General features: G+C 32.4%; 3 protein-coding genes across 3 annotated transcripts; 1 reads left to right on the plus strand and 2 right to left on the minus strand.

The window, feature by feature from the left end:
- Positions 1–1,414: 1,414 nt before the first annotated feature.
- Positions 1,415–2,965, minus strand: LOC134701511 (uncharacterized). The gene is made up of 2 exons (XM_063562662.1): positions 2,116–2,965; positions 1,415–1,884 (listed from the first exon to the last, which is right to left on the minus strand). The coding sequence occupies exons 1-2, from the start codon at positions 2,963–2,965 to the stop codon at positions 1,415–1,417; spliced, it is 1,320 nt and encodes a 439-aa protein (XP_063418732.1).
- A 3,963-nt stretch (positions 2,966–6,928) lies between these two features.
- Positions 6,929–7,714, minus strand: LOC134701513 (uncharacterized). Its single transcript, XM_063562663.1, has one exon. The coding sequence runs from the start codon at positions 7,712–7,714 to the stop codon at positions 6,929–6,931; it is 786 nt and encodes a 261-aa protein (XP_063418733.1).
- A 15,157-nt stretch (positions 7,715–22,871) lies between these two features.
- Positions 22,872–35,511, plus strand: LOC134701402 (E2F-associated phosphoprotein-like). Its single transcript, XM_063562550.1, has 5 exons — positions 22,872–23,011; positions 25,341–25,534; positions 26,114–26,212; positions 26,716–26,929; positions 34,547–35,511. The coding sequence occupies exons 1-5, from the start codon at positions 22,938–22,940 to the stop codon at positions 34,800–34,802; spliced, it is 837 nt and encodes a 278-aa protein (XP_063418620.1). The 5' UTR covers positions 22,872–22,937; the 3' UTR covers positions 34,803–35,511.
- The last annotated feature ends 18,695 nt before the right edge of the window (positions 35,512–54,206 follow it).

Consider the following 54,206-nt stretch of genomic DNA (forward strand, 5'->3'; position numbering starts at 1 on the left):
TCCATAACCGATGTTTCGAGATCCTAATGGGTAGTCAAGGTTGTTAAACATCACATATTATTTCAGCTGTATTTTGCAAAACTTTAAAGAATTTTTGGTCCTCAATGCTCTTCAACTTCGTATATATATACTTTATTTGGCCTATTCAACATTTTTGTATTCGAGCGTCACTGATGAGTCTTGTGTAGACGAAACGCGTATCTAGCGTATATATGAAGTTTCGATTCTGGTATCTATGATGAGTTTATATACTACCTATCCTTTGTTTTTTTGGAAATACATGGTGGTGTTGGTATTGTAATTATATAGGAGCAAACTTCCTAACCGAAGCAAGGCGGCTCCATCTTGGGCTGTGGGTAACTTAAGTTACCCACGACCGATTAAACACAGTGACAGTGTGTGCCTATACCATGTATTAGAGGAGGAAACCAGATAATACGCCATAGAGACAATAACCCGATGAAAGATCAGAACACAACACAATGCAATCAAGCTTCAGTTGGCCCCTTAACATAATGTTAACTGTTAAAGTTCAGCAAAAAAGACGTTACATTATAACCTCTGAAACCTACAGTTGAATCAAAATTTAATAAAAAAAACAACCAGAAGACTTACAAAGGTTAGAGGTTCCCAACTTAGAATATGCTTAATACTGCGGCGGCGAAGTTATAAATGTCTTTTTAATATCGCAACCATTAACCTCTAGCCAATGTGGAATAAACAAACACACAGCATTGTGCACAGGGAAACGCTGGTAAAATATGTAACAGAAGAAACTAAGCAAAATAACAAGGATTACTTAATTGGATTTCATGTTATTTTGTTTGTGTGAAGATGGTTTTTTTTCTTCTATTTGACACATTTCTACACTTACACCTTTCTACAGTTTTAGATGCTTGCCCTTTTACTGAATATACAGTGTCAGAAACAAAAATATGTAAGTATATTAATACATCCTTTGATTCCAATTAACGATTCGGGACGTTCTTAATGAAGATTGATAACTTGGAACACACTAGTTTGCAAGCAGTTTTATTTTTATTTTCATTTTTAATTACTTTTAACACCCCTTTTGAATAATGATATATACGTGAAGATGAATAACACAATTTGGTTTTTTTAACACTTTTTGATTCGAGCGTCACTGATGAGTCTTTTGTAGACGAAACATGCGTCTTGTGTATATATAAAACTGTAATCCTGGTATCTATGATGGGTCATTTTAAACATACACTAATCCATTTACTTTAGTATTTCCGTAAGGAAGTGCACTAATGGCTATTTTGATCAAAAGAAGGACACGCCTTAATAAGGACGGTATATTAGTAATATAATTGATTTTCAGTGAAGTTGATTAAATATTTGCACATTTATGCATCAACTTTTATTGATTAAGATTACTATGAATTTTATTTTAAATTTTATATACAAAAGCTGTTTGATAGGATGCACCACTATCACCACTATCGTCACTTATATCACTTGACACAACCATCAATCCGGTTTTTCTGTTAATGTCTATTTCCCAAGGATCTGTGATTTCATCAGCCTTTGATAGTATTGTTTTGCAGGTTTTACCATCGGGCGATACTACCACAATGCTTTCGTTTTCATTAGAAACTATATAAATAAAGCCATTTATGTCTAATGTAATTCCTGTTGGCTTGGCAATATCTTGGTGCTGAAATGTCCACAGCGGTTCACCAGTAATTTTGTAGCAGTAGACTTTGTTTTCATGGTAAACAGCACAATATATTTTTCCTTGGAACAATGAAATACAATCAGTCCCAATCACTTCTAAGATTGTTTGAGACTTGTCATTCAGATTTACAGTAGTAATCTTTCTACCATCTTCGTTGATAACCAAAGTTTTACCATCACTTGCTACACCATCACATTTATGAGGAAATTCAATTTTTTCAATGATTGCATTTTTTTCTATATCCACTAAATTTGTCTTTTTTCTATTGCCTAATGTGACAGCCACCGTATTACTATCGACAGTACAAGCACCATATTGTTTATATGTGAAAGTAACTACTTTTCTGATAAAGATGTCATCATTACTGAACATAAGTAGTTGTTTTTTGTTGGAATCAAGTATTACAAACTTACCATCTGGTAGAATTAAAGTGGCATAAATATCCAAAGACCTCATTCCCTCTGGAATTATGAGTTTTTTTTGAGAAGGATGATCTATTCCTGGACCTTTTGGAACCAAATGTTGGGCTTGATCTTTTCTTACGGTCTTTATATGGAGAGTAGATGAAGTGGTATTTATTTTTATATCCCCAAATGATTTTACATCTTTTAATATTGACCGAAGAGCAGATGAAATTTTAACCTCTAGATTCTGTTCATTAAAGTTGTCTCCACTTTCTAAATCTTCAATGTATTTAGTTACTTGAAAAGTAGTTTTCTCAATTTCTCTCAGACCAAAATACATTTGTAACTCTGTAGCATATTGTGTCATTTCGGTAAACTCCCTCTGCATTTGGTCTATTTTACTGACTCGCTGGTCCATTTGGTCAACTAGAGTTGCCATGTTTGATTTCAGCTTCGAATGTTCAGATTCCAAATCATCTAGCATGATTTGTTCTAGCTTGTTTAAGTAATCCACTATCGACTTCCTCGTCGACCGGATTTCCTCGATGGCTTTTGTTTTCTGAGCATAGATGATACTGATCCTGGTAATCAAGTATTTACTAGCTTCATCATAATTTTTCTTCACATTCTTCAAATCTTTTTCGAAAAGTTGAACTGAGGCAGATGATTTGACTTGCTGTAGGATATCTGACAGTGGTTTCATGTCTTGACATTTTTTATGTTTATCTGTGGTGCACTGGACACAGCAGGGACAGGCATGGGATGAACAGTAAAGTTCGAACTTCTTATTGTGGTCTTTGCATTGACTACTTATTTTTTGTATGAATGCAGGTAACTTATTATAATCTTCAGCTGACATGGTTTTATGGTTCTTAGACAGTCTCGACTTGCTGTGTGGTTTTTGACAGTCTTCACAAAAGAAAATCTCACAATCTGTGCACCATGTGACTGATGAGTTGGAGATTCCATCATCATGGCAAATTGTTCAAAGGTCCTTAATTGATGAGGCCATTACTTTTCTCTTTAGGTCTGGAATAAAAATAAGTACAAACACATATACTACAGTGATACATATTATATAGCAGATTATCAACCATGTTTAGCTGCGGTTTAATTACTTCAAACTGAATTTTAACATATTTTTCCAACACAATTTCAGTTACTAATTTAGATTGGTAAGACGGAAAAACTGCTCACGTTGTTTCGACAACCGTTTAACAATTGCAAGTGTTTTTGATATTTAATATACTAGTAGTGTAACTGAAGACACAATCAGAGCCAAGTTATATATTGATAGTGTCAACTTGGCATGCCAGTCTTTTGTTTATAATGATTTGAGCTTGAAATGATTCCATAAAATATTCACTTTGTTGTTAAATGTACCTTTTGTTGTTCTTTATTGATTATTTGTGAATTTCCTGTTTTGTTGTTTTGTCAAAAACAATTATGAACCGTTTTGCAAATTCTTTTTAAAATTTAATATATGGCACAAACGAATTACAAATTTGTCGTTCAGGAGTTATGGCTCTTAATAGATTTAACAATGACTCTAATAAATGTTATAAAAACCAGGGTTTATGTCAACTTGACATGACAGTCTTTTGTTTATAACGATTTTTAGCTTGCAATGATTGAATAGAATATGCATTCTGTAGTTAAATATGTCTACGACATGTTCTTTAGCTTTTACATTTGTTGTGTTGTTTTTCCACTGGCATACGGTACCTCGACACCTATCTTTTCTTTTTATTCATAATAGACAAAAGAGAAAATACACAGAAGGAGACAATACATGAATATAATCTGACACAGATATAATATGGGTACAAAAACAATAAAATCTAATGGTTTTTTTGTAACATTAATGGGAGCTGTTTTATTGATATATATTCTCCTTTATACAATAAAAGTTTGGAAAAAATTATCCATGTGAATCTTTTATATGAAATTTTTACAACCACACTAGAATTTTTTTTTTACATCTATTTTTTGTTTGTTATCTAAACTATATTTATCGTTCAGTTTTCATGCGAATTTGTGACCAGAGATTTATAGATAATGATTTTTGCTGTCCTCTTTACACCATTTCAAAAAGTCAGAATGTCAGAATGAACAATAATTTACAAACGAGTACAATTTCTCTGATTCCAGTGTTTTCCACCACTGTGAATTGTCTGCTTCAACAAGGAATTTTAACGACTTTTGTTGTTGTTTCAGTTGTTAATGAGTATTGCCAGAGTCTTATACATACTAAATTTTAGTAATAAAATGAATGAGAGAATCATCAATTATTTAAACATTCCTACCATGAGCATTGGAACAGCATATACGCATATAGCATATTAGCATAGATACTAAGTATACCAAATGAGAGATATATATTTTGATTAGATAGATAAAGGACTTTGCACAGGGAGGTAAAATGTCTACTATCTGGGACACTTATGTAGAAATTATTGATCTAAATTTAAAAACTTGATTCATTGAATTATATTTTTAGACTGAAACACGTTTACATAAAATGATTATGAGATGACAAAATACTAACAATACAGACCATTTCATAATTATAAGAGAGTAACATTGACTATTTTATATATTTTTTTTAAATTGCAAATCTCTCTCTCTCTCTCTCTCTCTCTCTCTCTCTCTCTCTCTTTGCCGTAAATTTTGTGTAGAGATTCCCGTGAAAAATCTAAATCCAGGAAAGGACAGTTATTACTGTTCATGTCTGATTTATTTGAAGTAATTCAGCATATTTAGAAATTTGCTGATGATTATTTAGATAAAAAGAAAATCATCATACTAAAGAATCGTCATCTTAACCAAGCAAACAAATGAAATTATTTTATTCTTTTTAACACTTTTAAATTTCTTGATAAGATGAGCAAAATCCTAAACTGTTTAAAGTAGAAACCAGAAAACGGGATGCAAAGTTGTGATGAAGTTAAATGCCAAGACCAATTTGCACAGGAGAAATAAGCACACGAGGTCTTGGTGCCTGAATTATTGCCTGTCCAATAGAAGCAATTTTCATTTTGGAGTCCTTTTCAGCAAACTTTGTTTCTATTAGATAGCTTAAGCTCTCAGGTACATATTGAAAATTTGATTTCAGTGATGATACATCTGATGCCAATAGATAATTTCCTTGTTTCCTTTCAAAGATCTGATGTCACTTTTGATTAGTTTTGTAGCAGAATCTATTATGGCTTTTTTTCATCGTCAGGATTTTGATATGTTGGTCTGCAGTAAAACTCTTGCAAAACACAGGATGCTGTATCTCTTAACGTAACAACGCTAATTTTTCCACAAATATCTGTTATGATAATATTTTCTCCAAAATGGTTTCTCAGTTTTTTCTTCATATAAACTGAACTGTATGCCTGTTCTCCACACAACTCGTTCAATTTATTAACCAGCTTTGCAATAGTTATCTGTTCATCCTCGTGCTGTCTGGGATAATCTACAATTTTTAGGAATTGTTCACCATAAGCTGCTGGTCTTCCCTGGTAGTTATTTTCCTTTCCTTTGCTGTCTGGTGAAAATGCTTTTGGGATCTTCTTACTGGTTCTGAAGTTTACACTACAGGTTTGATGGTATAATGCATCTGCAGCATGAAGATCGCCAACACATTCTAATCTTCCCCGTACTTCCACTGCCCACGCATCGTCTCTGTCATTGCATACTTGTTCAATCCTCTTCTGGAAATCATCCGTTCGGACAAGAAAAACATCGTTTCCTTTTAATTGGCTTTTTAGCTGTGCCTCTTTCCCACAGAATAAGCAATGATCTTTATGACTGAAATATGATTTTGATCGTAGAGTCGGTATATTAGATTCCTGTAGTATAATTTGCTGCCTTTTGGTTTTTGTGATTTCTGATGGGTTGGTATATGATTTTTTACATTCCGGGTGAACAAACTGTCCTGCAGAAGCTAGTATCTGACCCTCTCTTTCTCTTCTCGCTTTATTTATTCCTTGGCTTCCTTTTTCACGTAATTTGACTAATGATGGTGTATCGTCATCTTTAAGGCATATGATGCATTTTTCCATAACAGCCACTGATACTAGCAAGTATAAAAATATATACCCTTAAACAGTAGAAAAAACAAATCATATTTCTTAATAATAATGTTTAGTATGTATACGTCCATCACTAGATCATTGCGTATTAGAATTAATCTTTACGATTTGTGATTTATGAAATCAGAAAAACAAATTCTATACTCAATAAGTCTTTGGTTTTAGCTAGCAGTTATTCCAAACGAACGGCACTTGTGGCTATCAGATTATCTTTTCAATACTGAGACTGGTAAATGATTTTTCAATACTAATATACGAATGTTTACTGTAAATAGTTGTGCAGTGTACATGTAACTCTACGATTCGTTATAAATTTCCTTAAAAATATTATGTAGAATTCCTCTATGTTTTCCTCTGTGTTTTCTTCGTTTTCATCTTATTGTAAAAGCTGTTTGCAACATTTTTCAATGAGAACTTTACGGCGAGCGACAAGTATTGGATCTGCAGCAGTGACGAATGAACGTTGGAAATTTGTAAGGTAAGCGATGTTTTGTATGTGTATTGAAGCCAATTGAAAAGATGAAATAGGAATTCTCCTAGTTAAGAATCTATACGATTTTATTCTACCTATCGCCTGTTCTACATATATGCGGGTAGCTGCTATGATCTGCTATGTGTTTTGTTTTATCGACCTGCTGTGGATTGAATTGCTTCTTATTTTTATTTGCAAAAGGAGGCACAAGAAGTTGCGCACCCTTTTCTTGAAACTGCCTCTGAAAAGTGAAACATTTGTAAGCCAATTATACCTCGTCTTTTTTAATGTTATCCAATAAACCCGACTTTGTGCACACCTCAAAGTCTGTTGTACTGCCGGGGAACAAGTCGGAGATGAAAGATAATGACCCCCATAAAGTGCAACCAACTAATACCTTTGCTGTATGACGACTCCAATACTCGGACCAAAATACTGACTGTTTATCGAGCTCACTGGGCTCATCGACCTCAAACTCTGTACAGTCCAAAATCATAACGCATTTTGGGAATATTTTTAGTATATCAGGGGGACATAATGTCTGTAATTTGTCCATTGAAGGGTTCATATTAATTTTTGAAAATATTAATTTCTTGTGACAGGCCCATGTTGACAAAATACACGAAACAGTAGATATTGAAACATTGAACATAGAGGCAAGAACGGTTTCGCTAAAATCTTGTCGTAGCCTCAATAAATACATGAAAAACTCGCCTTGTGGTGATAAAGCTGTGTGTCTACCAAAATTTCCATCTAAAATCTTCTTGTCATAAGACCAGTATTGTTTAGGTTTGTCAAATGACGTAGACAGAATCTCAAATGTGTGATTATCAGGTAATCCGGTTAATTTTATCTTTGTATCACTGTTCTTGAAATTGTTATATCTAAAGAGTCTATTACTGAGCATATTTTTTTCATTTAATAAGTTAGTATTTATGTTCTTTTCTTGTTCTAGCGCTTTTTCTAGATTTCGGATTTTCTCTTTCAGTTTATTATGTTCTATTTCATTTTCCGTGGCCGTGGATTGTGGTTGACATGCGTCACCTGAAGGCATTGAAGGTACTTGGGACCGAGATTCATTGTCAAAGTATGTTGAAAATTCTTCTGTTACTAGGCCATTTAGCTTTACTTTAGATTTCTTTTCTATCTTTTGAGATTAGCGTTCATATTTTTTACCTATTTGCTTGCCAATTGAGAGGTCGGGGATACCGTCACTCAGAACCTTTTCACCAGCGAAAAAATGTTCAGAACAAATTCATGTTCCCGTATTTACATCTTCCTCCTCTAAGTTTAAGGCATTTAACCATTTTTTCCGTAAATTGTTTTTTGGAATTCTAAATAAGATCAAGTTTTGTGTGTTTCTAGATGTATTTGTGCACACGGCACATGTCCAACCCGTTAGTATTGACGTTTTTTTTGCACCAGCTACGGTAAACATTACGGCGTCCTTAGAAACAAGATGGCGTCGCGGCGTACACCAAAGAATATTACCCATGATGCAGTAGATTCTGAAATGGCGAATTGTAATGAAGTGCGATTCCTTCGACCAACATACGTAATAAATCTCAAGACTTTACACCGTTTTATTTAAATTTGATTTATATGAAAGTGTGTTGCCTATAATTAAAATAATAACTAACATTGTTTCGGGAATATTTGCTTATACTATTAAAGCATGGGTCCCTTATCAAGTCTCCCAACTATTTCCTAGATTTAGCAAGGAATTCTTTGATCATTTGGGTACGTTTATACTATGATAGGCACCTGGGTGAAGATTTCACTAGTGTTGGTCTTTTTGCAGATTGCTCATTTTTTTCTTATAACCTTACTTAGGTTTTTGTACCATTGGATTATATTTAGTAACAAGAGTGAGTGGAACATTCTTCTTTCGGCCTTTAATAAGGTTTTTTTCTGCTTGTAGTTTTGTTTTAACGCTTCTTATAACATTCTCTGTTTTATTTTTACAGTATCATCTTTCAATATATATGTCTATCATTATCTCATACTATTACTAGTATATTGAATTAAATATCATATAATCTAATTTGAATAATACTTCTTATTAAGGTATTTAATAAGGTCAATAAAATTTGACTATCAGTTCATCATTATTTAACTGTTCACACTAAATTACACTGTAACCAAATGTTCTAATTGAACAATATAGATTTAAAAAAAAATCCTTGTTGATAATTGTTTGTTTAATTTCCAATGGCAAATATTTCTTGAATTCACAAATGAAATACTAATAAAGTAAAGACCAAGTAGAAAGACAAGACAAATTTAGCAATAGAGATCAACTATTGATCAAATGAGAAGAACTCCCTTCTGTAAACAAATTACTTTCGTTGATACTTTGTTTCGCATTTAGCCCGTTCTAGCCAAATTCAGGGTGATTTAATTTCACAATTTTTCAAATTTACTTGATGTAACTAGACAAGGGAACCCCCCAAGTTTTAAATTTTCGTGTGAATCTTTGTCTCGCCAACGTTGCTAAAATAAGTAAATCCAGAAAATTAGTAAAGGTATTTTTAAGAAGATATATGTAAACTATAGTACATTTCATGATAATGTGTGAGAAAAATCTACAAAAGAACATTTTTAGAAGTTTTATTTCTTATGGTAGGTAAACAGTTAAAAGGTTTTCAGAATAAATAGTGTACACAAAAAATACATGAGAATTACTATTGTGACCGAAATCAATGGACAAATTCCAAAGAACGATAATATATCCAGTATATAGAGTATATTGATATAAAGCAGTAACTGATTTGGAAACCATTCAATTATCATATATATCTGTATTAGGAAGGAAATAACTTGAAATTATGATTACACCTTAAACTTTAATCTTAAATAAGGTAACAGTTAATTTTCTTATTTTTTGTTTTTGAATGACACTACTTGCTGTTATCTTTCTATATGTCATTATACTAAGCAGATCAATATTATATGTCAGGATATCTATTTATACATAAAATGCATATACTCAAATAATTAAAACCATTTGAATACCGGTACTTTAAAAACATGGTAGGAATTTCTTCGTGAGCTTTTCAGTTATGACCAAGGAGATATGAATAAAGCATATGTAACTAACAAACTATTCATCTTTTTTCAGTTAAACAAATTCTTGTAAAATGAACTACATCACTGATGAATATGAAACGTAAAAAAATAACATATGATTGGAATGCACTACAAGTGACATTGTCAAAAAATGGGATCATCAAAATCTTTACCCCAAGCACAATGTCGAGTAGAATCTGTTCAGGAAGCTCAATGTCAGGTTCAACAATTACAAGCTGCACAAATTCCTATTGGATGTAAAATATGTGGCAATTCAAAAGTTAAATGGAAGTGTGAAGAATGTGTCTTACTAATGTGTGACAGGTGTTCTGATAAAGAACATTCTAAGAAAGGACATCACATTATTGATATTTCACCACTCCAAGTAAAGATTGCAGATGTGAAGGAATATCAGACTGAAGTGCATAGCATACAGTTTTTGGCAGTAGCCCATGATAATTCATTATGGATTGGTGTTGAATTAAATGAGGTCCGTTTCCGTTTCGGTAAATTTACAGAATTACAGAATGTTAAACTTGTAGGAGATACGATGAAGATCAAATCAATTTTTAAAATCAAAGTTTTTAGTATAGCTGTTACTCCTACCGATGATATTCTACTGGCTACTGAGAAACCCATACTGAAGCAGATCAAGTGTGGATCTAATAAAGTGACTGATTCTATATACTGTGAGGATACATACAGTCTTGGGAGAGTTCATGTGACCAAAGATGGCCGAGTGATAGTATGTAGTGGAGATAAAGTTGTTACAGTTATTGATACAGATGGTAAACATCTAACAAGGTATGAAAAAGATAAAAACAATAAACCTATATTCTCTTATATTACGTCTATAACAAGCACCATGAATGGGAATATATTTGTGGCAGATGGAAATTACAGAAAAGTAGTAGTGGTCCGAAACACAGACATGATCAATATCTACAAAGGCCATTCAACAGTAAACAGTGAGGATAAAAGATTCTATCCATCCTCAGTAATTACCACACCAATGGACAATGTTATTGTGGCTGGCAGTCTCACCAGTACACTACACATACTGAATAACACTGGCCATATACTGACTACCTACAATACCGCGGACATAGGATTATCATTTCCAGAACTACTAGTCATCACTACAGAAGGATCATTCACTGTACTTTATTTGACAAGAATGAATTTTAATAGCCTTTACAAGATGATTATAACAGGATGTTGATTTGTAAATCCTACTACAGTGCCTGGCAAGATTTTGAGTCTTCTTAAAGTAATCAAATTTACTTTTCATGTTACAACAAAGACTTTTCATTACATGCTTAGCATTGCATAAAATCATTTATAATGGCTTATTCGTCAAAAATTTGTAATGATTTCACTGAACCCAGCGTCCCTCCTCCTTTTGCTGTTAGACGCAGGCTTAACTGTTCACACTAAATTACACTGTAACCAAATGTTCTAATTGAACAATATAGATTTAAAAAAAAATCCTGGTTGATTATGGTTTGTTTAATTTCCAATGGCAAATATTTCTTGAATTCAAAAATGAAATACCAATAAAGTAAAGACTAAGAAGAAAGACAAGAGCAATAGAGATCAACTATTGATCAAATGAGAAGAACTCCCTTCTGTAAACAAATTACTTTCGTGGATACTTTGTTTCGAATTTAGCCCTTTCTAGCCAAATTCAGTTTTAAATTTTTGTGTGAATCTTATATGATTGCTTATTCGTCAAAATCATTGCATAAAATCATATATGATGGCTTATTCGTTCAAAATTTGTAATGATTTCACTGAACCCAGTGTCCCTCCTCCTTTTGCTGTTAGACGCAGGCTCAACAAAAATGAATCTAATAAAGGTTTTAAAAAGTTTAACTGGAAGAAAAACTTATTTCCATTAGATATAAAAGCTTTAAATTATAAACAAGCTTCTGTCCAAGTTCAGTTCAAATCCAGCATAGTTTGAATAAGTTTTGAAAATTTAAAAAAAAATTATCCACAGAGTGAATGTAATTTAAACAGGCAGAAAAAAGTCAAACCATACGTAATATACAGATAAATATGATTTTTCTTACAAAATTAACTTATAGATACTTTCTTATGATCATAATCAAATTCACGGTGGGTAAGGTTGTCCTGCGAGAGAACGTTCTGTGCTGGTGATTCGGTCCTGACGGGTGCTTGTATTGAAAAAATGTAAACAAAGACGAAAATGATGCCGATTTTTGACAATTTCTCAAATAAAAAATGGAAGGAAACCGTTGAGATTTTTCACTTTTGTTTCTTATGGGTTCATAGGCAAACCATTAACAATTTTACCCTCTAAACTGTTTCAGTAAGCGTAACACAAAAGTGCATATTTTCAGAAAATTTAGAACTGAAAAAATATAACAACCAGATGCTCCGCAGGGCGCAGCTTTATACGACTGCAGAGGCCAAACCCAGAAAAGTTGGGACATTAGTATGGACACAACATTTAATCTTGATACAGCTCTGAATTTGGATTGCGATTAAATAGTTTACACAACATAGGTTTTTGACACAGAATGAATGTGGTCTGAGATCTTAAACTAAAAAACTTTAAAATTTTAAATTGGACATTTATCTATTATGGTCCAATACCCAAAATCTAAATACATGGTTAGATTTAGCATTTCATAGACCCCCATGTACACAAATATGAACATTGCTAACTTAGAAGAAACAGTTATCAATGCATTAGAATCAATTGACACACTAGAATATACTTTAGATATTCCCAACAAAAAAGATTTAACGGCATCTGTTAAATTTATACTAAGATACAATGAATACAAACAAATTATAGTGGTACAATTCAATTTTGTCAATTTTTTTAATTTTGTTGAGACAAAAGTCAATTTTGTTAATTTTGTTGAGACAAAAGTCAATTTTGTCAATTTTGTTGAGACAAAAATCAATTTTATCAATTTGTTGAGACAAAAGTCAATTTTGTTAATTTTGTTGAGACAAAAGTCAATTTTGTCAATTTTGTTGAGACAAAAATCAATTTTATCAATTTGTTGAGACAAAAGTCAATTTTGTCAATTTTGTTGTTACAAAATTGAATTGTGTTGTTACAAAATTGAATTTTGTCGTCACAAAAATGAATTTTGTCGTCACAAAATTGACTTTTGTCTCAACAAAATTGACAAAATTGACTTTTGTCTCAACAAATTGATAAAATTGATTTTTGTCTCAACAAAATTGACAAAATTGACTTTTGTCTCAACAAAATTAACAAAATTGACTTTTGTCTCAACAAAATTAAAAAAATTGACAAAATTGAATTTTGTCTCACAAAAGTTAATTTTGTCTCACAAAAGTCAATTTTGTCTCACAAAATTGAATCTTACCTCACACAATTGACTTTTGTGATTTAATTTCCATATCAGGTAACAAAAGTCAATTTTGTATGTAAATATGTTTATATTTGCATACCTTTTAGACAAAATTGACTTTTGTCATGACAAATATGAATTTTGTCTACAAAAATGAATTTTTCATGACAAAAATTAATTTTGTCATCACAAAATTGAAGTTCTCACAAAACAAGTCTGTAGCACATAGTTTTGTAAGACAAAAATGATTTTGTCATGACAGAATTGAATTTTGTACAAAACCACAAGAGTCCCATTCGGCGCCCCGTATTATTCAGTGTGCCCCAAATTTGTTATGCTATTTTTTCATAGACAGAAAAATATTACAGTCTTTCCTTAAAGGGGCACTAGCTGTCAAATTCATGGTCACCAATTTGACTCAAATTCTCATATTTGATTAATAACAATGTAAAACATTTACCCAATCTATCAAACGTTTAAAATAAACAGTTTACAGAGCATGAGGTAGATGATATGTAGGTTCGTTTCGTGTGTATCTAAATCCAGACGGCATCTAATTAACTATCGATTTGACCTCAGATGACCATATAAGCGATGTAAACACAAATAAAGATATGAATAGGTTAAACCAGCACGTGCAATTGGATTTTTATAGGTCTGTTTGATTTGAATTTATAGATTAAAAATATAAGTTTCTCATTGTTTTTAACCGTATAAGAATGATTCATGTGGATCGAATTAGTAATCAAATGATTTACCGTAGTTTCACTTTCATTGTTGACATTCTTTTTCTTTAAATAACCAGTTCACGTACAATGCATGCGTTGTCAGTCTCTAGCTAGGGGGTTAAATTAAGTTCACATGAATACCGGTTAGAATGATGATGACGTTTTCACTTGCAAGTAAATCAGTCAAAAATTATGTATAATCGCTTATTTCAACAAAATTAAAGCAAGTTGATTGCTAAAAGCAAATTATTATTTCATTATTCCAATTTAATTAATGATTAATCTAAAAAAATATATACTTTATTTTTTTATATATATCGTAGCTAGTGCTCCTTTAAATAAAAGGTAAAATACAGTCAGTATATTTAAGCATTTAATATAACTCTTTGAAAATTCAGAAACAAAAATGAAGTATTTGTAAAATTGTGTTGTAGTAAAAATGGAATTATTAAAAAAACATCTAAAAAGAGAAAATTGTAAAATAGAAGCCTTGATACTAGCAAAAATTATAGCGTTTCATATGAATATTAAATTATTATAAAAAAAGTAGACTAAATTTCTAAAACAAACTCTTAAACATAACGATACTTGAGAGAACAGAAAAGCTATTTCATTTGTGCAAATTTTTATGATAATATTTTTCTCTCATTATTTTGTGGTATTATATATAAAGCATACGTAAACAAGCAACAACATATACAAATATAACATACTTCTACAGAAACTTTTTTTAAATCAAATTCACTTTGCAATATGAAATTTAAAATAAATAAATATAAAAAAAAATGTCTTTTAGGGTTATGGCTAAAACTATTGAGGAATAAGGGACAAAAAAGGGGGAAAACTAAATTTAGGTTTATGTTTTAAGCTGCCTTATGCGCACAGGCACTTGTCTCAAAAAAAAAATTTCCTATATACCTTAATATAACACAAGGTACTTAACTAAAATTTTTGAAAATGACACCCAGTCCCGAATTCACGTCATTTTTTTTATTTCTCGGTTTTCAAACCTACTTAAACATAATATGCCGTAAATCTAAATTGATTTATCTACACAATGGTATATGACACGACTATCACTGTTGTCGGGATCATTCGTAGCAGGCCTCAGAAGTCGGTCAACGGGATGATTTTTTGCATTCGTCTCAATTTTTGGCAACACCCGGTCCGCATGTAATTTTATACTGGTTTCTCATTGGTCAATCGTCTGGCTAAAAATAAATGTGGGAAATTTTGGTCAATTTATAACTCTACATTAGTGTCGTTGTGTACACGTGTGTTTCATAACAAAATTATTTGGGTTTGTTTCACATAATCTGTTAAAAATTTACAATAAAGGTAATAATTCATAGTCAGAGGGAAGGTAACAGTTTTTATTTTAATATTTTTTTATAATAATTCAATCACTGCGGGCTGGGTGTTGCCAAAAATTGAGACGAATGCAAAAAACATCCCGTTGACCGACTTCTGAGGCCTGCTACCAATGATCCCGACAACAATGATAGTCGTGTCATATACCATTGTGTAGATAAATCAATTTAGATTTACGGCATATTAACTTTAAGTAGGTTTGACAACCGAGAAATAAAAAAATAACGTGAATTCGGGACTGGGTGTCATTTTTCTAATAATTTAGTTAAGTACCTTGTGTTATATTAAGGTATATAGGAAATTTTTTTTTTGAGACAAGTGCCTGTGCTTATGCGAGCACCCTGGATTTGTGTGCTACCCAATAAATGCTGAAATATGTGCTATTGTTATCATCTAGCTGACTACTTTATTATTTATAACTTTTTGGATAGTTTTTTCATACTTTTCATTCTGGATTACAAAAAATGTGACCAGAAAAACCTTAAATGATCGTCGATTTTCCCTAAAGTTTTGAAGTTGCACATAGGAAGTAGAGCACATTAGAAATCCTTATGTAGTTTATTATCCCCTGAGCTTTTGGCTACGATGTCAAAGAACAAATGTATGAAATATTTAATCGCCTAAAGACAAGTAGTTAAGATTTCCCAAATTGCAAAAGTCGTAGGAATATTGTTTGTCGTCAATACGTAGTCAACTACGTATATATACGTCAGTAGTCTATTAATATATGTTCAACTGATCACACTGTTGGCGGCAATTTTGAATTAGAAGACGAAATTTTCGTATCTTTTCGATTTGTACGCAGGGGTTCAAATTAGCGGTGGTCCGAGGTCAGCGACCTTCCACTTTTGCAGTCGGACTTTCTACTTGGTTACAAGCTACGCCCGACATGCCCGACGGACCTTGAAAGAAAATAAAAAAATTACTTTGCAAACATTTTTACCAAAGTTTCCTAATAAACCATCTCAAACTTATTTTCATCATTACTATTCATGACAGCGACGTTCAATTTGTTCAACCGCTAGCTTTATACAGAAAACCGCCGATAAATAAATTGTGTAAATCCGAGCAAAATCGTATATCACTATCTGTCAAAAACAACAGTGGAATGGCTGCCGCGAGAAGACAATACAATATCGGATCCGATTCCGGAGGCGGACAAGGGTAATCCCGGGTTTTGGCTATTAACTAAAAATATTCAAACAGGTGACAAAATACATCTCTATGCATGGTAAAAAATATAAACACTAGAATTGAAAACCAAAAGATATCTGTAAGAAAGAAAAAGCAGAAAATATTTTGTACACCAATTTTAATGTCAAATTCCAATACAATGTGACAGCTGGGAACAGTTATCTTACAATATATATGTTCCTGGTAACAGTATACATTTTCTTTATCAGTGATGAATGCTGGTAATAGAATTGAGAATGGAAATGGGGAATGTGTCAAAGAGACAACAACCCCACCAATAAAAAACAACAGCAGAAGGTCACCAACAGGTCTTCCGTCAATGTAGCGAAAAATTACAGCACCCGGAGGCATCCTTCAGTTGTACCCTAAACAAATATATACTAGTTCATCAGTGATAATGAACGCCATACTAATTTCCAATTGTACACAAGAAACTAAAATTTAAAAAATACAAGAATAACAAAGGCCAGAGGCTCCTGACTTGGGACAGGCGCAAAAATGCGGCGGGGTTAAACATGTTTGTGAGATCTCCCCACTCCCCCCTAATCCTCTAGCCAATGTAGAAAAGTAAATGCATAACAATACGCACATTTAAAATTCAATTCAAGAGAAGCCCGAGTCTGATGTCAGAAGATGTAACCAAAGAAAATAAACAAAATGACAATAATACATAAATAACAACAGACTACTAGCAGTTAACTGACATGCCAGCTCCAGACTTCAGTTAAACTGATTGAAAGATTATGATTTCATCATATGAATATCAGGCACAATCCTTCCCGTTAGGGGTTTAGTATCATACCATAATAACATATATGAGAAGAACATAACCCGTGTCATGACAACAACTGGTTTTCGAATACATGTGTTTAGTTCCGATGCAAAGACTCTATAGGTGAATCAGTATTAACGCCAAAATAAGCAATCTTTCATGTTAAATGCTTTTAAAGTTAAACATATTACTGCAATTTCAAGGGGTATGTTTTTCTTCTCAATTTTGATAGGTCAGTTAAAATAGCTGGAAGTTTCTTATATAAAAAAAAAGATGTGGTATGATTGCCAATGAGACAACTATCCACAAGAGACCAAAATGGCCAAAACTTGGTAACGGTTAAGGTCCCCACCCATAAACCATATATATTCATGTATGGAACAATATAACAAATTATATGAAATATAGGTGAAGTTCGTGGGGCTACTCTACACCTTTCTGTTTGAGAACTTATAACGGTCGAGATCCACAATCTTAAACAATATATATTTATGTATGGGACAATATTACAAATCAAATGAATTATAAGGGGGTCCCTATGGTCACTGTACACCCTTCTGTTTGAGAACTTGGAAAAAATCGAGATCATCACCCCTTAACCATATATACTCATGTATAAGACTATATAACGCATCAAATGAAATATAGGGGAAGTCCCTGTGATCACCCCTCATGACCCTACCCCTCATGTTTAAGAACTTTAAAACAGATGGGATCCCCAACTCTAAATTAAATGAAATATAGGGGGAGTCCCTGCAGTTCTCCCACCCCTCCTGATTGAGAAATTGGAAACAGTCGAGATCCCCACATTTAAATTAAACCATATATATTCATGTATGAGAACTAATCAAATGAAATGTAGGGAGAGTCCTTAGGGTCACCATACCCACTCCTGTTTGATAACTTAGAAACAGATGAGATCCCCATCCCTCAATCATATATATTCATGTATTGGACAATATAACAAATCAAATAAAATATAGGGGAAGTCACTGGGTTCCCCCACCCCCTCCTGTTTGAAAACTTGATAACGGTCGAGATCCCCACCCATAAACCATATATATTCATGCGCTTCATACAAAATGTACTTCGGTCAACGCTTTTACCACCCAATAAATTTACAAAAAGAAGCATTCAATTCTTAAATATACGCGTTAATTGCATAAATATACGCGTTAATTGCATAAATATACGCGTTAATATACGCGTATGCAATTATTATATACGCGTTAATATACGCATATGAAATCATTATATACGCGTTAATAAACACTCGTTTGTCTTTTTGTTTTAACCAATGAAAAATGCGTTCTTAAACTAGTTTGTATATCACAATTGATCAGAATTGTAATGAAATGCGGTTCCTTCGACCAACATACATTTTCTTTTTTATAAACTTAATAAATCTCAAGACTTTACACCTGTTTTTTTAACCGTGATTTCATTTATATGAAAGTTTGTTGCCTATAATTAAAATAATAACTAGCAATGTTTCGGGATTTTTTGCTTATAGTATTAAAGCATGGGTCCCTTTTCAACTATGTCCTTGATTTTGCAAGGTATTTTTTTTTATCGTTTTGGTACGTTTATACGCTATGATAGGCACCTGGGTGAAGATTTCGCTACATTGTTTGTCTTTTTGCAGATTGCTCCAATGTTTTCATATAACCTTACTATTATTTTTTACCATTGGATTATATTTAGTAATGAGAGTGAGTGGAACATTCTTTGTCCTATCGGCCTTCAATAAGGTTGTTTTTCTGCTTGTGTTTTTTTATTTTAACGTTTCTAATAACATTCTCTGTTTTATTTCTTCAGTATCCTCTTTCAACTAATTTATCTTGTTTAATCGTTAATTAAATTTTTATCTAGCTTATTGATGTCACTATACTTTCTAATATGAAGTATAGATTCACACACTGAAATACTTGTGAATGTGTGTTTCGGCTGTGCACTAGTGTTTGGTAAATATTGATACGTTTCAGTTTTTTTCATATGTGATTTAATATCAAGTGTTATTGTTTATGGAATCTTTCACCTTTATACACTTCGATATCTTGATAGGTCATACTAGAACTAGACCATGGGGCCCTTTATAGCTTGTTGTTCGGTGTGAGCCAAGGCTCTGTGTTGAAGGCCATACTTTAACCTATAATGGTTTACTTTTTAAATTGTTACTTGGATGGAGAGTTGTCTCATTGGCACTCACACCACATCTTTCTATATCTATAGACAACTCAAATGTATATTTAAGTAGAGGGTCAATTCTTTCGCTATGCAAAATAATTTTTTAACCTGTTTAACTGTTCCCGCGTGAAGACCATAAAACCGTCATCTCTGTATTGACAGTGTAATTTAATGTTTTTTTCTCTATCCCCCCCCCCCCAATTTAAATCAAAGCGCTGTAAGCTCTGTAGGCAGTTAACCAAAAACCAAGGCAAACATAATTATGAAAACTGTGGCAATGTTGCGTCAACTTTTTTTTAAAGATTTAAAAGAACAAACATTAAACATTCATATACAATTGAACATTTATGTTCATTTGAAGAATTAATCATTAAGGCAAATAATTCATATTTTATTAAGGTTTTCAATAGCAACGCACATGACCACGAATGGTCATGAGTCTTCATGAGTCAGCAGTGGTACAAATTTGCAATGATTGCAGTTCATCTAGTTGATCGTAATTGTTCGTATTAGATGACTGTTAGTAGTTCAAGTTGACTTTAGTACGAGCTTGTAAAAGTATGAATGGACTGGCTTCCCTGGAAAGAAAACTGAGTTTGTGTTGTACAGTACAAAAGTTTTGAGACACAAATCAGACAAATGTTTACTACTACAGGGATCAATGGTGATGTCTGACTGACCTGTCCATAGTAAATGTAAATGACTCCCACCTTCACCCCAAGTCCATAATGTCTAAGTTTGGAATAAAATGACAGGTGTTAGAGTCTAGCAAAGTGATATACATATATAAATGTAATTATTAACGCGTATACTATAGTATGATAAATAAATTGGATTGAAGTATAAATGTGTTTATTTTAGCAATATACGCGTATAAAACCACAATATACGCGTTGAAAACCACAATATATATACACGTATAAAATCATATACGAGTATATAATCCCGCAATTGACATGAACGGCCACTTATGAGATTTAAGTGGAAGTAACGCAAATACAAGACGAATGTAGTTACCATTTTTACATCCATGTATTGAATAAACTGAGTTGGAAGAAGAATTTCGGAAAGGATTTAAATGTGCCATCTATGAAAATATCAGTCATTTCATTACATAGACATACCAAGTTGGTGAAACATGAAAGGATAACGATTCCCGAATCAAAATCATTGACTAATTAAAAGTGAAAATAAGTTTCAGTTTTGTTAGTGTTCAAATCTATTTGTCTTTATAATGTCTCGTGATTTTCTAATCTACATTTATAGGTAATTTTGGAAACTTCTTTCGCCTGTCTCTGTTAAAAGGACAAAGCAACATTTTTCAAGTCAATAAATATTTAAATATTTTTAATTTACCAGGTCAATTTCCCGAAAAGTAATGAATACAAATTGCGGAAATGTATACTTTAAATTTGCGGAAACGTAGCATTGGGACTTTGAAAAATTAGCGGAAATGCAATACGCCCCTTCAACCAACATACATCTTCTTTGTTATATACATTATAAATCTCAAGACTTTACACCTAGTTTTTTTAAATTTCATTTATATGAAAGTGTGTTGCCTATAATTAAAATAATAACTAACAGTATTTCGGGATTTTTTGCTTATAGTATTAAAGCATGGGTCCTTTTTCAAAATTCTCCCAACTATTTCCTTGATTTTGAAAGTTGTTTTTTTTATATCGTTTTGGTACGTTTATACGCTATAAAAGGCACCTGGGTGAAGATTTCACTACATTGTTTGTCTTTTTGCAGATTGCTCTCTTATCTCTTATCCGAAACACACATTCACCAGTATTACAGTGTGCAAGTGAATCTATACGTCATATATATTAGAAATAATAGTGACACCAAGGAGTTAGATAGACATTTAACTAACTTACAAGATAAGTTTATATTTAAATATGATACTGTAAAAATAAAACAGAGGATGGTATTTAGAAACGTTAAAAATACTACCAGCAAAAAAAAACAACCTTATTGAAGGCCGATAGGACAAAGACTGTTCCACTCACTCTCATTGCTAAATACATGTATAATCTAATGGTATGATATAAAAGTTGAGCAATCTGCAAAAAGACAAACAATGAAGTGAAATCTTCACCCAGGTGCCTATCATAGCGTATAAACGTACCAAAACGATCAAAGAATACCTTGCTGAATCAAGGAAATAGTTGAGAGACTTTTGAAATATGTACCCATGCTTTAATAGTATAAGCAAATGTTCCCGAAACACTGTTAGTTTTTTTTAATTTTAATTATAGGCAACAAACTTTCATATAAATGAAATTTAAATAAAACGGTGTAAAGTCTTGAGCTTTATTACGTATGTTGGTTGAAGGAACCGCACTTCATTACAATTGTGATATACAAACTAGTCTAAGAACGCAGTTTTCATTGGTTAAAACAAAAAGACAAACGAATGTTTATTAACGCAAATATAATGATTTTATACGCGTATATTAACGCGTATATGTATGCAATTAGCGCGTATATTAACGCGTGTATGATAAATAAATTGGATTTAAGTATAAACGAGTTTATTTTAACAATATACGCGTATAAAACCACAATATACGCGTTAAAAAACACAATATACCCGTCGCAAACCACAATATACGCGTATACAAACGCGTTTAAAATCATATACGCGTATATAAACACGCAAATGACATGAACGGCCACTCATAGCCACTCATACAAGCATTAGAAGAGAGATGTCAGTAAAGCACATACTGGTGCGCGCTTTAACCAACGTGCTGTTATTCGTTGCCTGAAAATAAAACAGCTCTATAGAAATATTATGTAGTCTTGCAATAGCCTCTCTGACAAAAAAAAGAAGAGTAAAAGCTTCTGATTTACTGTTGGGATCTTGGGATGTTCTTTTGAATAAAATGTTCGTCAAAATGATTTACAAAAATATGTTAAAGCTTGCTATATAAACTAGCCAAAAAAAGAGTATTTTATAAAGCAAAATGGTCAAAATATATAAACAACTATTTTGTTTAAGAAATGAAAAAAAGTACTCTATGTTAAAACCCACATCGGAGAAGTTCACTGAAATAGACACATATATGCATGAAATCATAATAGAATCATCATAATGACATTGACAGACTTGAAGAAAACAATAACAGGTATTATTGTTTGTCCTAACTAGGACTATTATACTATATATATATATCCATTTATAATAGTTTTTTTTATCATTATTATTGGTCTAAAGATCTCTAAACTGAATTTCTCAGGGTTTTTTTCAATGATAGTTGGACTGAAATGACTGTCTAGTTTTAACAATCTTTATGATATCGTCTAGCTATCTTTTTTTTCTAATTTGTCATTAGATATATAAGAGCATACTCATCGTCGTCTCAATATCATATAATATTATGCTATTGAAATTATTTATTCCGGATAGCAAAACGCAGTCCGCATTTTTGCACATACTACTTTATTTTTGTGGGAATCACTTAGGCGTTTATAATGGAGTGAAAATTCATTTACACAACAATTAACACATTTACATTGAAGATACGATTTGGAAAGCAAATTTCATTAAAAAAAACAGAAATTGATGAAAATTGTCATTGACTTGAAATGAATAAAATTACTGATAGGGACTACGACTACTATGACTTTGAAGATGACAGTGATCACGAGCCTTGCGATAGGTACTATCATACAGATACAGTAAAAAACTGTTATTTACATAAATGTTCAGATTTCTACTTCACTGCCACTGGTGGAAAAAAGGAGATGAGTTGATATATCAAAACATGACACTATATCCCACTTTGAAAGTTCAGTTCCACAAATAATTTATGTTAATGTATATAAAAAGTTTTGGAGGGCCCATACAAACATGTACATCATTACATGTACATTGTATGTCATATATCATGTATATGGGGACGAAGTCCCCAATAACGGTAGAAAAATCAATAAAAGAAAAAAAAAAAAAAAAATCTGGAAAATTTCCCGAATTTTTGATTGTACTAATGAATTCAAAATCGTTAACTTTGTTTTTCAGATCTACTTCCTGTTCCGGTTTTCCCCGCATTTGCGCAGATAACTGTCTTGTTTGCATGAGACTTTGAATTTTTTTTTATTTATCAGTCTAGTAAAATATAACATTGGATCTCAATACAAATTCAATTTTAATAATTGTTTGATATGAAAAAAACGTAACCTGATGAAAGCGTTTCTTTTGTTTACATCGAATATGACGTCATAACTTAAAGAACGTCACAGCTAATTCCCTAACAACAGAACCAAAATCGGGTACGTTACGGTATTTCCGTATCCTTTATTAAAACATGTTTGAAGTAAAAAAAAATATACATACAGACTTTGTCCCCATTCACAGGTTATGCCTGCCTCACATTATGGGGACGAAGTCCCCAATTACAGTAGAAAAATCAATAAAAAAAAAAAAAAAAAAATTGGGAAAATTTCCCGAATTTTTCATTGTACTAATGACTTCAAAATCGTTAACTTTTTTTTTCAGATCTAGTTCCTGTTCTGGTTTCCCGCATTTGCGCAGAAATCTGTCTTGTTTGCATGAGACTGAATTTTTTTTTTATATTGATCAGTCTAGTAAAATATAAGATTGGAACTCAATAAAATTTTAATATAATAATTGTTTGATTTGGAAAAAAACGTTACCTGATGAAAGGGTTTCTTTTGTTTACGTTGAATATGACGTCATAACTTAAAGAACGTCACAGCTAAATCCCTAACAACAGAACCAAAATCGGGAACGTTACGGTATTTCCGTATCCTTTATTAAAACATGTTTGAAGTAAAAAAAAATATACATACAGACTTCGTCCCCATTCACAGGTTATGCCTGCCTCATATTAGTTATACTGTGGATTCATTATTATTTGTTGGATACCAATTTTTGTGGGTACAGTGGAACCACGAAATCAAATGTTCAACAAATATCATCTTTTCAATAGGCTTTGTATACAGAGATTGACAAAACCATGAAATCCAATATCCACGAATATGCAAGTTTTCAGCAATCCACGAAAATAAATGAATCCACAGTACATACATTTGTATGTCTTAGGCTTCTTGTTCTTGGAAGTACATGTATGGAACCAGAATCATTAACTGAATGTATTAGGTCCTGTGAAAACTTTACGCAGTAGTTTTCTGTCTGGTCATACCAGACAGATTATAGTGACAAGTTAATTTAGATTAGTCCTATCATCATTGTTGCTGTTCTTTAGCTGATAAAAGGAGTATTTTTCATTTGAAATCTGACTGATTAAACATGTTAAAGTTGTTTCATTGGCAATCTCCTTATTTTTTTCCCCATCAAGTGTGGATCATCCTCATCTCACCTGGGATAATGGTGTGATAACACAAGAACAGTAAAAATCAGTTGAAAATGTCTGGACTCATCATCATCATCAGATCAGTCTGCCCCAAAATCTTCTAGTCTGAAAACTGAATTTCAAAATTTATCCCTAACAGACTATATAAAATTTTGAAATCTTCACTAGTCCAAATCAATATTTACTAGTCTGGGACATCGGACTAGTGGCTAACAGTGCAGACTGTCAGATTGACACAAAACACACACAAAAAAAAACTTACAATATACAAAAGTGCTATTCTAAGAGTTCTTGCAATTTCTGAAAGCTTTCATCTTGAAAGCCAATAATAATTAATTTAAAAAAAAAAAATTATGTGTCAAAGACTAAACTATCAATCACACATATCATATATATTTAAGACTGAAAGGTTTATGGTTCTCACCGCCACTAAAGGCAATAGTGCTGAAAGTGGATTAAACATCAACTAATCAATCATCAATTAGTCAAAGTACATGTAAGACAAAACATGATCTTGTTCAATGCCATATACACAAAATGTATAGAAGTACATATATATGATATATTAATATATAGATCTATGTAACTATTTGTTTATTTATGTTAGACCTACATGTACAATGTATCCTTTAAAAACTATTTATATTCTCCCTAGTTCTGATGATGATATAGAGGTTATTTTACATGGAACACCTGAACAGAAGCGTAAATTACAGACAAAAGTCCAACAGAGACATGATTCTTCAAGTGAAGATGACTTTGAAAAGGAAATGAATAATGAACTAAACAAACATATTAAAGGACTGGAAAATGAGAGATCAAGAAGTAATGTTGCAGAATCTGTTCAAGGTAAAGTTTAATCAAGTAGAATTTTTAAACACCCATTAAAATTTTGACGGGACATATTATCATGATTATGGTATACAAATGTCTATTTATGATTATTACATAAAATTCACACACAATACGGGCATATCATGCACTCATGGCGCAGCTGTTTATTAATTAAAGAAATAATTGAAATGAACAATGTACAAGAAAGGGCTGATGAAGGTTGCTATGCCCTCAGGCTAAGTCAAATTTTAGAGAGTTTTATTGTTCACCTATGCTTTAAAATAATAATCGTGCATCACTCACTATATGGCATCCCAAACTTTAGACTCATCATTTTATGAAGTTTATTTCAAAAACATCTTGTCCACAGCAGATATCAGTGGCAATCTGAGTTAGTTTCCAGTGGTTGATAACCCCCTCCCCCTTTTTTATTTTGGGTTTAAAAATGATTAGATCAGCCGCTGGTATCAAAGATTTATATTATACTTGGCATATGATTATCATAGAACATCAGACCAAACACAATTTGGATTGTTCCTTCATCAGGGTTTTCACTAAAAATAAATCAATGGGAATATCTTGTTGTCATTTTAGATAGTAACAAAGCACAAGACCAAGAGAAACCTACAGAACAACAACAATTTTATGATGATATTTATTATGATTCAGAAGAAGAAGAAATGGTTTTACAAGGTACTGAAAAAATGGCAATATGAATGTTAACCACAATTTTCACTAAAAACATTTTAAATGATTGAAATTTGGGACAACTTACGAAAAATACAACTACACTGCCTAAGCTGTTATCCAGAAATGGAATTTCTATGTTATTTTTTATTCTTTACTACTAGTTCAGAAATTTTTGCAATTTTTTTTAATATTGCAAAATTGGGACATTAAATTTAATATGAAATAGAAGATGTGGTATGATTGCCAATGAGACAACTATCCTCAAAAGACCAAAATGACACAAAACTTAACAGCTATAGGTCACCGTGATGCCTTTAACAATGAGTTTTTACAAAAAATGAAAATTCATGATTTTGAAATTTTGAAATTTTGATATTTTGTTAAATTATTCAACATGAACAATTAAAGAGCTCAAGGATATCTAAAGTTAAACATAATTTGTTTCAGTAAAAAATTCACACTACATGTACATCCAAAGATTTCATAAATATTAAATCTGTTTGCAGGTGATGAACGTGTGAAAAGAAGACAACCGGTTCAAAGCAATGATGACTTATTGTACGACCCTGACCTTGACGACGAAGACCAGCAATGGGTGGATGCTGAAAGACAAGCTTATCAGCTGCCTGTACCCTCAGGATCTAAATCAAAACGTTTAAACAGTGATGCAGTTTTAAACTGTCCAGCCTGTATGACATTACTGTGTCTTGATTGTCAGGGGTAAGCTGCTTAAAATTTATTTATTTCTTGGTCACGTCCACAGATACTTGTTTCTATCCATACAAGGGTTGAAACCTTCCCATTGATAAAAAATCTCCTTATGGTCATGATGGTATGTGGCCTTACAGAGGGGAGATCTGGATCCTGGATAAAGATAGATGACTATTTTATTGGTAATTCATATATTTTGCCTTTGATCTTACTGCCTAATATTTTCGAGTATCAACGTACTGGCTGTATCACTGAAAATATTAGGCAATACATTGTGTGAAGTCATAATAACCGATAAACAGAATAATAGATATTTTTTTGTTTTTGATACTGACTATATCATGTGGAATATCTTAACTCGCTTTATGGGGTCGTCTAAGATATTCCACATGATATAGTCAGCATCAAAAATGAAGCTACCTATTATTCTATATTTATCAATCATATGTACTGTTTGTAAGATGTAATTCATCAATGCCTTTTAGTCATCAATTATTACATTGCGTTAGAATCCCTAATTTTGATTGGTTGACAATCAATATAAAATTTTATCATTTTGAAATAAAGCATCTATGACCATTGTAACAATGTAAGATAATGCATAAAAAATTAAAGTAAAGATTGATAAAACTTGATGGTTGTAGCATAAAAATGTTGCTAAAAGAGTTGAATGTTTCTTTTTATAAATTTATATGGTTGTAAAAGCTTTGATCGTGCATACTGTTTTGTATGTGGCGGGATTGCTTCCCTTAGAAAACTTAGTAGATACTTAGCCAGCCGTAAGCGGTTGAGCTAAGGAAGTACTTCTTTAGCTCAGTCGGTTAGCGCGCTGCCTTGTAACACAGAGGTCCCGGGTTCGATTCCCGGTGGAGACAAGTAATTTTGTGATGAAATTAGTGCTCTCCGGTTACATTGGCGCCCAACAATAATAACCCACGGTTAGAAGAATTACCTAGCCAGGTTAAAATATAAATATAAAAAAGATGAAAATATCATCATTATAGAGTATAATGACTCTTGAGGTGGGAGAAGTGTGGCGGGATTGCTTCCCTTAGAAAACTTAGTAGATACTTAGTCAGCCGTAAGCGGTTGAGCTAAGACAGTACTTCTTTAGCTCAGTCGGATAGCGCGCTGCCTTGTAACACAGAGGTCCTGGGTTCGATTCCCGGTGGAGACAAGTAATTTTGTAATGAAATTAGTGCTCTCCGGTTACATGTACTTCAGTCATATATTTTGGAAATTATAAAAAGAAGAATTTATTTTATAAATGGGAAATAGAATAAAAACAATCTGTAATACTATGATGCTAAGAAGAATACAATTTTGAAATTTTAAATGAATGACACAAATGTGTAGTGTAGTGATTTATCATATTTATGAAAGTACCAGTAATGTCCCTTTATTTGACAACAACTTTTTAAAATCAGCCTCCATTCCAAAGTCTATAAGTTAGGTGAAAAATGACTATATACTGTATGAATTTATGTACATGTAGAATTTGTAGATTTTGTACATGTATGATTTGTATCCGTAAGACTGTGTTTTTTTTTATAGAGTTTCTCATACTAAAACATATATAGTTTCTTCAATATCTACATATCTAAAGTTAGTGAACACAAACTTTTGAAAATTGATATTGTGATGCAATGAACCTTGAATTAACAGAATTGTCTGATTTCAAACCATGTTAAATTGTGCAGGCAATGGTTTATTTTTACAGTTTTCAGTAACAATACGTTGACTTCTTATTTTTTGAAATGTCAAAATTTCTATATCAAGAATCTCAATTTATTTTTGAGTGATGCCAAAGATTTTATATGATTTTTAGCTCACCTGACCTGAAAGGTCAAGTGAGCTTTTCTCATCACTTGGCGTCCGTCGTCCGTCAACTTTTACAAAAATCTTCTCCTCTGAAACTACTGGGCAAAATTTAACCAAACTTGGCCACAATCATCCTTGGGGTATCTAGTTTAAAAAATGTGTCCGGTGACCTGGCCATCCAACCAAGATGGCCGCCATGGCTAAAAATAGAACATAGGGGTAAATTGCAGTTTTTGGCTTATAACTTTGAAACCAAAGCATTTAGAGCACATCTGACATGGGTAAAGTTGTTGATCAGGTCAAGATGTATCTGCGCTAAAATTTTCAGATGAATCGGACAACCCGTTGTTAGGTTGCTGCCCCTGAATTGGTTATTTTAAGGAAATTTTGCAGTCTTTGGTTATTATCTTGAATACTATTATAGATAGAGATAAACTGTAAACAGCAATAATGTTCAGCAAAGTAAAACCTACAAATAAGTCAACATGACCAAAATTGTCAGTCAACCCCTTAAGGAGTTATTGCCCTTTAAAGTCAATTTTTAACAAATTTTTCGTCAGTTTTTGTAACTTGTACAAAAATCTTCTTCTCTGAAACTACATGACCAAATTAAACCAAACTTGGCCATAATTATCATTGTGGTATATAGTTTAAAAAATGTGTCCGATGACACCGCCTACCAAACAAAATGGCCGACATGGCTAAAATTAGAACATAGTGGTGAAATGCAGTTTTTATACGACCGCAAATTTTGAAAAAATTTTCGTCGTATATTGCTATCACGTTGGCGTCGTCGTTGTCGTCGTCGTCGTCGTCGTCGTCGTCGTCCGAATACTTTTAGTTTTCGCACTCTAACTTTAGTAAAAGTGAATAGAAATCTTTGAAATTTAAACACAAGGTTTATGACCACAAAATGAAGGTTGGTATTGATTTTGGGAGTTTTGGTCCCAACATTTGAGGAATTAGGGGCCAAAAAGGGCCCAAATAAGCATTTTCTTGGTTTTCGCACTATAACTTTAGTTTAAGTAAATAGAAATCTATGAAATTTTGACACAAGGTTTATGACCACAAAAGAAAGGTTGGGATTGATTTTGGGAGTTTTGGTTTCAACAGTTTAGGAATTAGGGGCCAAAAAAGGGCCGAAATAAGCATTTTTCTTGGTTTTTGCACAATAACTTTAGTTTAAGTAAATAGAAATCAATGAAATTTAAACACAATGTTTATGACCACAAAAGGAAGATTGGTATTGATTTTGGGAGTGTCGGTCCCAACAGTTTAGGAATAAGGGACCAAAAAAAGCATTTTTCTTGGTTTTCACACCATAACGTTAGTATAAGTAAATAGAAATCTATGAAATTTAAACACAAGGTTTATGACCATAAAAGGAAGGTTGGTATTGATTTTGGGAGTTTTGGTCCCAACAGTTTAGGAAAAAGGGGCCCAAAGGGTCCAAAATTAAACTTTGTTTGATTTCATCAAAATTGAATAATTGGGGTTCTTTGATATGCCGAATCTAACTGTGTATGTAGATTCTTAACTTTTGGTCATGTTTTCAAATTGGTCTACATAAAGGTCCAAAGGGTCCAAAATTAAACTTAGTTTGATTTTGACAAAAAATGAATCGGTTGGGTTCTTTGATATGTTGAATTATGTTTAAAAATGTACTTAGATTCTTGATTATTGGCCCAGTTTTCAAGTTGGTCCAAATCTGGGTCCAAAATTAAACTTTATTTGATTTCATCAAAAATTGAATAAATGGGGTTCTTTGATATGCCAAATGTAACTGTGTATGTAGATTCTTCATTTTTGGTCCCGTTTTCAAATTGGCCTACATTAAGGTCCAAAGGGTCCAAAATTAAACTAAGTTTGATTTTAACAAAAATTAAATTCTTGGGCCTCATTGATATGCTGAATCTAAACATGTACTTAGATTTTTGATTATGGGCCCAGTTTTCAAGTTGGTCCAAATCTGGATCTAAAATTATTATATTAAGTATTGTGCAATAGCAAGTCTTTTCAATTGCACAGTATTGTGCAATGGCAAGAAATATCTAATTTCACAATATTGTGAAATAGCCAATTTTTTTTTAATTAGAGTTATCTTTCTTTGTCCAGAATAGTAAGCAAGAAATATCTTATTGCAAGATTTTTTTTTAATTGGAGTTATCTTTCTTTGTCCAGAATCAACTTAAATCTTTGTTATATACAATATACAATGTATATTCACTTTTTACTACCAACTGATAAATTTAAATAATCTTTACCATTCAGTGATAACAAGCAGTTTTTTTACATCTTAATATTTCATGATGTATTTAAGTGAGTAGTTATTGTTGCAATCTCCATTAGAATATTTTAATTGAGATTAGTTTTGGAATAAGGGAAAGGGGGATGTGATTAAAAAATTGGGTTCAATTTTTCTCATTTGAAATTTCATAAATAAAAAGATATTTTCTTCAAATTTTTTTTGAGAGGATTAATATTCAACAGCATAGTGAATTGCTATAAGAGAAAACCAAAATTTTAATTTCATTAGAACACATTCATTCTGTGTCAGAAACCTATGCTGTGTCAACTATTAAATCACAATCCAAATTTAGAGCTGAATCCAGCTTGAATGTTGTGTCCATACTTGCCCCAACCGTTCAGGGTTCAACCTCTGCGGTCGTATAAAGCTACGCCCTGCGGAGCATCTGGTTGATTTATATCTTTAAAACTAAGACATTAAGTGCAAATCTTTCAAGATTAAATGTCCATCAGAATAAGATCTATCCCCTCGCAATTTTTCAGATGAATCTGACAACTCGTTGTTGGTTTGCTGCCTTAAAATTGGTAATTTTAAGGAAATTTTGCAGTTTTTGGTTATTATCTTGAATACTATTATAGATATAGATAAACTGTAAACAGCAATTTTGTTCAGCAAAGTAGGATCTACAAATAAGTGAACATGATAAAAATTGTTAGAGTACCCCTTAAGGAGTTATAGCCCTTTATAGTCAATTTTGAACAACTTTTCGTCATTTTTATACGACCGCAAATTTTGAAAAAATTTTCGTCGTATATTGCTATCACGTTGGCGTCATCGTCGTCTCGCACTCTAACTTTAGTAAAAGTGAATATAAATCTATAAAATTTTATCACAGGGTTTATGACCACAAAAGGAAGGTTGGTATTGATTTTGGGAGTTTTGGTCCAAACATTTTAGGAATTAGGGGCCAAAAAGGGCCCAAATAAGCATTTTCTTGGTTTTCGCACTATAACTTTAGCTTAAGTTAATAGAAATCTATGAAATTTTGACACAAGGTTTATGACCACAAAAGAAAGGTTGGGATTGATTTTGGGAGTTTTGGTTTCAATAGTGTAGGAATTAGGGGCCAAAAAAGGGCCCAAATAAGCATTATTCTTGGTTTTCGCACAATAACTTTAGTTTAAGTAAATAGAAAATAATGAAATTTAAACACAATGTTTATGACCACAAAAGGAAGGTTGGTAATGATTTTGGGAGTTTAGGTCCCAACAGTTTAGGAATTAGGGGCCAAAAAGGGACCCAAATAAGCATTTTTCTTGGTTTTCGCACCATAACTTTAGTATAAGTAAATAGAAATCTATGAAATTTAAACACAAGGTTTATGACCATAAAAGGAAGGTTGGTAATGATTTTGGGAGTTTTGGTCCCAACAGTTTAGGAATAAGGGGCCCAAAGGGTCCAAAATTAAACTTTGTTTGATTTCATCAAAATTGAATAATTGGGGTTCTTTGATATGCCGAATCTAACTGTGTATGTAGATTTTTAACTTTTGGTCCCGTTTTCAAATTGGTCTACATTAAGGTCCAAAGGGTCCAAAATTAAACTTCGTTTGATTTTGACAAAAAATTAATCGGTTGGGTTCTTTGATATGCTGAATCTAAAAATGTACTTAGATTCTTGATTATCGGCCCAGTTTTCAAGTTGGTCCAAATCGGGGTCCAAAATTAAACTTTGTTTGATTTCATCAAAAATTGAATAAATGGGGTTCTTTGATATGCCAAATCTAACTGTGTATGTAGATTCCTCATTTTTGGTCTTGTTTTCAAATTGGTCTACATTAAAGTCCAAAGGGTCCAAAATTAAACTTAGTTTGATTTTAACAAAAATTGAAATCTTAGGGTTCTTTGATATGCTGAATCCAAACATGTACTTAGATTTTTGATTCTGGGCCCAGTTTTCAAGTTGGTCCAAATCAGGATCTAAAATTATTATATTAAGTTTTGTGCAATAGCAAGTCTTTTCAATTGCACAGTATTGCGCAATGGCAAGAAATATCTTATTGCAAAATATTGTGAAATAGCAATTTTGTTTTTAATTAGAGTTATCTTTCTTTGTCCAGAATAGTAAGCAAGAAATATCTAATTGTAAGAATTTTTTTTATTTGGAGTTATCTTTCTTTGTCCAGAATCAACTTAAATCTTTGTTATATATACAATATACAATGTATATTCACTTTTTACTACCAACTGATAAATTAAAATAATCTTTACCATTCAGTGATAACAAGCATTTTTTTTTACATCTTAATATTTAATGATGTATTTAAATGAGTAGTAATTGTTGCAAACTCCATTAGAAATTTTAATTGAGATTAGTTTTGGAATAAGGGAAAGGGGGATGTGATTAAAAAAATTGGGTTCAATTTTCTCATTTGAAATTTCATAAATAAAAAAGAAAATTTCTTCAAACATTTTTTTTGAGAGGAATAATATTCAACAGCATAGTGAATTGCTCTAAGAGAAAACAAAAATTTTAATTTCATTAGAACACATTTATTCTGTGTCAGAAACCTATGCTGTGTCAACTATTTAATCACAATCCAAATTTAGAGCTGAATCCAGCTTGAATGTTGTGTCCATACTTGCCCCAACTGTTCAGGGTTCAACCTCTGCGGTCGTATAAAGCTACGCCCTGCGGAGCATCTGGTTGTAACTTGTACAAAAATCTTCTTTTCTAAAACTATGGGCCATATTAAACTAAACATGGCCACAATCATTACTATGGTATCTATTTAAAAAAAGTGTTGAATGACCCAACCTACCAACCAAGATGACCGACATCAGTAAATACAGTAACAGGTGAGCCACACAGGCTCTTGAGAGCCTCTAGTTTGGTATTAAGGTGGCTCGTGGGTACAAAAATTTTAACAAATAATTAAACCTTTATTTTTTCATTACAAATTTTATTTATTACACTATTAGTTGTTACTTTATGATATGGTACAAAGAACAACCCTAAAAAATTATTTGGTTTGGCCCCAGATGACTTTAAAAATTGAAAAAGCTCCAAATTATCTCCCTTTGGTGCAAAAATGCCATATTTTGGCCTTAAATTTGAAATATCTTTTTTAACTCATCGGTGACCTATATTTTTTATAATTGTTTTCAAATAAGCTGTACATAAACTAAATAATTGTAAAATTTAAGCGATTTCTTATATTAGGTTATTTTTTTATTTCGATATTTCCTCTTTTTCTCCTATTAGTTCAACAGAAAAAAGGACATTAACAAAAATGTATGCTTCTTCCAGAGGCAGATTTTAGCTTAAATGAACGGTGACCCCATTTTTTTATTTCATTTTTCTTTTAAGTATATGATAAAGTTCATTTATGAAAAAATATAGCGAATTCCTATATTAGAAAAAAAAAATCATTTATACCCAGGAGCCCCCTTAACAATAATAACTTTGTAACCATCAGACAGTAAAAGGAGGGATATATGATTTATTTAAATTAACATAAAAATCAAACTCAATTCATTATTCCATTTATCTTTTAGGCATGATGTTTATGAAAACCAATACAGAGCTATGTTTGTAAAGAACTGTCGAGTAGATACAACAGAGGTATTAAAACAGCCGTTACAGAAGAAAAAGAAAAAACTTACCAAAAAACAAAAGACATTGGACACTACAAATAATGAAACAGAGGACAATTTTCATCCTGTTAAATGTACAGAATGTTCCACGGTTGTTGGAGTCTTTGACAATGATGAAGTCTATCATTTCTTTAATGTACTGGCTAGTCATACATGAAATTCTATATTTTACAGAATTTTAGTGCATTCTATACAATGTATAATCATTTTCATGAGTCTCCATCAGAACTTTGTACATTGGCGAATGAGGTCCTTATTTTAGTGCATTCTATACGATGTATAAACATTTTCATGAGTCTTCACCAGAACTTTGTACATTGATGAATGGGGTCATTATCAATGAATATAGCTATAACATCATTTTGTTGTTTGGTTTTCTGACAGTGTATATGAAACCATAATCCTTAAACACTTTAACCAACATAAAAAAAATAAAAGCTACATGTATTCAAAGAAAGTATACTAGTACCAAGAAGATAAATTCTAAGGCATTTAAGATCTGTTTATCCACAACAATACATATCATGTTCAGAATCATAAACTGTATTTATTCAGGAGTGATTGCCTGTCCATGTTGATTCATGTGCTGATAAAGATTCATAAAGACTGTTATAAAAGATGTAAAGTCATATGATCCTTCAACTTATATGAAAATAATTTGAATATGTTTTTTATACTTGAATGGCTAAGGTTTTCAATAAAACACATGTACACAGACTTTCCTTGAATAGAAATCATTTATTTATTGAAATATTTAAAAATTGACCAACAACATTTCATCATGCAGTGACCTCAATTCAGACACCTCTAGCTAAAAAAATGGCAATTGCATAGAACAATTGTGAATGGAAGAAATGTAGAAGAAAAATAAATTAGTATTAATAGTATTAATTGATTCTTTAAGAAACAATAAACTCACCAAATTCTTTACAACTGGTAAAGCAAATTTTTATTTATTATGAATGGGAAAATGGAAAATACAAATACAAATAAGCCCTGCTCTATTATCTCACTTATGATACATATACTTCATGATTCTGTGTTGATTGTTAGTCATTAAAATTGGCAAAAAACCTGAAGGTTAATTAGCAGCCTTAAATTTTAATCATTCATCACATTGTCAATAATATGTTATGGTTTTGTATAGTATACCTGCATGCATTGGATCATTAGTCTCACCAAAAAACTTGTTTCATATAAGTTTTTAATGGTATAGTAAGTACTTATGAACAATTAATTACTTCTAATTGCCACTTTACACATTATTAATTGGATTGGTTAAGATCCATGCATCAGCAAGCCTCTACTGTTATTGTTAATTTTGCATGACTATCAAATGATTGTCTAATTATTTTAACATCGATTGAAGATTATACAGATTTTATTCACTTTTTTATTATTATTTATAAACAAAACAATCATACTGACTGGAATACATATTTTTTTAACAAGACTGAAATAAAGCAATTCGTTTATCTGTTATTATTATACAAAAGTAAGATTGTTTTTATGCCTACCTAGGTGCATTGAGTTTTTCCTTCTGTGTGCCCGTTTATTCTTTCATTTGTTTGTCCGTTCGTCTAGATCTGTTCACTTCATTTAAAAATTTGTTGGTCACGGTAGTTTTTCATGAAGTTGAAGATTCAATCAACTTGAAACTTACATCATAGATACCAGGACTAAATTTTGTATATACAACAGATGCGCGTTTCGTCTACAAAAGACTCATCAGTGAAACTCGAATCCAAAAAGTTAAAAAACCCAAATAAAGTACAAAGTTGAAGAGCATTAAAGACCAAAACTCCTAAAAGTTTGCCAAATGCAGCCACGGTAATCTATGCCTGAGAAAGAAAAGCCTTAGTATTTCAAAAATGCTAAATTTTGTAAACAGTTAATTTATAAATATAACCATATCAATGATAATTCAAGTCAGCACAACAGTGCAAACTACTGGGCTGGTGATACCCTTGGGGAAATAAATCTCCACCAGCAGTGGCATCGACCCAGTGGTTGTAAATAAACTCATCATAGATACCAGGTCTAAATTTATTATATTTGCACAAATAAAGAGTCTAATGCAGATTTGAGCACGTTGATGTGCACACTGTGAATGATGCAATGCCAATTTTAACAGTTTATGTCAGAACATCAAATTCATATCAAAGTAAAGTTTAATTTCGATTTTAATTTAATGTCAATCATTGGGATGGCCATCTGATTACCATAATTGCCTTTTGTGACTTTGTCCTAGGAATTAAAATTCGGATCAGATATAAAATGTCCGGCTGGCTCAGAAAAGTTTTGGAAGCCCTGGGCCGCCAGTCGTGCGTTTCGTCTACATAAGACTCATCAGTGATGCTCGAATCCAAAAAGTTAAAAAAAGCCAAATAAAGTACGAAGTTGAAGAGTACCAAAATTCCTAAAAGTTTTGCCAAATGCAGCTAAGGTGATCTATGTTTAAGATAGAAAAGCCATAGTATTTCAAAAAATCAAAATTTTGTAAACAGTTAATTTATAAATATAATATAACCATATCAATGATAATTCATGTCAGCACAAAAATGCTGACTAATGGGCTGGCGATACCCTCGGGGTATGTTAACTAGTAAATGCCAATGATATTTCTTAATATTAATTGTAATGCCAAACTAGACTTTTGACCCCAGTTTCATAGGTCTTTGAGTATAGAAAATGATAGTGTGAGTGGGGCATCCTTGTACTATGGACACACATTCTTGTTTGATATTAAAATTCTTTATTGGTATTGATTTCGAATTAATTATTTCGGAAAATGCTTGCCATTGCCTGATAGTTAGTACAGTTGCTGCTAAAAGTATTCATAATTTGCATTTAACCTGTCAACCAACAGTCATTATACGACCGCAAAATTTGAAAAAAAATTCGTCGTATATTGCTTTCACGTTGGCGTCGTCGTCGTCCGAATACTTTTAGTTTTCGCACTCTAACTTTAGTAAAAGTGAATAGAAATCTATGAAATTTTAAACCAAGGTTTATGACCACAAAAGGAAGGTTGGGATTGATTTTGGGAGTTTTGATCCCAACATTTTAGGGATTAGGGGCCAAAAAGGGCCCAAATAAGCATTTTCTTGGTTTTCGCACAGTAACTTTAGTTTAAGTAATTAGAAATCTATGAAATTTTGACACAAGGTTTATGATCACAAAAGGAAGATTGGGATTGATTTTGGGAGTTTTGGTTCTAACAGATTAGGAATTAGAGGCCAAAAAAGGGCCAAAATTGAATAAATGGAGTTCTTTGATATTCCAAATCTAACTGTGTATGTAGATTCTTAATTTTTGGTCCAGTTTTCAAATTGGTCTAATTAAGGTCCAAATCATAATGTGACATAAACCTATGTTGTGTCAACTATTTAATCACAATCCACATTTAAAACTGTATCAAACTTAAAAGTTGTTTCCATACTTGTCCCATCTGTTCAGGGTTCTACATCTGCGGTCGTATAATGCTGCGCCCTGCGAAGCAACTGGTTGTCGAATGCTACAGAAATAAAAAGTTAGTGTGAGCAAATCTATCAATTTTTATGGGGAAATAAAAAATATCTTTAAACCATGTATTTTTGTCAATTAGTTGCCACAGTAAGCCTTTGTAAGACTTGCTGCCTGTCTTTGTTGTCAGTCCGTCTTCAAAAATAAAAATAAATATTCTCTTCTGCAATTACTTTGCCAAATAATACCAAACTTTACCTTAATGTTACCTAGGAAATCCAGTATTAAAATGTATCGATGGATTTAATCCATCATAAAACATGGCCACTGGTTTTTTTTATAGAACATATGGGTTAAATCCAGTTTTTGTGCTGACAGATATTTCAAATTATGACTTCTGTTGCGGAAATATTGGTGAAGGGATAATGATCCAGTAGGGGCAGTGTTAACAAATTTCTTTCACTTGACCTCACCCTCATTTCATGGATCAGTGAACAAGATTAGGTTTTCGTGTCAATTCATCTTATATATACTGTAAGCAATATTTCTACTATATTTGGTGTATGGACTGATTGTAGGATGTTAATGTCCAACTTTCAGGTGTCACCTGACCTTGACCTCATTTTCATTGTACAGTTGATATAGTTAAGTTTATGTGTTTTGATCTAATTTTCTTATACTGTATGCAATAGGTCAACTATATTTGATGTATGAAAATATTCAATGATGTAGATGTACATATCAGTCTGGCATATTTTATTTGACCTTGACCTCATTTTTTTGGTTCATTAATCATGTTAAAGTTTTGTGATGACAACATGTAGGTCAAGTTTGACATTGACGATTTTCACTTTTGTTGTTCTGGATTATTGGGATTTTAAGCAGTTTCCGTGTTTCCATTTATATTTTGGTCCTACCGAGAAAATTGAGGGCAAATTTAACATTGACCATTTTCACTTTTGCAAACCTGTAGGAATGTCTCTCTTCACAAACATCAATGAAATAAAACTTCTTTTTTTGACTTTTTGACTGTCTTTGATTTCATTTGGATTTGAATTTTATGTATAAATATGACCAAGCACAACTACTGCTGTGATGTAGTAAAATGTCTTTCGTTTAAAAACCTTTCATACAATTGTATGTGTCTAGGCTTATTTCGTCTACAGAGAAGTGCTAAATACAGAGTCTCCCATGAATTGTCCAGGAATATAATCTTTTCATGTAACTGTAGACTTATTGGAAATAACTTTTATCATTTAAATGCTGCTGTAGAAAAAAAATATATTATTTGTGAAATGTCCTCATACAGTTCAAGTAAAATTTCACAAACTTGTTATCTCTAACTGAATAATATCATATTTCAATGTTTACTTATATAAGATGCATTTTCTCTTTAAGCAGAGGTATCTCTCTCTTGCTTTTTGGTCCCAATGTCTGAGGTAAAGGTCGTAACAGCAATAGATAGTAGTTTATGGAGTGTTTTGTTCAGGTAGATATCGATTATTCACCTACCTTGATTGGATACATTTCATTGTAGAGAAAGGTCTCTATTGTTTAGGTCAATAATCACGTATCATTATTTTATGATATGATTTCTCATCTTCGCATCATATATGGTGGTGGTCATTCAAACCATTTATATACAAATAAACTCGCCAAAGATACCAGGATCAAAATTTTAAATTAACGCCAGACGCTCGTTTAGTCTACAAAAGACTCAACAGTGACGTTCAAATCAATAAATGATTAAAAGGCCGAATAAAGTACTTAGTTAAAGAGCATTGAGGACCAAAAATTCCTAAAAGTTTTGCCAAATACAGCTAATATATAGCCAAAAAAATGTGGTATGATTGCCAGTCAGACACCTGTCCAGAAGAGACCAAAATGACACAGACATTAACAACTATAGGTCCCCGTACGGCCTTCAACAATGAGCAAAGCCCATGCCGCAAAGTCAGCTATAAAAGGCCCCGATAAGATTAAGACTAAGTCAATCTATTCCTGAAGTAGAAAAGCCTTAGTTTTTCAAAAACTCAAAAGGGAAACCTCACAATATAGAATTCTTAGGATTTGAATAACAAGAGAATCATTATATTTCCCAAATACGTTTTGCAGTGCTTATCTGTTCTTCGGGGTTCAAATGGTTACGAGATTGATATTTAAAAAATTGTATCTTCGTATTTTTCAAACCTATATTAAAATCTCCGAGAACTGCTCTTAATTCCTCTTATGGTAGAGCTATCCATGACGAGAGATCTTGGCGGACTATATTTTTTTTGTAATGAAATCCGAGGGTCATTACTTGAATTGTAGCTTTTATGGCTACCATTATAATAACAGTAATTCTCAACAGGATAAAATCGATGTATCTCAATGTATAAACAAAATACTATAATAGTAGTTAATATTTTTTTCAGCCTTCATTTACTTGTTCTGTCTATTTTTAACCAAGTCATTCACCTTAACATGAATTCGGGGCAGCTCTTTCAAATTCAAGGACAAATATCAATGAGAAAAAGTAAAATTACAAAAGTACTGAACACCGAGGAAAATTCAAAACGGAAACTCCCTAAACAAATGACAAAATCAGAAGATAAAAAACATCAAACGAGTACTGTCATATTCCTGAATTGGTACTGACCTTTTCTTATGTAGCGATATACAAGAATTTAGAAAAAATATGAAGATGAAAATTATTAATCTCTTAAACCATTTCGACCTTGAACATCGGATTAATACTGCAACACGTATTTGTGAAAGATGAGATTCTTCTGTACTACAAACTCAGTGAATTTTACGTTGTCAACTAGGTTCCCACGTATATAAATGTTTGGAATGACCATTAAGCTGAAACATATAAAGTTAAACAAATGACAACAGTATCATAAAAAAATCGGCTGTTTTAAAGATTTCTCTTTGAAAATCAGACATTTACCCTTATAATCAAGAGAATAGTTTATAATAGTGTTCCCTATTATGCGTTATGTGACGATTACCGTGTTTGATTAAATAACAAAAATAGAATTAACTAAAGGTAATATTAAAAAGTTTGTTAGTTTTGTTAACTCCGTGTATCACAAGCCCAGTATTCAACATGTCGGTGTTGACATGAATATCAATAATGTCATTGTGGTTATTTTTAAAAATTTACTGTTACTTGTTAAAACTTTGGCTTCATAGATATTATGATATGAGCGTCACTGTGTTGTGTAGACGAAACGCGCGTCTGGCGTACTAAATTATAATCATGGTACTTTTGATAACTATTTACACCACTTGGTCGATGCCACTGCTAGTGGACGTTTCGCCCCCGAGGGTATCACCAGCCCAGTTGTCAGCATTTCAGTGTTGACATGAATATCAATAATGTGGTAATTTTTATAAATTTCCTGTTTAACTAAAGTTAGAATTTTTCGAAAAACTAAGGATTATCTTATCCCAGGCATAGATTACCTAAGCCGTATTGGGCACAACTTTTTGGAATTTTGAATCCTCAATGCTCTTCAACTTCGTACTTGTTTGGCTTTATAAATATTTTGATATGAGCGTCACTGATTAGTCTTGTGTAGAAGAAACTCGCGTCTGGCGTTCTAAATTATATTCCTGGTACCTTTGATAACTATTGAAGGCCTCGCTTTGAAATCAAGATCAGCAAAATAAGCACCGTTCTATTACATTTTCTGTTTTTGAACTGATTTTGTCTCATAGATGAATACCATATATCATATTATTTGCTTTTGGTTTGTTTCATTTCTTTTTTACTGTATGCAATATGTCTACTAAATTTGGTATATGAAAATAGTTTACGATGTACATGTCAGTCCTGTATGTTATATTTGAACTTGGCGTCTTGTTTTATAATTTTTTTGTCATGTTAAGGTTGGTTTTTTTTTTTGTCTTTTTTTTCTAATACAGTCAGCAATAGGTCAACTATATTTAATGTATGGAATGATTGTCAGGTGTATATGTCTTTCTGGCAATTATAATCTGAGCATGACCCAATTTTTATGGTTCTTTAGAAAATCTTAAGTTTTTCTGGTAAAGTTTGTGTCTTTCACTTCAGAAGTCTAAAAGTCTGAAAATACCAGTTTTTTGTCTTAATAAGCTTTACTCGACATTCTCCAAAAGCATGACTTGTGTCTTAATTTTTTGTCGAGCCTGCAACTTTTGTTGCAGAATGCTCGACATAGGGATAGTGATCCGGCGGCGGCGTTAGCTAACTTTTAGAAGGTGGAAGACCTGGATGCTTCATACTTTGTATATAGATGCCTAATGTTATGAAGTTTCCGTCAGTCACTTGTCAAATGTCCTTGACCTCATTTTCATGGGTCAGTGTCCACTTGAAAAAAAAGTTCAGATTTTTTGTAATGTTGAATTCTCTCTTATTATAAGTAATAGGATGATTATATTGGATATGTGCTTCCTCAACCCCTCCAATCTGTTTTCACTTGACCTGGACCTCATTTCATGGATCAGTGAACAAGGTTAAGTTTTGGTGGTCAAGTCCATATCTCAGATACTATAAGCAATAGGGCTAGTATATTCGGTATATGGAAGGACTGTAAGGTGTACATGTCCAACTGGCAGGTGTCATCTCACCTTGACCTCATTTTCATGGTTTAGTGGTTATAGTTAAGTTTTTGTGTTTTGGTCTGTTTTTCTCATACTTTATGCAATAGATCTACTGTATTTGTTGTATGGAATGATTGTAAGGTGTACATGTCTAGCCTGCAGATGTCATCTGACATTGACCTCATTTTCATGGTTGAATGGTCAAAGTTAAATTTTTGAGTTTTGGTCTTTTCATCTAATACTATATGCCATAGGTCAACTATATTTGGTGAATGGAAACATTTTATGATCTATATGTCAGTCGCGCAGGTTTTATTTTACCTCCACCTCATTTTCACGGTTCATTGCTCAGTGTTAAGTGTTTATGTTTTGAACTATTTTTCTTAAAAATCTTTATTTGTTGTATGGAAGCATTGTTAGATGTACATGTCTACCTGGCATGGTTCAACTAACCTTGACCTCATTTTCATGATTCATTGGTCTTCGTTTAGTTATCTTGGTTAATGTTAAGTTTATGTGACAGTTTTTAATAAAGCTTATAGGAGTAGATTACCTTAGCCGTATTTGGCACAACTTTTTGGAATTTTGGGTCCTCAATGCTCTTCAACTTTGTATTTATTTGGCTTTTCTTAACTATTTTGATCTGAGCGTCACTGATGAGTCTTATGTAGACGAAACGCGCGTCTGGCGTATAAAATTATAATCCTGGTACTTTTGATAACTATTTATACTTAGGACTATCAACATAATATCAATGATTAGTAAAGAAGGCGAGACATTTCAGCGTGTGCACTCTTGTCTTGACAAATTCTCATTTATATAAAATTTGTATGGAATGTTCTCGACATATTCGCGAAATCTGAATATGATCTTAAAATTTCTTGACAAATTCTTGACATAAGAATACTGTCTTGAAATTACTCAATATACTCTCGACATTCTTATTTTTCTCAGTATGGCTTGACATATTCGGAACATTTTTAATTGTGTCTTAAATTTACTTGACAGTTCTGAGCGTTACAAAACATGACCAATATTCATGATATAACTTTTAGTTTCCCTCGGTTTTGGTTTATGACCCGGATTTGTTTTTGTCTATCGATTTATGAGTTTTGAACATCGGTATACTTCTGTTGCCTTTATTTAATGATCTCTTCATACGATATACTGTTGTTTCAATTTACACTTCTCACAACAAAAATAAAAGTTGGACATGAAAAATAATTGAAAATTTGGGTATATAAATATTTTTACAAATACAAGTATGGCTAAAAAATTTAGAGTATAAAATAATTCAATTGCCGGGGTGGTGTTCTCGAAGCTATCTTAGGATTAGGACGTGTCCTAAGTCTATCTTATGACAAGTCTTTGTCCTAAGTCGTGTTCTTGAAGCTCTCTTAACTTATGATGTATCTCATTTTTCGTCCTAACTTTAGGACACCCAACAAGGTGTCTTAAGAGCATCCTATCTTTATCCTAGTGTAATAAAGTTTGGATTTCGCTTCTTGCTCATTGTTTTACGTGAAAATGAAAAATGAAATGAAACGTACGGAAGCCGATAAGGGCCATTCAAAAAAAATAATTTATGTCGTAATTACGACATAGCATGTCGTAATTTCGACATAACATGTCGTTATTACGACATCGCTATGTCGTAATTTCGACATAACATGTCGTTATAACGACATCGCTATGTCGTAATAATGACATCGCTATATATAAAAGAATATGTATTATGATTGCCAAGAGACTAAATGACACAGATATTAACAACTATACGTCATCATTATGCCCCCAATAAGTAGAAAAGCCCCCGCATAGTCAGCTATAAAAGAGGGAGGAAAGATACCAGATGGAGAGTCCCCGAAATGCTGTGTTGCAGACAGTGTTATTATTCAATTATTAGCTCCCTTGGTAAAACTCCAAATTTCATATTTAATGTATTCTATTGTTAAATAATTTACATGAAGCTTAATAAGTATATATTTGTTAATTGTTTAGCTTTTGCTATTTGAATTCATTGGTTAAAGATATTTATTTATATTGTAAAGTTTAATATTTGCAAGTCGCAAAATCTTTTGGATACCTTCTTTGAATACCTTCAGTGAGAAACTTATATATTTAATGAATAACGAATGAGGTTATTACAGTCACGTCTCAGTCCTTACAGCTGAACGGACGTGAGGGTTTATTGCTAGATGGTCAACGACATACTACTAAGATGACAGAAACCAATCCATGCCGTACAGAGAGACGTAGTAGTTGGCGTACCCGCGTTAACATGCCTCCAAAACCATTGTCTATTATGGGGAGTGTCATGCCGATTAACGTCCGAGGGCTGTATCCTAGGCTGTTGGGTGATACGACCTACATTTCACTGCCTCAGGGCTTTGGTCCTGATAACGCTTCCTGTCATCTTTAGAACTACGTCCACGATTCATCTACCAGTACTCCATCATCGAGGCTAGCGGGCTGCCAAGCTGACCAAACTGGCCCTGAAAGCAGCCGTTGTGAAGTAAAGAAAACAACAAAAATAGTCAAAAAGTAAAATCAACTCACCAAAACCAAGATGGCGGCCTCCATTCGGCGTCCTTTGCTACCCGTTCCTGACCCACGGCACAAAATATTGAAATGCTCACCAATCGTCTTCGGGCACCGAGCCGACCGTGCGAGGGCTGAAAAGCCAGTCAAGGTCGTTAAACACTTCCATATATATATGAGGTTATTACAAGGGCTGTATAGCCAGTCATGGTCGCTAAAAACTTCCATTTGTTTGTTGAGGTTATTAAATGGCTGTACAGACTAATTAGGAAGATAATACTATGTGAATATGTGAGCCTAACTTGCCAGCTAAGCATCCCATCTCCCTCAAATTAAGCGCATACTACATGACTACTTGTAATAAGGGTGAATTAAAGTAATTGCTCTAATGCTACTTTCAAACATAGTGCACGATATTCCTACAACACGTCACACTTAAAATGCGACGTCGAAGAGGGTCTTTGACTTCGATTAATTTTTGCAAGTTTTATTCGGTTTTTTATATTGTTGGTTGATTCTGGTTCTGTTCGTTTTGTGATGTCATTTTATCAAAAAATTACCTCGAGTTGTGGAAATCGATATAATAATGTTTATCTTTTAAGTTATTTCAACTTAAAATGCAGTACTGTCGCAAGTAATGTAGGAAGGAAAGATGGGACGGAAGTACATGTATACGGTTTTCATATTTTTTTTATCATAGGATGTTTAACTTTCAAGTTGCATATCATCTGTCATTGTAAAATTTCTATATCTTAACTCATCCCAAATACAAATATATCTGACACTCTGCAAGTAAATCGAACATTTTTACCCTTGGTTAAATTTGAATAGAATTGTATTTTCCCTGACACCTAAGTTGTCGAAATACACCCCTTCAATTACTTGAACCTTGGCTTGAGAATTATTTCCCAAGTCATCTTCAGATATATACATTTTAAAATATAGTGATCTATATCCTCATGGGTCGTCCACGAAAACGGCAAATACAAATATAATCCCGTTTTTGTTTTAATTCGATGAAACGGTTTTCGTTGCTGTTTTGGATTCGTCTTTCAATTACCTCCATTTCATGCACAAGTTTATATTGACGAAAAGTTCCGGCTTCGCTAATACAGGAATTACTTTCATCACGAAATAGCAGGACAAATCGCGAAGTAAAACATTCCGTGAACTGAAATTAAGTGTTTTGATATTGGTGATTGCACCTAACTGAGGTGACGACTTTAAATGATCTATTTCGAAGTACTTCCGTAACATAAATTTCAATTTATTTTATAAAATGGGATTTTTCCTCCATTTCCAAATTCTTTTAAATAAATCGTTAAAAGCTATACAATTAATAAAAATTGCAACATTTAACCTGTGTCGAACCTATTTCCCCGGGCGGAGTCTTTAGCAACATGCACTATTTTTTTTTCGGCGGCAATCATTAACATCTTTCTTTAAATTTCATAACACGATTTGTTTTAATTATCATAAACATTTAATTGAAACTTTAGCACATTTAACGTCGGAAATTAGCGTCTTTAGGATTTTAATCGTTTTCAGACATTTGGAAAAATTTGCTACCGTTTTGTAATGTATGGAAGCATTTTATTCCTTTAAGACCCACATATGTAGTTAATTAGGAAAGAATCTTGGCATTTTTTACTCTTCGTATATCTAACTTTTGTTTTGATCAATTATAAAAAAATACGCCTTAACTGCTTTGAAAAATAAAATATCAACTTGGACAAAATGGCTACCGTTGAAAAACGACTGTGTAGAGAAGATTTTATTGAATCATCAATATTCGAACTCACATGAGGCAAACATTTGTACTTTTGTTAGATATTATTATTGTTTTACTATTTTTATTCATTTTCTACTATAATATGCAGTCGAGTCAAATGAAATTTGGTAAAATAACGGCTTTAACGCCACAAAGAACCGACACATGTCGTTGTTCCTGTCAAGAATCAAGAAGATCAGAGAATAAGAAATAGGATCACTATACATAAGAGTTAAAACAGTTTTTCATAAATGTAACGTTGGATGGGGACATCCGTTTTTTTCACATAGCTTTCTTTTTTTAATCCTCAAATATATTAGATATTACTTAGGAGATGATCAAGAGCTGTAAAAACATAATTCAAAACATATATTGAATTTGTTTTAATGTTGGTTCGTGTTTTCTAACATTTAGATTTTTGCGGATGAAATTTCGAAGATTCTGTTTTTAAAAATCCTAGGGTTTGTAGGAACATCGCGCGTGCCAAATGTTTAAAAAGTAGAACTAGAGCTATCAATACTTCAATACACCCTTATACCAAGAAGCCATGTAGTTTGCGCTTATTTAAAGGGAGATGGAAAGCTTGGCTTGACTTGGTTAATCTAATCGGCTTTGTTTGACTGTACAGCCCTAGCACTATGGACCATGTTAATCTGATTTGGTATCTATAACATATATAAGTTTCTCACTGAAGGTATCCAAAGAAGGTAACCAAAGATTTTGCGACGATACAAATATTAAACTTTACAATATAAATAAATATCTTTAACCAATGAATTCAAATAGCAAAAGCTATGCAATTAACAAATATATACTTATTAAGCTTCATGTAAATTATTTAACAATAGAATACATTAAATATGAAATTTGGAGTTTTACCAAGGGAGCTAATAATTCCATAATAATAACACTGTCTGTCACACAGCATTTCGGGGACTCTCCTTCTGGTAGATTTCTTCCCTCTTTTATAGCTGACCATGCGGGGGCTTTTATAATTATCGGGGACATTATGATGACGTATAATTGTTAATTTCTTTGTCATTTAGTCTCTTGCCAATCATAATACATATTCTTTTAAATATAGCGATGTCGTTATAACGACAAAGCTATGTCGTTATAACGACATAGTGATGTCGTTATTACGACATAGTGATGTCGTTATTACGACTTGATATGTCGAAATTACGACATAGCGATGTCGTTATAACGACATGTTATGTCGAAATTACGACATAGCGATGTCGTAATAACGACATGTTATGTCGAAATTACGACATGCTATGTCGTAATAACGACATAAATATTTTTTTTTGAATGGCCCTTATCGGCTTCCGTAGTACGGCACCATCGGTTATTAACTCGTATATAAAGAAAAGGTGCATGATTTTAAACTTTGAACTTCGTGTTTCACGATACGATTATACTAACAATTTTATTCTCTTTTCAAAACAAATTGTTTTCCAGTTTATTTGCAATTTATTTTGTACATGTTATTATAAAATTCGTAAACGATTTTATTAAATATTTTCGTCATTAATAAATGTTTTATCAACAAATATCTTTAACGATTTAAAATTTCGACTTAGGATATGTTTAGGACGTCCTAACATAAGATTCGTCTGAGATAGCTTCGAGACACAACTTAAGAGTGTACTAAGTTGGTCTTAAGTCCGTCCTAAAATTGGTCTTATCTACGACTTAGGACGAATTTTAGGATATTTTCGAGAACACCACCCCTGGTTTTTTAAATAATTACAAATTTTAATTCCTAAATCTTTTATTTAAATGATTAAAACCAATCATTGTGTAGACATATTTCATTCTACATTACTAATATTCAATGTTGATATGGTAAATAATCATTGTACCAAAATATGGTTAATATAAACAGCAAATGATGATGATGTACAAATCTTTCATTTATTACAGAAGAAAAATGTGTGTAATGTCATCTGTTGGAGTATATGTTGAGTAATACACATGGACAGGGCGTTCGCCATCAAAATTAAGGTATTCCACACACCAGAGTACACGCAACTGTCAAGAGAAATTACTGCTTTTACCTGTAATCAGCCACACAACTTATCAGTTGACCGACCATGCCTGGCTTCAATTAAAAAAGTTTTTACTGAAAATGAAAAATAAAATGGATTTTCTTCATCAAAATTATAAAGTTAAATATTTTAATTTAAAAACAAATTGAATAATTCCCAAAGATTAAAAGACAATTATTATCCAGGAATAATAAAAAAATTAAAAATGTATTTAAAATGGGTCCTATCAATGATTTCTATAGAAATCTATAGAAATCATTGGTCTCTTGAAATGAATCTAAAATAGACATACATAATATAGATCTTACCATTTTTTTCTTTTCAAGAAGGAGTTATGACAAGTATTTATTTTGATAAAAAAATTCGCCCCCTTCTTCTTTTAGCCACACAACCCCTAAAGATGAATTGTGGGGTCCAAAAGATTGATTGATTGTTGGTTGCTTAACGTTCAGTGGCAAATATTCCATGCATATTCAGGACAAGAACAAGTTCATAATATATACAATGGGTAGGTCTTGTCATAATAAAGGCCATTTTGGATGCTGGTCGGGGAAATTTGGACTGCCACTTGAAAATGACGGTATATTACTAAAAGACAAATTGAAAGAGTTGGTATTACTTTGCTTCATAAAAAAGAATGGCCAACGTAGATACAAGTAACTTGGCTTAGCGAGGGATAAATCCTACTTTGTAAGGAATCACTCTGATTCAAACAAAAAATTCTCTGAAACCGATATTATCAAGATGCTTGATTTCTTTATTGACAACATATTTGTTACGTTCGGAGGACGTCTTTTTCAACAGACTGTCGGCATCCCAATGGGAACAAACTGTGCCCCTCTACTTGCTGACTTGTTTCTTTATTATTATGAGGCTGACTTCAAGCAGGAACTTCTTAGGAAGAAAGATAAGAAGTTAGCAATATCCTATAACTCTACTTTCCGCTATATAGATGACGTTCTTTCACTAAACAATTCAAAGTTTTTTGACTATGTGGAACGGATCTATCCCATCGAATTGGAGATAAAGGATACTACAGATACAGTTAAGTCGGCTTCATATCTTGACTTACATCTAGAAATTGACAATAAGGGTCGGTTGAAGACAAAACTTTACGACAAAAGAGATGATTTCAGCTTTCCAATTGTGAACTTTCCATTTCTAAGTAGCAACATTCCAGCAGCACCTGCATACGGGGTATATATCTCCCTATTGATACCATATTCCCGTGCTTGCATTTCCTATCATGATTTTCTTGATAGAGGGTTACTGCTCACAAGGAAGCTATTAAATCAAGAGTTCCAAATGGTGAATTTGAAATCATCATGACCTACCGAATTAGACTATTTACCGGATTTGTAATCACATAAGCAACACGACGTGTGCCGCAGGTGGAGCAGGATCTGCTTACCCTTCCGGAGCACCTGAGATCACCCCTAGTTTTTGGTGGGGTTCGTGTTGTTTATTCTTTAGTTTTCTATGTTGTGTCATGTGTACTATTGTTTTTTCTTATTTTCTTTTTCATTTTTAGGCATGGCGTTGTCAGTTTGTTTTAGATTTATGAGTTTGACTGTCCCTTTGGTATCTTTCGTCCCTCTTTTTTTGGATAGGGACAGACATTTCGCCTTTCAAAAAGCCACCCACGGGCACCCAAAGAGTCGTTGAAAGGGTTCTTAACGTGCAAAGAGCGTGGCATCGGATTTAACGTCCCCATTCTGACCGGACGTGACTGCGAACTTATACATCCCGCACAGCCAAACGGATGACCCCACTTCGGCGTTTTACTGCCAGTCGGGAGAAGACCAAGTGACCATATTTCTATTTCCCAGTAAGCCCTGGTCCAAAAGAGACACATGGTCAAACTTTAAAACTGCCTACAAGACACTTATTTAAGGAAAGCAAATTTGACTGGCAGTTTTGCGAACGGCAAAAATCTGAATGCTGTTTGTCAGTAATTTCGACTTTTATTCAAAGTGAAAACAATTAATTAAATGTATAATGATTTTAAACTACTTTCGGGAATATTCAGGGTATTCCAACTAAGTTGTACCAAAAGGGTATCTTACTATATCAAATCAATCCTTGATTTTTCAAAGTTTAGTATAGCCATATTATTTTTTCCTTCAACTTACTTTTATGGATAAGAGACGAGGTGGACCTCTGTTTGCAAACTATTTCCATTCTCCATTTAATATGGTAAATTAATAAATTATTAAACTATTTTTGCTTACACTCTGGCATGGCAGAAATAAAAAATATCAAAGATGTGAAACTTTGACGCATGATGTTTAACTCCTTACTCATTGCGACTTAGATGGAGGGTTGTCTCATTGGCACTCATACAACATCTTCTAATATCTATTGGAATAATCATTTTTGAATCTAGGGGGAATTATTACCTTAAAAACATTATGTTTACCCTTGCTTACGTAGTTTGCTCAATAAAAAAGGTAAAGGGGCCATTAAAAGAAAGAAATGTGCAGAATAATAAGGCCTTTCAATAAGTATTTTTTTACAAAATTGTAAACGGACAATAAGGTAAAGAAGATATATCCTCCTGAGGGATGAATAATATCCATTTTGTTGGCAATAGATATGAAAGGTACCAGGATTATAATTTAATACGCCAGTGGCCAGACGCGCGTTTCGTCTATATAAGACTCATCAGTGACGCTCAGATAAAAAAGTAATAAAGTTGAAGAGCATTGAGAATCCAAAATTTCAAAAAAGTGTGCCAAATACGGCCAAGGTAATCTATTCCTTGGATAAAACCATTCTTAGTTTTTCGATAGATTAAAAGTTTTGTTACAGAAAATTTATAACAATGACCATATAATTGCTATTCATGTCAACAGCACCAGCAGTGGCATCGACCCAGTAGTGTGAATAGTTATCAAAGGTACCAAGATTATAATTTAATACTCCAGACGCAAACTTTATAATAGGAGCCAGAGAAAAATTTAAGAAATAGTTCAGCCAAAAATATCTTCTATTAAGCAAAGTTGATAGCGTCTGTGAGTTTTCAAAGGGATGATTTCAACTTCACCACTAGGAACTATTCGGCTACTAGCTTACTTGTAAGCAACCACCCTCTATCAAGGAACTCCTGCGTTACAAACCCAGTTTCATGATTTATATTGGTTTCATTTTAAATGCCATAAGTTAAGAACTGTCAAACCAATTTAAACATGTTGTTCCTGCTGAAAAATGGAGGTCAACTTCGATATTCTAACAAATTTCACATCCGCCGTTCATAAGTTATATTTCTTGATTTTTTAAGAGATGATACTTTGTCGTTTTCATCATTGGCACTCACACCACATCTTCCTATATCTATTAAGTAAAAAATCGTTGAACCAAGGCATTTCTTATTTTGAAATGCTTTTCATAAAACGGAGGTAAAGTTTGATAATGACTTTTTTTTCAGTAATGCTGTCTGGAATTTTATTTTATAGATATGATATAGCACGACAACTGCTGTGATGTAGTAAAATTTTAGTCCTCATTAAACCTTTTAACATGTGTCTATGCGTATTTCCAATACAGAGAAGGGTTCAAAACAAATTCTCTCGTAAATTGTGCAGGAGTAATATCTCTTCATGCAAAATTAGACAAATAGGAAATAAATTATTTCTTACTGCAAAAAAAATAATATTTTCTAAAACGTCCTCATATAGTTGAAATAAAATTTCACAAACTTGTAATCTCTTACTGAATATCATACTCTTACTAATATAAGATAAATTTTCTCTTTCCGTAAAGAAATGTTGGTTTTTGGATTCAAATGTTTAAGATAAAGATCATAACAGCCATAGATGGTAGTTTTGGACAAACTTTACCATGTTTTTTCGGAGTTATTAAGGCAGATATCGATTCATCACCGACCTTGATTAGATACATTTCATTGTTTATTAGAAAAAGGTATCTTTGCTTATGTCAATAGTTACATATTTTTTCAATATATTATATTTTTTATTATTATATAAACAAATTAAAACATGTTTGTGACAAACTGGGAACATAGTTCACTCATACATATAATATAATATGCATATACATGTACATATCTATTGTTGCAAATGTATTATAACTATGCACTATGCATACGGAAAATATGTCGGCGAATTGCTTCCTGGAAGCAAGTAATTAAAAATAAGTAAACTTCTTCTAAATGTAGTCAATTAAATAATTTTCCTCAGAAAAAAGTATATGTACATAAGTTGTATAATGAAAACTATCCATTTAGTTATAAAAAACATATGCATATTTTTTTTTAAATTTGAGGTTTCTTATGACTTTAAGATATGATTTTCTTTCACATCATGCAGGGTAAGGGTCACTGAAAGCATTATGCAAGGGAACCTTACAATGTAATTTTCTTAGGATGTTTAGTACAAGAGAATCATGATCTTTCACAAATACGTGTTAATATGTTATTCGGGTTTAATTTAATTTTATATATATTTTTTTTTTCTTCAAATCTATATTAGATTACCAATTTAAGTTTTTCTTTGTTTTTCTGAACGAGCTGCCCTTTAATATTCCTTTTAAGGTAGAGCTATCCATGACTGGCGATATCTTGGGCACTATACACAGTACAAGTGGATAAAGGCTGGTCAAAATAATTTCCTTTACTATTGTATTTTGGTAAATTGATATCAGTGTTTGCTTTTGTACAATAAATAATTATAGCAGATGATATGGATAGAAACAATTGTTTTGATTTAACACATTTTATTTGATAGCCCACTAGAACAATCAAAATACCAATAAGGTATAGTAACACTTAAACCAACAAAGGCCGATTTTATTACAAAATGTAATCAATGAACTTCTGGCCAATAATGAAGCTTTGTATCTGGATGTGATGGTCATTCCTTGCATTGTAGATTTAATTACCATTATCATAATAACTGTACAATTTAGTCGGATTAAATTGATGTATTTCGAATCATTGACAAAACATCATAATAATAGTATATCATTACGTCAGTCTTAATTTGCATCTACTGAATTAAGTCAACCAAGATCTCGTCAGGCATACACCTTAAAATGAATTCAGAGCAGCCCTGTCAGAAAACAAATATAGATCGGAGATATATAGAATATATTTTTGAAAAATATGAAGATAAATATTGAGCTCGTAAACCTTTTTAAT

Source organism: Mytilus trossulus, unplaced genomic scaffold, assembly GCF_036588685.1.
Source record: "Mytilus trossulus isolate FHL-02 unplaced genomic scaffold, PNRI_Mtr1.1.1.hap1 h1tg000244l__unscaffolded, whole genome shotgun sequence".
NCBI classification, from domain to species: Eukaryota; Metazoa; Mollusca; class Bivalvia; order Mytilida; family Mytilidae; genus Mytilus; species Mytilus trossulus.

Coding starts and splice junctions, on each gene's coding strand:
- LOC134701511 (XM_063562662.1), bottom strand. CDS start 2,965: ATGTCAGCTGAAGATTATAATAAGTTACCTGCATTCATACAAAAAATA. Junction 1,885..2,115: donor CACTTTAATTCTACCAGATG/GTAAGTTTGTAA, acceptor GTGATGGTGTAG/CAAGTGATGGTAAAACTTTG.
- LOC134701513 (XM_063562663.1), bottom strand. CDS start 7,714: ATGCCTTCAGGTGACGCATGTCAACCACAATCCACGGCCACGGAAAAT.
- LOC134701402 (XM_063562550.1), top strand. CDS start 22,938: ATGAATAAAATTACTGATAGGGACTACGACTACTATGACTTTGAAGAT. Junction 23,012..25,340: donor GATCACGAGCCTTGCGATAG/GTACTATCATAC, acceptor TATTCTCCCTAG/TTCTGATGATGATATAGAGG. Junction 26,930..34,546: donor CTGTGTCTTGATTGTCAGGG/GTAAGCTGCTTA, acceptor TTTATCTTTTAG/GCATGATGTTTATGAAAACC.